A 60,989-nucleotide genomic window follows, 5' to 3' on the forward strand; every position below is an offset into this window, starting at 1 on the left:
AGCTTTCCACTATTCATTTTATTCAAAAATACCATACCATATGCCCTAAGTTTGTAAAATTCATTTCAAACCGTTGGTTTTCAAAATAGTCTTTGAATTCCCAAATGAATAAATAAATAAATATATATATTTATATAAACATAACAATTAAATTGATTCAAGTTTTATAAGATTACTAACTTAACTTAATCCCCTTACCTGATTCCTAAAAATGCCCGCTAACACCCTGGCCTACGCCCCCACGGTGTTTAAAATCTCTGAAACCCTAAAATTCAAATTTTACTATATTATTTATCACAATTCTTAGAGTAACTTTTTCTAAAATTCTCATAGGTTCTGAATACCCTAAATAGTCTAATAAAACCTAAATTATTAAACTTACCCCTGATTTAGGATTGGTATCCCGGAACTCCAATTCGAAAACCCGCTCCGACTAGATTGTAGAGAATCTCTCCACAAATCTCCTGACAATTTATGTTCGTTAATTGAACTTATAGTTTAAGAGAAATTGAGGTAAGTTTGAGAATTGACCTTACCCCAGGAGATTTGTCTACGCCACTCCTACGACAGATCCGCTCTAGTAGAAGTGTCGGTGGCGAATAATGGAACCCGATGGTATTTTCGAATTTCTGATCGTTAGAATATTGAAGAAGAAATGGAGGAGAGTGGGAGAGAAGAGACGAGGAGACGGAGAGCTGCGTAGCCTCTGTATATGCTCTGTTCTTAGGAAGATGATGAATTCTTCTGAGAAGTATGCTTATCCTAATTTATAATATAAGATATTATATTAATATATTATATTATATAATTTAATTAATAATATTAATTAATTTTATTTTTTTAATAATTATTTTTAAATTTTTAATTTTAATTTTAATTTTAATTTCTTTTATTTATTTCTTTTATTTTATTTTATTTTTTATTTTTTTTGGATCACTACAATTAGTATATTAAATGGATTAAAATCAGTCAACTAATTTAATCGAAATTTAGTTTGATCGGTTTTGAGTTTAGTTAATATGAAATTTCGATTCGATTAACAAGATTCTTTAATCAAATTTTTTTAATTAATTCAATTAATTAATTGAATTAACCATACCGACTGAATGCTCATCCTTGATTGATATACATAATTGAACACCAATTTGATCCAAGAATTTGAGCCTAACCAAGTATATGTAGGTGTTAATTTTTTTACCATATAAAAATCTTACAAGTGAAATTTTCAACAATAATAATAACAACAAGCTTCATTAATATATAAAGATGATAATGATGAAAGAGGAGAAGTGGCCCCCAAAAACGTTGTAGGACGAAAATAAAACAAGGGTATGCAAATAATATGCATGGAAGGTGAGTTTGAACCAGGTAGGTAGGTTTGATGAAGGGAGTTTGAGAAGTAGATATCAGTCGCCTTCTTCGCTAGGTTTCCTCATAATTGTGCAGCAGCGGCTGCCTTACCCCCAGTCCACGTTAAGGAATAGTCCACCAATTAGCAGAGACACAGATAGGTGACAGACACAACAAATCTTTATTAATTGAATCGAGTCAAATGACATTAAAATGACGACCTGGTTAAAAATATACAATATTATATTTGAATATATCATGAGTGGCAAATATTAAGCTTTTGATATTTATACAACACTTATAAAAAGTTCAATGTAAATATCGGCTTCTTTTTATTTATTTATTTATTTTTATAAAAATTCTCGATGTATCACTATTTTTTTTGTAAATGTCGACAAGAGAAAGAAAACATTTGACTGTTCTTTTTTCATAATTATGATCTTTATAACAATTAAATAAATCATGATATAATGTATTATTATTATTATTATTATTATTATTATATATTTAAAGCATGTTAGTAAAAAAAAAAAAAAAAAAATGAAAGGAGCGTCCTAAAAGCGCCCAACAAGTGTTTGATGTTACAAACACACTTTAAACATGTTTTCAAATAATAGAATTATATGCATGTTGAAAGGAGTTTTGGAGTTTGAGATGAACACAACATGAGCTCGCTTTTCTTAGAAAAATTTTGGTGTTTCCTAAGATATCATCAGTTGAATTTCATTTTAAAAAGAAGGTAACGATTGCAAATCATTCCAAACAACACATTTGAAAACTTTTGCATTAGGCTACAAAACTTTGGAAAAAAAAAAATGAATGTCTGTTTAGAAATACAATCTTTATTTAAGCAATGATTGAATAATTACTATCTTACTTTATCTTTGAGGGTCGACAATACTCACGAGCAAAAATTAATCGTGGAATTGATAGGTGCATAATTCTTGAATATTCTGAAATTTCAGGAATTCATAGAGAGATTTGACTTGTGAGTTAGAACAAGGTTTGGTAGCTTAGCCCTCTTATCCTTTTTTTAAATTACAATAATTGAACTCACAAAGATCATGTATTTCTCGTCACTTATATAGATCGTGTCTTTGTTCTACCAAATCTAATAACTCTCATCTACAAAATGAAATTCAAAATCAATTAGAAGTTTTTTTGTTGCATAACAGTGATCAAATGATACAATTTTTCATTTGATAGTGGAAATAAGAGCCTTGTCCAAAATTTTTTTCATGTTTATTTTGTATTCAGATGTAAAAAGAAAAAGTCAAAACAAAAAGGTAGAATGCAAAAATAGAGATCAGAGAGAGAGAACAATGTTAGCATCGGAGGAGCCTATGGGTGGGTTTGATGTACATGAGTAAGCACCAACTTGACCCAAAAACTTAAGTCTAGTGGGTTTTGGGCCCAGCCATGTATATAAACACTCATCATCCAATCAAATTTTCTAAAGTGAGACAAACTCACAAGTGGAATTCCCCCTTGAACGGAAATCATCTCCTTTTTGGGAGTAAGTCCAATTCCCCATCAGTTGCTCTAGTGAGTCTTACCACTAGCGCCTTCTATGCCTCAGATTACATTCCACGTGCCTCCGAACTAATCATATCTCCCATGTCTTGACTCTATTCGGATCCATCACAGGCCTAGATGATCCTTATTGGTTTCGGTCACACACTTGGTCGTCCAACAGTTAGCACATCAGGAGTATTAGCTTCACGTTTCGACTTTTACGATGCCACTCATTTAGAGTTACAAATCGTCGACTCTGATAAAATTTTTTAGTACCGAAAGAGCCCATGAGTAGGCTTGATACATATGAGTGAATACCAACTTGATCTAAAAACTTAAGTCTATTGGGTCTTGGACCCAACCATATATATAAGCACCTATCATCCACTCAAATTTTCTAATGTGGGATCAATTCACAAATGAAATCCTCAACAAACACTAGGCTAAGAATGTTTAGAGTAATATCCATTCCTTAATTTGTTCTATATGGATTAACACCGATGCTCTTGCCATCCTTCTTCAATTTTAACATTTAACTCATTTATTGTGCTGCTTAAGAAAAATATATGTATGGACAGCATAAAATGTGATTTACCCAAAAGTTGTATTCCAATCAATGTAAAAATAGATATGGCAAATCAATGATAGCAATATACAAGAGTTTGGCTGCATTTGATATTCTAATGGGATTGTCAGCTAAAATTAGGTTAATATGAGAGTTGGGGTTGGTGGCAGAGGCATCTTATGTAGTCATGACTCATGGGTGAGCGAGTCCCCCCACCCCACCAACCCCTGTTTCAATGGATAAAACCGAGTAATAGTCTTCTTCAACTTTTAATTTGCATACATATTTTTCTCAAATCCCCTGTTTTTTAGGTTGCTGGATCCCTCTCTCCGTCTCTCCCCTGTTCAACCCCCCACCAACTCTCTTTCTTTTAAATTCTTTCTTTCTTTTGTTTTTTCCATGGATGTTTGATCCTACACTTTTTACTCATTCTGAATGCATGCCATGGCTGATATTGGATATTCTCGTTGACCCATCAATTGTAATTTGGAATTGTAAAATTATAAAAAATCAAATGTGAAGAGTAGAGCAGAGCCTCACACATTGCCAAATTAATTGGGTGGATTTTATATATTCGTCTGTGCTAATTCCTTTTGTCTATTTATCCATACCATTGCCCAAAAATTCTAACTGTCCCTGCTACTTTTTTTTTTTTTTTTTAATTTATTGAGTGGTAAATTCTCAAGCTAAAAATAGTCAAAATGAGTGATTAAAAATATACTATATACTACATATTATATATATATATATATATATGTATATATATGTATATATTATTTTTAGGCAAAATTATTTCAGTTCTTTAAAATCAACGTAAGGCATTTTTGCAAAAAAAAAAAAATTAAGTTTAATTAGATTTATATTTCAAATATTTATTTTATAAGATTTTATTTGGAAACTTTTACATATGACTTTGATTTGCTTCAATTTCTTTGTCATATTAAATCCGAGAGCGCAAACAATTAATAATTAAACGAATGCGTAAGGTGAGAGACATTTTAACCCTTTAGAGATGAGGCATAAGCCTTTTAAGAGTTTGTTTTTAAGAAAAGAATATGTTAAGTAAATTAATCATATTTTTTAAAAAAGAAAATTAAAAATATAATATAAAAAAGAAAAACAAGATATACTTTGCAAACTACTTGTTGGCCATTCAAAAATTGCTAATTTGAATAATGACATAAACCATGACAAGAAATAGCTATGACATTATAAAGTTTAAACTATTTTCATGATACTCACAGTTATTTTGGAAAAATTGAGGTTCAAGAGTTTTAGAAATCAACTCATAATATGACATTCTTTTTATACAAACTTGTAATAAAAATTTTCTAATCAATTCTAGCTTGAGAATTACACACCCAAAATGCATAAGTCTCAGCATGTAATGTTTTAGCCTTTTTTGAATTTGGTATTTTAGATTGAGCCTCAAGGCGTTTTGCCTTACATGCAAGCATCAATTGAACCTTTTAAAACACTGATTAAAAAAATAGAATTATATATTAAAATTTAATATAATTATAATCTATCAAATAATTATGCAGATTCACCACTTTATTATCAAATTTGGATATCATATACAAGGCAATCCTGTGACATAAGACGCACTAAAAAAGAAAATTTTCAAGTGCAACTAAAATTAGATTAAGTTCCTAAAACAAAATTTATAATTAATTAACAAAATTCTTCTTCAATAAAATATATTAATTGAATTAGATCAAGTTCAAATTTTAAAATTTTATATTTCATATTTTAAAATTGAATTTTAAGAAAAGTTTGAAAATATATGGTGTAGACACCTCATTTTGTCCATGGGCTTATATAACAAAAATAAAAATTTGAATAATATTTTTTTTATTTCATGAGAAAATACCCAAAAAAAAAAAATGAAATATAGGGAAAATTCTGCATACAACATTCTTACATTGAAAAGGAAAAAAAATAGGGGAAAAAAAAAGTCAAGATTCACCAAATTCTATGCCGGCACCTACACACCCGCACAAAATAGATAGAAAAATTTGAAATAAAATTGATTGGCATAATTAGTCAGATTATTAATTTGTGTTAAGTTTGATTGACCAATCAAATTTAATCTAAATTGATTCTTCAAACCTATAAATGGTGGGCTGGGATGAGAGACATGGAGAGTGATAGATTCACATAGGCACCGCAGAGACGGTCATATGAACAATTAAGAGTGAAGATTCAAAATTGAATAAGTCGAAGACTTGAATTGCAAAAAAGAGGGGAGTTGAAGACTAAGGTTGGTTTCATTTACATTTTTGTGATTAATTTTACAAATCCAATGACTTGAAATTCAAAATTTTGATATGAAATTAACCTGTTATTTTGACCCATTGACTCGACCTAGTGGATTGGATCGGATCCCTTAGACTAGGTCCGACTCATTGACCCATAACCCATGATGCATTATTTGGATCCGATCTAACAGCCCATGACCCATGTCCAATTTAGACATGGGTCCACTCCCCAATTCCATTCTTTAAAAATCCCAAAAAACGAGGCAAGTGTAGAGATAAATAATTTTATTTAATTTTTTCTTTTACGTTCTAACAACGACTCCTGCGCATTGGTAAATTTCATCTAATTTCACTCTTATTTGCTTTTCATGGAGTACATAATTTTATTTCTTTTGAAAAGATTTGATCTTATTTTCAAAAGATGAAGATATTTTGTAGACAAAGTGTTTTATACTCCTATATGCAGTATAAAATTTATTTTTTAAAAAATATTTAGACTTATTTTTAAAAATTATAATACTTTGTGCTTAAGTTGACTTATGATATTTATACTCCTATATATAGTATAGAAATTTATTTATTTTAGGAATTTTGTCTTACTTTTAAAAGATAAAGATATTTTTATCCATAAAATGATTTATACTATTTTTATTTTTATATATAATATAGATTCTTAGGCTCTATTGATTTGAATCTCATTCAAGAAAAAAAAAATGAAGAGGATATGTTTTACTTATATTTTTATTAAATATTATATATCAAAAATGAAAATTTATTATTAATTAAAATTAAGAAAAAATAGTAGTTAATAAAGTTTTAAATTAACTTTTTGTTCATTGATTTATTATGGATTTTATTTTTTTTCACTTTTTGATTATCAAAATATATGTGTGTGTGCGCGTGTGTAAAGTAATATTGGTTCATACCATGTGATTAATTGTGCATGCACGAACAATTGGTTCGTGTTTGGCTTATTTTTTGATTAATTGAGTGTGCGTGTGATTGTCTAATTTAATTAAAATAATGACACATACTGAAATTTTATTGATCCTTTGTGTGTGCATTCGATGTACTTAATATTTTGTCATATGTAACATGTTTGATGTGTGGAGGAGTCATTTTAACTACACGTTTTAATCACACAATGTGCAAAGGCGTGAATGGGTTTGTGACAACAAAATGCTTGCCTCTCAGTGTCAACATATTTACCGCATTCCTGTTACCTTAGATTTTTTCTAGTGTCAACACGTCATCCTCTAATAGAGATCTAACGAAATGATAACGTAATCCAATGTATTTGATTCTAGAATGAAATGTAGAGTTTTTTGTCAGATATATCACACTCTGACTGTCGTTGTGCAAAACATTTCTATCCTACTTTATTCTAAGCACTGTTAACAAATCTTAACGTCAAATCATTTCTTTACTAGCTTTTGTCACTACTACATACTCAGCTTTCGTAGTGGATAAAACAATAATCTTATGTATCTGTGACATCCAACTAACAGCTGTTGTGCTAACAGTGAACACATATATGGTGGTGCTTCTGTAATGATCAATTTCCCTTGCAAAATCGGCATCAACATATCCTCGAATTTTCAAATCTCCTTTTCCGAAACATAAACACTTATCAATAGTGTCACGTAGATATCTCAAAATCCACTTCACTGCTTCCCAGTGAGTCTTCCTTGGATTTGACATAAACCTGCTGACAACTCCCACTACTTGACTAATGTCTGGCCTTCCAATGGCTGAGGCATAGGGTACCTTACCCATGAAGTCCTTCTCTTCATCTGTCTGAGGAAGCTGATCCTTGGAGAAACAAAAGTGACCGGCTAATGTCATATTTACTCTTGGTGCTGCTCATGTTGAATTTCTATAAAACACGGCTAATATACTCCAACTGAGATAGCCGCAACGTTCCCTATTACTTATCTCTAGAGATCTGCATCCCAAGTATCTACTTGGCTGAACACATCAAAGTCCTCTGACATTTGTTGCTTCAATTTTCTGATCTCTCGGATATCTAGTACTGCAACTAACATGTCATCAACATATAGCAATAGTATGATTTAGCTAGACTGATACCCCTTGAAGTAGCAACAATGGTCAGCATTACACTTTTGAAAATATTTTCTATGCATAAAGCTGTCAAATTTTCTGTACCATTGCCTGAGAGCTTGTTTGAGACCATACAAGCTCTTCTTCAATCTGCACACAAGATCCTTTTTACCTTTTACTAAGAATCCTTCTAGTTGATGCATGTAAATCTCCTCATCAAGATCATCGTGAAGAAATGTTGTCTTCACATCCAACTCCTCGGGCCTATCCCTTTGAGGCAACAGTGCTCAAGACTGATATGATGGTTGTTAATTTCACAACCAGTGCAAAAATGTCAGTGTAGTCAATTCATTCTTTCTACTCGAAGCCTTTGACTACCAGTCGGGCTTTGTACCTTTTGGATTTGTCATGCTCTTCTTTGATCCTGCACACCCACTTGTTGTGAAGAGTCTTCTTACCTTTGGGCAACTTAGCTAGTTCCTACGTTTTGTTGGAGTTGAGGGACTTCATCTCGTCCTTCATTGCAAGCTTCCACTTGCTCGAATCTCCCGCTTAAAATGCTTCATTATAGCATTCAGGTTCTCCTCCATCTATAAGAAGATAATTCATATACCTCTTATTTGGTACATGTTGCCGAGAAGATCTCCTAAGATCCGAAGCTAGAATAGGAGGCAGTGGTGCGACAATCTGCTCCACAGGTTCCTTTACCTAGGGAATCTCGGCATTTTTCTGTTGTGTCTCCTCTGGCTGACGATTCTTGGTGTTTCGTTGTTGTGTCCCAACACCTTCTAGGACATCATTCAAGTTTACATAGGTTGATATATTCTGAACTGGTTCTGCAGTTTCTGTTGGTCCTGTTGTGTGTCTGTCTTTGTACATCACCTTTTCATTAAAGATCACATCTCTACTTCTGATCACCTTGCTGTTTTCATCATCCCACATGCAATACCCATACTCATCTTCACCGTAACTGACTAAGGGGCATTTCCGAGACTTTGGATCAAGCTTTTTTTTGACATGATCATTAACATGCACATATGCTACACAACTAAAAACTTTCAAATGTGAAAGTCTCACCTATTTTCCGCTTCATACCTCTTCTTGTAGATTATTGTCCAATGGTACCGATGAGCTCCTGTTAATTAAGTATGCTACTATATTGACTGCTTCTACCCAAAATTGTTTTGGTAAGCCTGACTGTATATGCATGCTTCTGGCTCTTTCAGATAATGTTCGATTCATCTTCTTGGCTATGTCGTTGTGCTAAGGCATACCCGGCACAGTTCTTTCTATCGTGATACCATGCTCATAGTAGAATTTCTTGAACCCAATATCATCATACTCACCACCGTTATTGGTTCTCAGCTTCTTGATTTTCAAACTAATTTCATTTTCAACCATTGCTTTCCAAAACTTAAAAGCATCAAAGACATCAAATTTGTATTTCAGGAAGTAAACCCATACCTTCTGAGAATTATCGTTAATAAACATCATAAAGTAATTCCTTCCACCTGGGGATGAGACGGCTGTCGGTCCTCATACATTTGAGTGGACTAGTTCAAGTCTCTCCTTCTTTGGGGTACTGGTGAATGTATGGAAACTAACCCTCTTCTGTTTCCCGAGTATACAATCCTCGCACATATCAATCTCTATTGATCGTACATCACTCAACTTTCCCTTTGAGTGCATCACCCTGAGTCATTTTTCACTGATCTGACCAAGTCATTGATGCCAAATGTTCCTATTGACATTTCCTGTAGCAACTGAAATAGATATACATGCATTAGAAGTCATATAAAGCGTTCCACTTTTCTTACCTCGTGCAATTGACAGTGCACCCTTTGAAATCTTCCATTCATCGCCAATGAATGTTGTGATGTATCCTTCATCTGCTAGTTGACCAACTAAGATTAAGTTCTTTCTCAGGTCTAGAATATATCTGACATCCTTCAGCTTGCATACTGACTCGTTCATCCTGATCTTCACAATTCCCTTTCCGTTATGTTACAGGGTTGATTATAGCCAAGGTATACCTTGCCAAAGTCACCTGATATATACTCCTTTAGGCAATCTTTACTGCAAGTGGCATGAAATGAGACTCCAGATTCTAAGACCCAAGTCTCTTTCTTGTTCTCCAAATAGCATATCAACATATCATCTTCTTTTGAAGTAACATTTGCTTCTATCTTTGCCTCATATTCCTTTTTTGGACCTTTGCTCCGGTTTCTGAAATAACCAAACTTTACACAGTTCTAGCACTCAATGTTCTTTGTCCCATGGGAACCTCTGGGATTTCTAGATTTGGACCACCTGGACCTAGATATGCTGCGATTGTTCGATTGGCCATGCTCACTTCCTTTCCATGAATCTCTCCCTTGGCTTTCCACATTCAATACTGAACTTGAAGTGGAAGCAGTGTTTGACATCCTGATCTCTTCCATCAAAATCATGCTGATGATTTCATCAAAATTTAGATTTGATTTTCCTGCGGACCTACTGATGGCAGTAACAAAACCTTTCCAACTCTCAGGCAACTTGTAATGCCCTGAACCCTTAAACTCAGGTCTGGTGCGTTATACCTGAAAAAATCCGGATAGATCATAATCTATAACATACACGCAGCGGAAAACATAAACATAATTTCCATATAACATAATACCAGAGTTTACTAATTCTAACTACGAACCATAATAAATTAATCATCCACCTGTATTCAAATATATACATGTCTCCAAAACATTATCCATAAATATCAGTATGTTTCACAACCATTCATAATATCTAGTAGACTTAAAACATAAAACATAAATTTTATACATCCCAAATTAACATAGAAATATACTCTTTTATTTTTCTATTTCCCCATAATACTATAAAAACCTCGAACTCTCAAAGCTCGATCTCAAGGAAATCCTGAAAAAGATAAATTCATATTCGGGTGAGACACATCTCAGTAAGGGAAGAAACAATATATTAAAACAGTGTGTGGCTCACATGAGTTTATATAAAAATATAATATTTAACATTTGAAAATCGTTAACACAATTTCTGAAATCATTCTTTGATCTTAACCAAACACATGCAAAAGATTTAACCCGCGAGATTACCCGAGGATAGGGATGATTACCCGACTATACAAGTAGTACCCCTATGCTCTGATACCTAGGCAACCCAAAGGTCACAACAGAAGCATACCAGGGCACTCACCTTACTCAGTAAGCCCTCAAGTATTAAATTGATCTCATACTCACACAGTTCAAACAAAGGTTTACTGGCGAAGGCCCCCAAGAATAGGGAAATCTACCCGCCCATACAAGTAGGTTCCCTCTGCCCTAATACGTTATGCAGCTACTGCCACATCTGAAGCTACTAGTGCACTCACCTTTCTCAGCAAGCCCTCAGGCAAAGAGTATGCTCGCCCAAATCATAGCACATTCTACGTACATAAGTACTTCTAATATCATAATACATTATTCTTTCTGTCATTATTAAACCATTCACATCTGTTCATATTCATAACTTTAACATTTCACTTCATTTCACTTTAAGTGACTCTTTCCCATTTTACATTGTTCACATTTCACACTTCATTTCTGTTCCATTCATTTCCATTTTCATTTCATTTCATTTTGTATTTAACATCTTTTAGCTGTTTACCCAACATCTTTCAACTATTTTACCCAACATTTTTCAGCTGTTACACATTTACCCAACATCTTTCAGTTGTTTTATCCAGCATTTTTAAACTGTTTACCCAACATTTTTCAGTTGTTTACATGGTTGCATTAACACACACAAGCAGCATAGTCCATATCATGTTTTATTCACAATGCATTACTTACTTAACCTGCATCTCATACATTTGACATATATTTGCACAGAATCTAATGCCACATAGTTTATCAATAAAATTCATACATTATCTATAAAATAAGCCAACCAACATTTAACATTTATATACCAAAAATACATTTCGTTTCTTACATAATTATCATGAAAATATTTTCCACTTCTATCAGTTCATTTTCGCATATACGTATCTAATAAACAGCTCTAAACTCGAAAAAAATATAATTTAAACAATTGACATTTTAAACCCATATCGAAACATATACACATATATATAACACAATTTATTTTTCCATTAAATTCATAAAAATTTTGATTTAATATATATTTTTCCCCTTACCTGGTTTCTTGAACTACGCCAACAGGGATCCCGAAAAATACCTGCAGCGCTCATTCGGACCCTGAATAAAAAATCTTAATTCCAATAAATTATTCATGAATAAAATATTATTTAAATATTTCTTAGGGTCATAATTTCCAAATCAATAGTAATACCCACAAATATACCCAATTTGTCAAAATTTCCAAATCTCACTCTCGCTTTGGAGTGGCGTCTAGAAAACCCCAATTGAAAAATTACCTACACCAAAATGACGACGACGACGACTAGGACCCCGTGGTGGTGCCTAATCGTCGATTTAACAGCAAATTTAACAAGAAATTGAGAAATTATGAGAAATATACCTTTCCCCAAGAATGGTGTCTACACCGCTCCCACGAAAAATCCGCCCAAGTAGAAATGTCGGTGACAGAGTTAGGAATCCAATGGCACCTTTCGTTTTCTGATTGGCGCTTGTTAGACCGACGAAATCAAAGAGAGAGAGGAGGAGGACGGAGGAATGAGACGAGGAGTACATAGAGACAGAGAGATGCTGAGAAGGCTGCACAGGAAGATTTTTTTTTTTTTTTTTTGGGTTTGCTTTCCAATTCTTACAGGTTAAGTTTTGTATATATAAATTATACTTTAACTTATATATCTTATATTATAATAATCTTGCATATATATATATTCCAATTAATTTTGTTTTTACTATTCTTATTTATTTATTTATTTAGTTAATTAATTCAATAATAATTAATTAATTAATAATTACTTTTAACTTTTTTTTTTCATACTATTTCTTTTTATTTATTTATTTAATACATTAATTTAATAATGTTTAACTAATTAATTGATTAATAATTTTAATTAATTATTTTTTAAAAAAAAAATTTTGGGTTATTACATTCTTCTCTCCTTTAGAAAATTTCGTCCTTGAAATTTCTTCACTAATCAATCATTCATAGCCAAATTAAATCATTATTACCTTACTCATAAACTCATGCCTACCCCTTTGACAACATCTACCTCAGTTGGGATCAACGAGTACACTTGTCCTGATCCACTTTTACCTAGAGATACTTGCTGGTTTCTCCCGATACCATAATCTTTGAAATCAACTAACCAACCTCATATCACACATTTTCATATATTCCAATTTAAAAACCAAACACCTATCTGACCACAAACCATTTAAACCACAACACTTGAATTATTTTCCTTCAAAAATTTTCCTCTACAAATCAATAAACCTAACCTTCGAGTTCAAATTCCAAGTTTTTATTTCTTTGCTCGGAAACATCACCATCGATGGATATACCATGATTTTCTGAAGCTAACTACTTCTTCAGAAAAACACAGAAGACCATCAAGGGATTTCTACCCCCAAGCTTACGAAACACGACTTAGAATTCCTATCGGTATCTTAATCTACCAAAATCTATCCTTATCCCAACTCAATCTTATACTCAGGTATAAATTATCTCTAACCTAATACTCTAATATTTCCATATCCAGGTGATATGAATCTAATCACACTTCCGGCTAGACATTGCTCTGATACCACAATGTAATGCCCCGAACCCTTAAAGCCGGGTCCGGTGCATTATACCTGATAAAATCTGATAGATCATATTCTATAACATACACACAGTGGAAAACATAAACATAATCTTCATATAACATAATACCAGAGTTTACTAATTTTAACTACCAACCATAATAAATTAATCATCCACCTGTATTCAAATATATACATGTCTCCAAAACATTATCCACAAATACCAATATGTTTCACAACCATTCATAATATCTAGAAGACTTAAAACATAAAACATAAATTTTATACATCCTAAAATTAACATAGAAATATACCCTTTTATTTTTCTATCTCCCCATAATGCTATAAAAACCTCGAACTCTCAAAGTTCGATCTCAAGGAAATCTTAAAAAAGATAAATTCATATTCAGGTGAGACACATCTCAGTAAGGGAAGAAACAATATATTAAAACAGTGTGTGGCTCACATGAGTTTATATAAAAATATAATATTTAAAATTTGAAAATCGTTAACACAATTTCTGAAATCATTCTCTGATCTTAACCAAACACATGCAAAAGATTTAACCCACGAGATTACCCGAGGATAGGGGTGATTACCCGCCCATACAAGTAGCACCCCTATGCTCTGATACCTAGGCAACCCAAAGGTCACAACAGAAGCATACCAGGGCACTCACCTTACTCAGTAAGCCCTCAAATATTAAATTGATCTCATACTCACACAGTTCAAACAAAGGTTTACTGGCGAAGGCTCCCAAGAATAGGGAAATCTACCTGCCCATATAAGTAGGTTCCCTTTACCTTAGTACGTTATGCAGTTACAGTCACATCTGAAGCTACTAGTGTACTCGCCTTTCTCAGCAAGCCCTCAGATGAAGAGTACGCCTCACCCAAATCATAGCACATTCTACGTACATAAGTACTTCTAATATCATAATACATTATTCTTTCTGTCATTATTCAATCATTCACATCTGTTCATATTCATAACTTTAACATTTCACTTCATTTCACTTTAAGTGACTCTTTCCCATTTTACATTGTTCACATTTTACACTTCATTTCCATTCCATTCATTTCCATTTTCATTTCATTTCATTTCGTATCTAGCATCTTTCAGCTATTTTTTTCAGTTGTCATATATTTACCCAACATCTTTTAACTATTTTATCCAACATATTTCAGCCTTTACACATTTACCCAACATCTTTCAGCTATTTTACCCAACATTTTTCAGCTGTTTACCCAGCATTTTTCAACTGTTTACATGGTTGCATTAACACACACAAGCAGCATAGTCCATATTATATTTTATTCACAATGCATTACTTACTTAACCTGCATCTCATACATTTAACATATATTTGCACAGAATCTCATGTCACACAGTTTATCAATAAAATTCATACATTGCCTATAAAATAAGCTAACTAACATTTAACGTTTATATACCAAAAATACCTTTCGTTTCTTACATAATTATCATGAAAATATTTTCCATTTTCATCAGTTCATTTTTGCATATACGTATCTAATAAACAGTCCTAAACTCGAAAAAAATATAATTTAAATGGTTAACATTTTAAACCCATACTGAAACATATACACATATATATAACATAATTTATTTTTCCATTAAATTCATAAAAATTCTGGTTTAATATATATTTTTTTTCCCTTACCTGATTTTTTGAATTACTCCAACAGGGATCTCAAAAAATACCTGCAGTGCTCACCCGGACCTTGAATAAAAAATCCTAATTCCAATAAATTATTCCTGAATAAAATATTATTTAAATATTTCTTAGAACTATAATTCCCAAATAAATAGTAATACCCGCAAATATACTCAATTTGTCAAAATTTTCAAATCACACTTTTGCTTTGGAGTGGGGTTTAGAAAATCCCAATTTAAAAATTACCTACGTCAAAATGATGACGACAACGACTAGGACCCCGTGGTGGTGCTTGATCGTCGATTTAACGGCAAATTTAACAAGAAATTGAGAAATTAGGGGAAATATACCTTTCCCTAGGAATGATGCCTACACCGCTCCCACGAAAAATCTGCCCTAGTAGAAATGTCAGTGGCGGAATTAGGAATCCAATGGCACATTCTGTTTTCTGATTGGTGCTCTTTAGGCCGACGAAATCAAAGAAAGAGAGGAGGAGGATGGAGGAGTGAGACGAGGAGTACAGAGAGACAAAGAGATGCTGAGAAGGCTGCGCAAGAAGATAAGGAAGCTTAAGCTTCCTTATCACTTTTTTTTTCTGGGTTTGCTTTCCAATTGTTATAGGTTAAGTTTTGTGATATATATATTATACTTTAACTTATATATCTTATATTATAATAATCTTACACACACACACACACACACACACACACACACACATATATATATATATATATAAGATTAATATATATATATATATTCTAATAAATTTTTTTTTACTATTCTTTTTTATTTATTTATTTAGTTAATTAATTCAATAATAATTAATTAATAATTATTTTTAACTTTTTTTTTTCATACTATTTCTTTTTATTTGTTTATTTAATATATTAATTTAATAATGTTTAACTAATTAATTGATTAATAATTTTAATTATTTTTTTAAAAAAAAAATTTTCAGGTTATTACACAACTGATTAAGAATAAGTAAGGCACGGATCTCACTATCAAACTTGATTTCAACTGAGGCAAGTTGATCTGACAGCTCGTTGAAATAATTCAAATGTCTACTAAAACTTTCACCTGCGGATATGTTTATGATAAATAACTTCTTCATTAAGTGTACCTTATTAGCGGTTGATGGCTGCTCATACATGTTGGATAACACATCCATAAGAGACTTAGTGGTTGTCATATGCTTGATATATTGAAGGCAAGAGACTTTACTAGCGTCATCTTGATAGCTTCGAGAGCTTTTCGATTAAGCAACTCCCACTTGTCCTCCTTCCTGGAATCTGGCTTTCCCTTTAATGGTAAGTGCAACTCCTTACCAAACAAGTAGTCCTCAATTTGCATCTTCCAGAAGCCGAAGTTGGTGTCGTTAAACATCTCGATCTTTGAGTTATTTTTTGTTTGACATCTCGATTTGTCAATCTAGAGATGAAATTAACTCAAACAGACAACATGGTTGGATTCGAAAAGGTCGAAACCCGGTGATGACGTGGCAAGTGGGGCCCGATGACTATGTGGTGCTGAGGTGGCAGTGGGGCCTAATGCTGACGTGGCAGTGTAGCCCAGTGATGATTGTGCTAAATTACATCAAACAAATTTTCAGGGAAGTAGGGATCGCAATGGACCGCTTAAGTCTCACTTTCTTAAACAAAATTTCCTTAGACACGTAATTAGTACAATATAGCTCCTGAGACCTCCGATCTGACAACTTTGCTCTGATATGACAATTTTGCTATGATCTGGCGACTTTGCTCCAATCTGGCTCTAATACCACTTGTTAGGGATCTAGAAACAATAATCACACACACAAGTAAAAAAAGCATACAAAATAAGAACACCAGATTTTTGTAGTTCGGTCTAATCTGACCTATGTCCACGGAGCACACCAAATATACTATAACCTGGGAGAAAAATAAAAGGAGGAGACACACACTCAACTCAACTTTTCTCACACTTTTCTCTCTATTACCTTATGCACTCTCGCACTCCTCGCTCACTCACTTCACTATATTCACATGCACGTAAAATTGCTTCATTATATAGCCATATTGAATGGATAGGAAAGGCAGGGAGTAATTGAGATATTTAATGGGTTATTTTAGCACGCGGGCATTATCATTCCAGTGCATGAAAGCTGGCTCCTCCGCAGCTCATTTTCATCTTCAACTCATCCTCTTCAAGGTCATTTAATTGTCAATTTCCATTTAATCCATTTCCATTTCAACTTAACACTATCTCCCCATCCTTCCTCAAATTCTTTAGCTCTCCATTTACTCCCTATATTGGGTTACATTCACTTCTAACTAGTCATTTAACTTTATTGTTGCAAAATCTCTAAGCAATTGATTTTTCATGAAGTGTTTTCTTTCTTTGTTTAGGCTTTTTACAAAAAAAAAAAAATATTCCCTATTTATTGAAAAGAAGATTTTTCAAGATTTGGATATTAATTGGTCTTAAAAAGGGAGGAAAAAAATAAAAATAAAAGTAAAAACTCTTCTAAAACTATTATTATATATGTATCACTTGTGACAATATCAAAGTAACAAATCAATATTTCACAATTGTCAAGCCTGCATTTGGATAGGGCTAATATAATAGTTTAACCGATGGATTTAGTCAAGCTTCATAAACACACACTTCTTTAGGGAATCCACCTACCCTTTACATTTATATCAGAACAAAAACTTCATACAACACTATGAACATATATATATATATATATATATATATTACGATTATATGATTAGGCATGCACTCAAAGATCTTGTGAGTTTGTGGGTGGCTTCACCTACCCCCCCTAATGAAAAGGTCCAAAAGGATAGACGAAAAAGATGTGATTGGTGGGCAGCATGACTTGTACAATCCTACCAACCCCCCACTCCAAATATTTGTTTTTACCATATAGTTTTTGTTCTTATAATTTATATATATATATATATATATATGTTTGTTGATACAGTATATTATGGACGAACAATTAATCAACCCAGTCTTATTTGATTCTCTCTCTGAATGCTTTTTCAACCACGACAACTTCTTTAGTCAAAATCCACAATTTTTTTTTATTAATCATAATTAAATTGCTTGGTCAAAATCTTCTTCACCAACCATCAAATTATCATTTTTTTTTTTTTTACGTGGCAGCTACCTACATCCAGCTTAACATTTATCTAGTCTTTTACTTCTTTAATCATTTTTTTTTATATAATTAGCCAAACTCATTATAAATATTTAATTCTAATCACATTAAAATAAAATTTTATTTTTGATAATATTTAATTGAGAAGTAAAATATATATATATATATATATATATAAATGAGTTTCTTATTTTTCTTTTCTTTTCATTTTTCAAGTAAATTTTTTTATTCCAGTGAACTTTAAATATTACAGATTTAAACCGACAACAATTTAGGAATCTTGTAAATTAACTATTACCTTAGCATTAATAAACAAATAAGACTAGGCTAAAACTTTATCTGCCCATAAGCTAAGAAATGTTTTTTTTCCTTACCCAACTACTTATATTGTGTTTGGCTGTATGGACTGCAATATAATATAATTTATAATCTCATTTTTTTTAAGTGTCGGTTCAAAGAAACTTAATTCATTGATAATTTTTTATTGAAAAAATAAAATTAATTAATTAATCATTTTTATTTTTAATGGGTGGGCTACATTGAAGCAAAGGTAGGCTGAAATAATGAAAAGGTTTGGTGACAACACAACTCCACCCACCAAATTAAAACAAAATAAAGCACAATGGGGTTGGCAGGCTTTGGACTAATTAAGACCAAATGGCAAGATAAATACCATTGTAGCATGTGTTATATATGCTATTCAACTTGAATTAAGTATTGATATTAATATTCAGATGTTTTTAATTAAAAAATATATTTATTTAATAAATATTGTATAAGAGTCATTAATTTTATTTTTAATTAAGTATACGTTAAACTTAATATTGTAATTTTGACGATTTTTAGAATATTAAGTATTAGTTTTACTGTTTTATGTTTATTAGGTTGGAAGTTCTTTTTAATTTAGACTATAAAGGGTGTACGATAAACTAAACTAAATTTGATACTGTTGAGCGATCAAACAATATTCCAACTCCTATCGGTTCTGATGTTTGTAAGTGCACACAAAACTAAACTTATTGAATAATTCGGAAGAACATCGTTATATTTTCTTCATAGGCGCAAATTTAACTTTAAAGACCTTCCAGGCCTCAATTTTTTACAAGTATTTGTGATTTTATTGTTAATAGTTTCTTATATTTATTATCTCCCTACATTTTTCTTTCCCACATTAAGTAATAAATAAATTTAACAAAATTGATGCAACAACTTAAATTTTTTTACTTTTTTATTTTTTATTTTTTTAAAAAGAGGGTGACACCTCCATTTATTTATTAATATACCCCGACTTTTAATTGAGGAATACCATGATTACAAGATAAAATAAAAGGGAGAGTACAGAAAAACCCTCCCAAGCCAACACCAGCAACCAACCAAACTAAAACACCAAAACAAAACATAACTAATTAAAAAGATAAAAACATAAACACAACCAAATTCAAAACAAAAATACATCAAACGAAACTCTATAATTGAGCTAACGGCAAACGGAAATGATACCCCATCTATCCATCTGAAAAATATCTTTCAGATAACGTAGTAGAAGGTGTTGTTCTTCGTAAATTACATTGTTTCCCATTTTTCCTTCTTTAGCAAAAAAATCAGTCGCACTATTGCTTTCCCCATATTGATGTATCATCATGACGTTCACTCCTTCTAATTCCACCACGAGCTCCTCCCAAATTTCTCAAAGATACCAGAAAGTACATCTACCTTTCCGAAATCAATTAACTACAATTCGCGAGTCACTTTTAATAATCACATTAAAATAATGCAAACGTTTGCTTAAATTACAAGTTATAAAAAGGACTTATAAAAAATAAATAAATAAAAATGTGCTTTAATTTTCTTTCTTTTCTCACAATTGACTGATTCGAGGGAAATGAAAGGAACGATAGTGATTAATTATTTTTATCATTTGCTTTAAGTTATGAGCCATTTTCCAACTATTTTTTCTCACTTTTTAGAAGGATTGAATTTGAGAAGAATGGGATGAATATTTATTTTTTTTTCCTTTTTCAATTGTCCCAAAAAAAAAAACATACAATCTCCACCACCTTTTCTTGAGATCTCTTTTCCTCATTTTTCTTTTTTCCGTACTAATGACAACCTAAAAGTGTAAGCTCGTGGAGAAAAATAGTTAATTTTATTCCTTTGATATATGTTCCTATTATATATAAGAACCAATTAGGTTAAAAAGTTTAAGCTATTTTTCAAGTCTATAAGACTGATTTTTTAATATCCATCGATCTAGTAAGTTTTCATTACATATTGAGAAACAAATCACTTTCCTTTATATCTTTCTTCCTAAGCATGCGTTCTTGCGTTTTTTGAATATGTGACTTTAAACATAACATTTTTTAAGGGTTAAATGAATTAGTCTTTTTCTCATCTCATACCCTTTTGATTGTTTTGAAATTTCAACATAATATCTCGTATTTAAATCAAGAGATTACGACTCCCAAGAGTATAGATGGTAGTTTCCATCCATTGAAGCATAGGCACTTTATATTATTTGCTTAATTTCTATTTTTTTTAATAATCTCATATATATTAAATATTTTATATATATATATATATATATATATATATATAGTGAAAAAATATTATGAGAGTGTATATTACTATTTTGCCCCCCTCCCTACCCATCTCTCCCTACTTTTAATGAGGAATAAAATTATTGTTCCTCTACAAACTTTGGCTTTTACATTTTAGATGGCATAAGAAAAAGAATGAGAAAAGAGAATAGAAAAGCAAATGAGAATTCACTTATTTTTTATTTTTTTTAGAAAATTAAGAAAGGAAAGAGAGTAAAAAAGAAAAGGATTTTTTCTTTCGTTTCATAAATATTTTTTTTCCTAAAACAACGAAGAAAATGAAAACAAGTGTAAGAAATGTACCATTTGATCCAATTAACTGAAAACTACTTTTCTTTCTTTCAATCTGTAACGCCCCAACCTAGGTTTGCTAGGAAGCATTGTGTCTCTCCTCCTCCACTTAGACCAGACAATAGGGGACGGGCCTTATCGGACTAATGACTGGCCACAGACATTTTCAATGTGTTTTGTCATCACTCACACATTTCTTGAGAAAACTTCCCAAAGGTCACTCATCCTAAGATTATTCCAAGCCAAGCACGATTAACCGTGGAGTTCTTATGGGAAGACTCCCAAAAAGAAATGCGCACCTTGTTGATATGAGTAGTAACATTTAATTCTTTTAAGTCCTTCTTCCACAGGGTATCACATTCTCCTCCACTTACAGAACGCAACGTCCTCGTTGCGAACCCACATTTCCAAACTCAGGTAATGTGAATTTCATCACACTTCCGGCTAGGTAATGACTGTGATACCATTTTCTAATGCCCCAACTTAGGTCTGTCAGGGAGCATTGCGTCTCTCATCCTCCACCTGGACCAGATAACGGGGGGCAGGCCTTATCAGACTAATGACTAACCCCAGAGACCAACACTTGTCCTTTTCAGTGTGTTTTGTCCTCGCTCATACAATTCCTGAGAAAACTTTTCAGAATGTCACCCATCCCAAGATTATTTCAAGTCAAGCACGCTTAACCGTAGAGTTCTAATGGGAAAACTTCTAAAAAGAAAGGTGCACCTTGTTGATATGGGTAGTAACATTTAATCTTTTTAAGCCTTTTTTCCACGGGATATCATATAATCAATCAAAATAATGAGAGGAAAATACAATATCCTATTAATTCTAAACCTCAATCACACTTGTTGATTTTCATTCTTTTCTTTTCTTTCTTTCCAACTAATCACAAACTTATTAGATCTATCATTACTTTTTTTTGGGGGGGGCATCAAAGATAGATCATTTGTTCAAACCATCAAATAAGCGAATCAAATTAAATTGATTTTTTTGATTTACCAAAAAATTGATTCATTTTGATTGATTAACCTACTTCAATTGACCAACACATGAAATTAATCATCAATTTCATTTGGACTAATTAAGAACAAATTGCAAGATAAATACCATGGTCTTTCCATGCCTCAATTTTTTATAAGTATTTGTGATTTTATTGTTAATAGTTTTTTATATTTATTTTCTCCCTATATTATTCTTTCCCACGTTATGTAATAAATAAATTTAACAAAATTGATGCAACAACTTAAATTACAAGCTATAAAAGGAATTATAAAAAATAAATAAACAAAAATATGCTTTAATTTTTTTTCCTTTTCTCCAAGGACAGTGATTAATTATTTTAATCATTTACTTTAAGTTACAAGCCATTTTCTATCTATTTTTTCACTTTCTAGAAGGATTGAATTTGAGAAGAATGGGATGAATATTTTTTTCTTTTTTAATTGTCTAAAAAAAAAAAAACATACAATCACTCAAACCATCTTTTCGTAAGATCTCATTTCCTCTTTTATCTTTTTCCCAGCCAGCTTAAAAGCCTAAGCTTGTGGAGATACATATTGGGGAATAAATCACTTTCCTTTCAATGTTTCTTCCAAAGAATGAGTCCTTACGTTTTTGAATATGTGACTTTAAACATAACATTTTTTTTCTGAAGGGTTGAATGGATTAGTCTTTTTTGTCATCTCATACCTATTTAATCCATTTAACCATTTTGAAACTTCAACGTAATATCTCATATTTAGATCATCCGACTCGCAAGAGGATAGATGGTAGTTTCCATCCATGAAAGCATAGGCACCTTATATTGTTTGCTTAATTTCTATTTTCTTTTTTAATAATATCATATTTATTAAATATTATATATATATATATATATATATATATATATATATATATATATATATATATATATATAGTGAATCAAAGGAATAAAATTATTGTTCCTCTACAAACTTTGGCTTTTACATTTTAGATGGCATAGGAAAAAGAGAGTGAAAAAAGAGAATGGAAAAGTGAATGAAAACTCACTTATTTTTTCTTTAGAAAATTAATAAAGGAAAGAGAGTACACAAGAAAAGGATTTTTTTTCTTTCGTTTCATAAATAACTTTTTCCTAAAAACAACGAAAAAAATGAAAACAATTGTAAGAGATGTACCATTTGATCCAATTAAGTGAACAACTTTTCTTTCTTTCAACCAATCAAAAAAAGAAGAGTAAAACATAATTTCTTCCTAATTCTAAAACTCGTTCATACTTTTTTATTTTCATTCTTTCCTTTTCTTCCTTTCCAACTAATCACTTGATCTATCATTATTATCTTTTTTTTTTTGGGTATCTTCAAGCCATCAAATCTCTAACTAAGGCCGAGTACGGTTTAGTTAACCAAGCATCAAATGTGAATTAAATTAAACTGAATTTTTTATTTGCCAAAAATTGATTCATTTTGATTGATTATCCTACTTCAATTAACCAACAATTTGGGTTAATGGATTAAATTAATAAAATTAAAATTTATATTCTTTAAAATTTAGTACAAAAATATGCATGTTTGGCCAATTTAAAGAGGAATTTTCCAATCTCAGATAAACAAATATATTTTTATATTTGATAGTTTGTTAATATACATGTTTGTTAATAATTTCTTATATTTATTTTCTCCCTACATTTTTCTTTCCCACCTTAAGTAATAAATAAATTTAACAAAATTGATGCAACAACTTAAATTACAAGCTATAAAAGGAATTATAAAAAATAAATAAATAAAAATGTGCTTTAATTTTTTTTCTTTTCTCTCAATAGACTGATTCGAGTGAAATGAAAGGAATGGCAGTGATTAATTAATTTTATCATTTGCTTTAAGTGACCAGCCATTTTCTAACTATTTTTTCTCACTTTTTAGAAGGATTGAATTTGAGAAGAATGGGATGAATATTTATTTTTTTTTCTTTTTCAATTGTCCAAAAAAAATAAAAATACAATCACTCAACCACCTTTTCTTGAGATCTCTTTTCCTCATTTTTCTTTTTTCCGTACTAATGACAACCTAAAAGCGTAAGCTCGTGGAGAAAAATAATTAATTTTATTCCTTTGATATATGTTCCTATTATATATAAGAATCAATTAGGTTAAAAAGTTTAAGCTATTTTTCAAGTCTATAAGACTAATTTTTTAATATCTTTCGATCTAATCAATTTTCATTACATATTGGGAAACAAATCACTTTCCTTTATATATTTCTTCCTAAGCATGCGTTCTTGCGTAAATTGAATATGTGACTTTAAACATAACATTTTTTTTAAGGGTTAAATGGATTAGTCTTTTTCTCATCTCATTCCCTTTTACCCTTTTGACTGTTTTGAAACTTCAACATAATATCTCGTATTTAAATCAAGAGATTGACGCTCCCAAGAAGATAGATGGTAGTTTCCATCTATGGAAGCATAGGCACCTTATATTATCTGCTTAATTTCCATTTTTTAATAATCTCATATGTATTAAATATTATATTTATATATATATATATAAGGAAAAAATACTATGAGAATATATATTACTGTTTTGCCCCCCTCCCTGCCCATCTCTCCCTACTTTTAATGATAAGAACATACATCAAAGGAATAAAATTATTGTTCCTCTACAAACTTTGGCTTTTACATTTTAGATGGCATAGAAAAAAGAGTGAGTAAAGAGAATGGAAAAGCGAATGAGAATTCACTTATTTTTTCTTCAGAAAATTAAGAAAGGAAAGTGTAATAACTTAAGAAAATCTTCAAGGCCTCGTCGACGAACACAGGGGATTCGTCGATAAGGGTTCTTCAGGATCTCGTCAATAAAGAGTCATCTCGTCGACAAGAAGATACCGAGAGAGGGTTTTTGGAAGTCTGAAATTCGTCGACGAAGGTGCAAGTTCGTTGATGAACTTTCTACAGGACTCGTCGACGAGGTGACGTGTCTCGTCGATGAATCCAGACCTATAAGTACTTCTAAAATCAAATTTTGACAGAATTTCAGCGCAAATCTCCCTTCTCTCTCTCTAAAAACACTCCTCTCCCCTTCTCTCTTCGATCTCAACTCCATTTCTCGCCGGATTGAAGATCTGAGGCCACCACGACGCTCTTGGCAAAGTTCTCTGCAAGTGGGGAATATTGGTTTGAAATTAATCCCAAATTCAAGGTAAGGTGTTTTATTTTTGCTTTCCCTACAGTTATAAGAAGTGTTGTATATAGAAAAATACTGATATTTTGTTCTGGGGGATATTGTTTCCAGGATGTTGAGCTAAGAATCCTGCGGGTATAGGGCCAGAGTACAGTAAGGACTTTTCATAAGTAAAGTAAAAGAAATATGTTATGCTAGCAGTTTTGATATGTATATAGAATATTATCAATATGTATTTACAAGCATACAGATCAGATTATTTTTCCAGAGAATTATGAATATTATCTTTATAATAGTATTACAAGAATTGAGCATAAGATTGTGTTTACTCAAATGTGTGGCATGAGTTTATTACAGTATAGTATGTAGATTTTATAATATTACAAATATTCAGATATTTCATATTATTAGCAATGAATGAGACATACAGTATTTCTCAGAAAAAACATGATTTCTAAACCATAACACTCAAACAGATTACTCAGATAGATTATTCAAACAGATTATGCAGTTATAACATCAATATGCTATAATTAAATTATTAAGAGATTATAGATATTATATACAGAGTATACATATATTATATACAAATATTACAGACAGATATTACAGATATTATAGACAGATATTACAGATAGATATTTCAGATATTTTAAATAGATATTACAGATAATTCAAATAGATGTTTCAGATATTACAGCTCAGATTCATAGTGTTATGGTTGTTTTGAAATCATGTTAAAAGCAGCAAGATGATTATATATTTATATATGTATACAATATTACACGATATCAGATGCTTGTGGAAATTACAAATAGATAAATATAGCAGAGCACGGTACCGTTGCTAGTTTCAAACACATTCAACCACATGACTCGGATAGTATGCGAACTATGTCTAACCGTGCTAGGAGAGATTTGCAGTCTCCCCAACATGCTGGGTTGAGGTAGCCGGTTAGACGATGACAGAGGTTAGAGATGGCTCAGAGTGATTGCAGTGGGCTAGATTTACACAGATTGGCAGATGTACAAATATAGATTGATTTGCCTGGTAGGCCAACCAGAGTAAGTCCAGACTACGGGCCGCACAACCCTTTCATGAGAGGATATATCATGATATACAGATCCCAGGGTATAACAGAAGTTCCTATGTACAGATATATCACACAGTAGTTGTTGTTTTATGATATTAGTAGTATTTTCAAATAATAAATTCAGAGTCAGAGATATACTTTAAATTACATTATATATATTCTGTACAGTTTAGCAGCTTTCTCATATTACAGTATCAATATTATTTCAGTATTTTATATGTATAACTCAGTCGCCACACACTAGTAATAGTATATTTCCTCTTACTGAGCGTCGACTCATCTCAGTGAATTATTATTTTTCAGGAGACCCTGTTAGGCGAACAGATCAGACTCGCGGTTAAAGATTGTCTTAAGCTGCCCTAACTGGAAGGGTAGGTGTATTTTGATGCCAGTGATTTGGGGCAGATTTCAGGTTGTGGATATTGTTACTGGTTATTTTGTGTTGTAATTATATTTCAGAACATTATAGTTTTCATAGTATTATATATAGCAGTTCCCAGCTTTGTATACCACTGCTTAGTTATGTATGACAGACAGAGTTTCTTCAGTGCTCTTTGAGCCTGAGTTATATATAGTAATATTTCAGACAGTTGATATTTATGAAAAAAAAAAATTATATTAATAGCAGGTCATTATAGAAAGAGAGTAAAAAAGAAAAGGATTTTTTCTTTCGTTTCGTAAATAATTTTTTTCCTAGAACAACGAAGAAAATGAAAACAAGTGTAAGAAATGTATCATTTGATCCAATTAAGTGAAAATTACTTTTCTTTCTTTCAGTCAATCAAAAAAAGGAGATCATTCTTTTCTTTTCTTTTCTTTCTTTCCAACTAATCACAAACTTATTAGATCTATCATTATTTTTTATTTTTTTTTTGGGTATCGAACGGAGATCATTTGTTCAAATCATCAAATCTCTAACCAAAGTTGAGTATCTTTTAGTTAACCAAGCATCAAAAGCGAATCAAATTAAATTGATTTTTTTTAATTACCAAGAAATTGATTCATTTTGATTGATTAACCTACTTCAATTAACCAACACATGAAATTAATCATCAATTTCATTTGGACTAATTAAGAACAAATTGCAAGATAAATACCATGGTTGTAACGACCGAGAAAATAATGATATTTAAATATTAAGCGTTCGTCGACGACATCGCATTTTGGAAATAATAATAATTGGAGATAATAATAATAATTTCAAGGAATTGTCAGAACTCATCGACGAATACAGGGCTTCGTCGACGAATTGTCGACGAGTACATAAGGAAATTCGTCGACGAATACAGGGATTCGTTGATGAGAAAATAACGAGAGAGGTTTTGGGGCAACCTGAATTTCGTCGATGAAGTGACGTGTCTCGTCGACGAATCTGGTAGTATAAATAGTGGAAAATTGGGATATTTTGTCATTGTCAGCGCCCCTCTCTCTTTCCTCTCTCTCTCTCTCTCTCTCCTGCGACTTTCTCTCTCTCTCTCTCTCTCTCTCTCTCTCTCTCTCTTCAATTTCGGGCCAGTTTTACACCGAATCGACAAACTGAAGTCACCACGATGCTCCTGGGGAAGTTCTCTCTGAATCTGCCGAAGCGGATCGTTGATGAAAGTGAGTTGGAAATCATCCCTGAGTTGAGGTAAGGTTTTTTAAGCCATATTTGGTCTTGTGATAGTTATAGGAAATGATGTACACATGAAAATACTAAAGTTTAATACTAGGAGTTTTAATGTTCAGGGTATTGGTCAGGAAATCCTACGGGAGTTAGACTAGAATATTTTGAGGGCTTTCTCAGTGGCTAGGTAAGGGGATAAATTAAGCTAGTTTTTTTTTAAGAAAATGTATGTATATATATATAACATTTGATTCCTGGAAAATAAATATATTTATATGTGATATATGATTTATATTTGGGAAATATTGTTGAATATGATCGAATATTGAATATGGAAAACTTGTTTAGTGTGGCATGAGTAGAAATGGTTATGAGATACTATTTTCTGGAAATGTGATTATGATACGGATTTTTATGATGGAAAATCGGCGTATGAGCCGAGATTTTATGATATGTTTGCCGGCGTACGGGTCATGCTATAATGTGATTTACCAGCGTACGGGCTGTGCTATGATATGTTTGCCGGCGTACGGGCCATGTTATGATGTGATTTGCCAGTGTACGGGCTGTGCTATGATTTGCTGGTGTATGAGCCGAGTTATGATAAAATGTGTAATACCGACGTATGAGCCGATGATTTTCATGATACACATTTATACACAAGATGATATGATTAATGTGATAATAAATGATATGAGATATCTATGTATCACAGTTTTAGTATATGTTATATGATATTGGAACATGGTTGGCTTGGTCTAGGCTAGCACTTGCACGGTACCGTTGCTATGTGTCCATGGTCTTCGTGATCATGATATTTGTGTTAACGCCGCTGTACAGAGTGGTGTGAGATTGGATGGTCGATGTGGTTATTAAGAAGTGTGTGTGATCACCCCAGGTGTACGGACCAGATCAGGCAGACCCATTGGACTTACAGACTATATGTTTGACTTGGCAGTGGTCGGTCAACCATTGTCAAGTCCCGCCTTCGGGCCACACAACCCAGTCATGTGGGGGTAATACATGACAACAGTCAGCTAACTTACCAGAAATGTTTTTATGTTATTATTATTATATGAGATGAAATATGCTTATGAAAATGCTATATGTTCCGCTATGATTTGATATGTAGATGTTTTCTCAGATTTAACAAAACAGTTACTGGATATGTTCTATATGGGATATGTATAACACAGTTTACTCATGTTGCCACACACTAGTATTAGTTTATTTCCCTTACTGAGAGGTGTCTCACCCCTAAAATTTTATAAACTTTTCAGGAGCCCCAGATAGGAGAGCGGGAAAAGCCCCGCTGATCTAGAGCAGTTACCCGCCCTTTCTAGAGGGTAAGTTTTGTAGGGACAGTTAGGTTTTATGGGAAATGTCCCCAGATTTTATTTTTGAGATATATATACTGGGTTATAGTGAAAGTAGTGACTCTGGTATTTGTGTAATGAGATGAATGTTTTGTATTTATAATATTATGATTATATGTTTCGTGCTGCTTAAGCTTCCGCATTGCGTTCTGATTTATCCTTGGTACCCACGGGTCCAGGTGTATTATGATCTGTTGAGTTGGGAATTATGATATTGATTATACAAAAAAAAATTTAAAAAAATTTAAAAAATGTGGAAATTAAGCAGGTTGTCACAAGTAGCATGTTGAATTAAGTACTGATATTAATATTCAGATGTTTTTAATTAAAAAATATATTTATTTAATAAATATTATATAAGTCATTAATTTTATTTTTAATTAAGCATACACGAAACTTAGTATTTTAATTTTGACGATTTTTAGAATATTAAATATTAGTTTTATTGATTCATGTTTATTACGTTGGAAGTTACTTTTAATTTAGACTATAAATGGCGTATTCTAAGCGAAACTAAATTTGACACGCTCTTTTAATCTTTTTTCATTCTCTTCTTTTTTAATATTGTTGAGTAACCAAACAACACTGCATCTTCAATAGGCTCTGATGTTTATAAGTGCACACAAAACTAAATCTACTGAATAATCTTGAAAATTGTCGTGCTATTTTCTTAATAGGCACAAAATTAGCTTTAAAGACATTGGTCTTTCCATGCCTCAATTTTTTATAAGTATTTGGGATTTTATTGTTAATCATTTTTTATATTTATTTTCTCCCTATATTATTCTTTCCCACATTAAGTAATAAGTAAATTTAACAAAATTGATGCAATAACTTAAATTACAAGCTGTAAAAAGAATTATAAAAAAAATAAAAATAAAAATATACTTTAATTTTTTTCCCTTTTCTCCAAGGACAGTGATTAATTATTTTAATCATTTACTTTAAGTTGCGAGCCATTTTCTATCTATTTTTTCTCACTTGCTAGAAGGATTGAATTTGAGAAGAATGGGATGAATATTTTTTTCTTTTTCAATTGTCTAAAAAAAAAAACATACAATCACTCAAACCATCTTTTCTTAAGATCTCATTTCCTCTTTTATCTTTTTCCCAGCCAGCTTAAAAGCCTAAGCTTGTGGAGATACATAGTGGAGAATAAATTACTTTCCTTTCAATGTTTCTTCCTAAGCGTGCATCCTTACGTTTTTGAACAAGTGACTTTAAACATAACATTTTTTTTTAAGGGATAAATGGATTAGTCTTTTTCTCATCTCATACCCGTTTAATACTTTTAACCATTTTAAAACTTCGACATAATATCTCGTATTTAGATCATCAGACGCGCAAGAGGATAGATGGCAATTTCCATCCATGAAAGCATAGACACCTTATATTGTTTGCTTAATTTCTATTTTCTTTTTTAATAATATCATATATATTAAATATTATATATATATATATATAGTGAATCAAAGGACTAAAATTATTGTTCCTCTACAAACTTTGGCTTTTACATTTTAGATGGCATAGGAAAAAGAGAGTAAAAAAAGAGAATGGAAAAGCTAATGAGAACTCACTTATTTTTTCTTTAGAAAATTAATAAAGGAAAGAGAGTACACAAGAGAAGGATTTTTTTTTTCTTTCGTTTCATAAATAACTTTTTCCTAAAAACAACGAAGAAAATGAAAACAAGTGTAAGAGATGTACCATTTGATCCAATTAAGTGAACAACTTTTCTTTCTTTCAACCAATCAAAAAAAGAAGAGTAAACCATAATTTCCTCCTAATTCTAAAACTTGTTGCACACTTTTTTTATTTTTCTTCCTTTCCAACTAATCACTTGATCTATCATTATTATGTTTTTTTTTTTGGGTATCGAACAGAGATTATTTGTTCAAACCATCAAATCTCTAACTAAGGCCGAGTACGGTTTAGCTAAGCAAGCATCAAAAGTGAATTAAATTAAACCGAATTTTTGATTTACCAAAAATTGATTCATTTTGATTGATTATCCTACTTCAATTAACCAACAATTTGGGTTAATGTTAAAGGGTTAATGGATTAAATTAATTAATTTAAAATTTATATTTTTAAAAATTTAGTACAAAATATACATGTTTGGCCAATTTAAAGAGGAATTTTCCAATCTCAAATAAACAAATATATTTTTCTATAATAATAATAATAATAATAATAATAATAATAATGTAATTCTATTCTATTATTTAAAAATAAAAAATAAAAAATAAAATAAAAAGACAAAACAATTACCTTGTGTTTGAGAGAGGTATTGAATTTAGATTGCGTGGATTTGAACCAAATATAATATAAAATTGTATTGAATTTTATCAAAATTCACTTAAAGAAGAAATATATAAGGGAAAATGAGTTTTGTCTTCATTTTCCTTTCCTTTCCCCTTATTAAATCCTTGATCCAAACAAATCCTAAAATTTTTTTAAAAAAAAAAAGGGAAAAAAATTTGTCTTTTCCATTTCCCAAACAAATATTAAAATCCCTCCAAAATTTGAAGAAAGGAGATGCAATGAGACTTGCCACTTACTGAGTTGACTGATAATTACTTTTGAATTTTGTCTTTTATTTTCTTTCATTCTGCCAATAAAAGCTGAGTATCAAAGCACATTTTCCTTCCTCCCCATTTCTATGGTCCTTTTGCACTCCTCATTCCTTACAATTAATTACCATCTTGTATACTAAAAGTGAATAATTTTCTATATATATCACAGCAGCAGATCATGTGTTCAAACTTCAACCCATCACAATTCTCAAAATTAAAAAAACTTGTAAAAACACCAACAAGCTTTTGCCAATCCAAAGTGGGTTAGACATGAGTGTGAGATATTTTTTAAGTAAATCCACTCTTATATTTAGAGCCACTTTGTTCACTAAAGTCTCTAGGTTTGGATTCTTCTTCTTGCCATTCTTCTAATCAAAATTTTTATTAGAAAAAAAATCTACAAAAGATACGATGGACTCACCTTTAGTATTTTACTTTTCAAATTTGATGATTTTTATATTGAGAGACAGAACATTTAGATGAATTAAATTAAAAAATTTTGCAGAATCTCACTTAAGTTTTTAAATTGAATTAGTTATTTTTTATATAATTTTGTGTTGAGAATTCTAATTGTGAGCTTGTCTTACGTTGGAAATTTTGAGTGGATGATGGGGGCTTATATACATGGTTGGGCCCAAAATCTAATAGGTTTAAGTTTTTGGGTCAAGTTAGTACTCATTCATGTGTATCAAGCTCACTCATGGACTCCTCCAGTGCTAACAAGTGGTATCAGAGCTGATGGTTCGTAACTCAGGGCAAACGATAGGGTAAAGTCGAGACGTGAAGCTAATTCTCCTAACGTGCTAACAGTTGGAGGACCAAGTGTGTGACCGATGACAATAAGGATCATCTAGGCCTGGGATGGATCTGAATAGGGTCAAGACACGGGAGGTGGGGTCCTAGGATGACGTGGACGCTGACGTGGCAAGTGGGCCCAGGCCGACATGGCGACTGACACGTGTCTGCTGATGTGGCTTTGACACAGCACTGACGCAACACAATGACGTCACGCTGGAGTGGGTTGACTAATGACATGGCAGTGAGGCCCGGTGATGATTGTACTAAATTACACTAGGTAAACTCCCAGACAAAATTTTCCTTAGATACGTATTTAGCACAATATAACTCCTAGGACCTCCAATCTAACGACTTTGCTCTGATTTGGCTCTAATACCACTTGTTAGCACTGGAGGAGTCCATGGGTGGGCTTGATACACATGAATGAGCACCAACTTGACCCAAAAGCTTAAGTCTAATAGGTCTTGAACCCAACCATTTATATAAAGCCCCCATCATCCACTCAAATTTTTCAATGTGGGACAAACTCACAAGTGGAATTGTAATGACCTACTTATTTTACAATTTTTTTTCCTTTCCATAACAATATAATAATCCTGACATATCATAATCCACCTGGACCCAGGTACCAAAAGTACACCAGAAATACAATATGAAAGCCTATGCAGCAAAAAACGTAAAATCATATACATACCAAACTATCAATCAACACAATACCAGAGTTTACTACAACTGTCATATAATTATACACATCCCAAAATATCCCAAAAAAGGTCCTAGGGTCACCTCTCAAAATCCATCTGACCCTAGCAAAAAGACTTACCCTTCAGGTAAGGTAGGACTATCGAACTCTAGCGCTACGGAGCTTTATCCGCTTTTCTATCTAGGATTCCTGAATGTTTATATAATTTGAGATGAGACACCTCTCAGTAAGGAAAATAAACTAATATCAGTGTGTAGCAACATGAGTATTTTCGTGTTATACATATAACAATTCATTAACAAACTTGATAAATCTGTTTATATCATATTTGGAAAACATATATAATCATAACATGGTATAACATACTGAATTTTCATACGTATAAATCATCTCATATAACTGTACATAGAAAAACATCTTGGTTGGTTAGCTGGCTGGTGTCATGTCTTACCCCTACATGACTAGGTTGTGCGTCCCGAAAGCGGGACCCAACAATGGCTAACTGACCACTGCCGAATCAAAAGCAAAAGTCTGTAAGTACGATGGGTTTACCTCTCCTAGTCCGTACACCAGGGGTGTTGTCACGCCCTGAACCCTAAAGTGGGACCCGGAGGTGAGAATGTAACCTATCCTGTCCCTGTATCATACACGGTGCAAAACGATACAATACAATGGATGAGGGTCCGACCCCGTGGGGTTCCCAGGCACCTTAAACAGCATCCAAACACAAACATATACACAGCGGAAAATCATCAATATATCATATATGCAGTACCATACCAGAGTCTATACAAGAGCAGTACATAGCTATAACAAAACGTACAACCGGGTGCCCAAAAACAACCCAAAATGGCAACCCAACATATCTACAGTCCTAACACTTACCCAAGTGCTAACACAGTACACCGGCCTCTACGCTCCCCACACCAGGACACTAGTTCCGGTTACTCGAAGGACCTGTAAAAATGTACGTACATTAGGGGTGAGACACCTCTCAGTAAGGAAGAACACAGGTTATATCAGTGTGTGGCATTTGAGTGTTATCTTGACAAAACATACACGCAGTTAAATGCAATCTAGTACTAATTCACACAGTGCCTACAAGCACACACAACATACGATTAGTAACCCGGTAACCAGAACTAGCGATCCCTTCAGCTCAGCTCTCTCAATACACCGGTCACAAGAACAAGCAATCATATCCGCTCCGTTCCATCATATACACACACATGATCAGCTTAGTGTATTCACACTCTTCGGCACGAAGCCGTATCTGCATTTCGGCGTTGGCCCGCAGCCAACCCGCGAAGCACGACGCTAACCAGCACATGGCTAGTCCTCGAATCCCATGGCATCGTACCGGCGCTCAAATGGTGGATCCACACCCTGCGGCCTGATCTGCAGGAAAGGCTCACGCCCTCGAATATAGAGCCAAACACTCTTGCCAATCTATGGCCAGCGATTTCATACACCCTCGGATATAAAGCCGGACACTCTCAGTACCTGGAATAATTTCGAAACCATGTTCCTACTAGCATATCAACATATCACACACACATGCATGCTCATATAACCAATCAAACCACACCCATTTGGTAATCTAAATCATGATTTTCCAAACAAATACAGTTTATACAAAGTCAAGGCACGACCATCCCATTCACGCAGTATAAATCACATATATACATAGGTTTTCATCAAAACCAAGGATGTAGCCCGTCGCCCCCTTTTTCCTAAAACTGTAATAATGAAAAACCCATATTTTCCTTGTTAGATCCCCCCAAATGAGTAATCAAAACACACACAGGACCATGGACTACAGTTCCACCGAGTCCGATTTTAAAAATAACTAACATAACACAGTTTTCCCTTACCTTAACCCCGTAAGCAAAACCCGAACTCCAAGGCTCCTAAACAGCGAACCGAGTTCCAAAACCTATAAATCCCAATACAGAATATACTCACGAGACATTCTTCTACAAAACTACCAGATCAGAAACGAAAATCGAGCCTTACCTCGATTTTACGCCAAAACCCAAAAATCTCTTAAATGAGATTCCGATCTGCAGAAGTTGTAGAGAATCCTTCCACGATCCTCATGGTAACCTCAAATTTTCGATTCTATCGACGACCAGTGAGGAAATCTAGAGAGAGAGAGAGAGAGAGAGAGAGAGAGAGAGAGAGAGAGTTTAGAGAGATAGAGTAGAGAGAGAGAGATTAGGAAACTTAATGAAGAAGAAAACCACTATTCCTTTTATTCCCTTTTGACCCACCCAGTTTTCGTTGATGAAAAGTCGAGTTTTTCGTCGTGGATGTCTGCAGCCTCGTCAACGAAGTCTGATATTTCCATTTTTTTCAAACCTCTCGGCTTCTCTTCGTCGACGAAATCTGCAGAAACTCTTTTATATTTTTCGGGTTCTTACAGGTGTCCACACTACAATAAACCATATCGACTGCTAATCTCCCACTTCCCTGTACGGCAAGCGACAGCACTAACATATCATGATCGTGATCATATAACAATGGTACCGTGCATCGTGAAAGCCTAAACCAAGCCAACCAAGTTCTGATAACATATAACATATTTCCAAATAGTGATACATGACTATTCATAATAATAACTGTCAAGTTAATATCATTATATAATTTTGCATAACATATCGTAAAATCTACGGCTCCTACGCCAGCAATGCCATGAGAACGAACTATCTCCTGAACATAAATCTCTACCAGTCTATCTATGGAGTAGTTGATTTTAATGGAAAGGAAATGGGCGGTCTTCGTTATACAATTCACGATCACCCAAATTGCATTCTGACAATGCAATGCCGACGGCAGCCCCATAACAAAATCCATAGATATATGATCCTACTTCCACTCCGAAATGAAAAGTAGCTGCAACTGACTCGTCGGTCTCTGGTGCTCAGCTTTAACCTGCTGGCACACCAAGCAATGTGCTACAAACTCGACAATCTCCCTCTTCATGTTGTTCCACTAGAAAATTCCCGAAGGTCCTTATACATTTTCGTATTGGCAAAATGAACCATGTAGAGATCTGTGAACCTCCTTTAAAATCGTTCTCCTAATATCAGCATCTACAGGTACACATAATCTGGTGCGAAACCTTAGAGTTTCGTCATCCGAAATACTGAACTCCTCTCCCTGTGTAAGGTAGTGAGATTACTCTGTGAGAAGGGTAAGATTTTGTAATAGGGTCAGAGTTATTTTGTATTTGACCTTAGAGATATTTTTGATGTATATGAGGATGTATAGAAGTACAGTTTTATAATATTATGGAAAGCTCTGGTATTATGCTTTATGGATGAATGTTTGGATTTTATGTTTACTGCTGCGTAGATTTCCGCTGTATTTGATAGGTGTCCCTATTACCCACGGGTTAGGGTTGACTTTTCCATTTATTATGTTATATTTCTTATTTAGGAAATTGAGGTCGCTACAGATCAGATTACAAAGCACGGCACCGTAGCTAATTCAGGACAAAGTGCAACCACATATTTTAGATAATGTGTGGATTTTATGAGTAGTCGATCGTGTCTTGAGAAAGTTTGCAGACTCCTCGGTAGTTCGGGTTGAGGCGACCGATTTGATGATAGAGGTTTCAGTTGACTTATCCTAATAAGCTAATCAGTGTTAAGTCCCGTCTGCAAGCCGCACAACCCTGTCATGAGAAGTTAAATCATGACATATAACCATCTAAGAAAGTTTTCTCAGTTTTATATATAAATATTTACAGAAAATTGCATTTATATCTATAGATACTAAAAGTATGATTAAATATAAAGTTTAAAAACAGTTGTATTTTAAGCTACATAGATGTGAGTTTTATTATATTTTATGTTTCATGTTATCTCAGTTAACTCAGTTGTCACACACAGGTACTAGCATATTTTGTCTTGCTGAGAGTTGTCTCATCTTAGTAATTTAACATATTTTAGGTGATCCAACTAGACGAATAGAATAGACTCAGTGATAGAGGGGACATTTGTACTGCCCTATCTGAAGGGTAAGTGTTAGGAAGATGTATTTTTGAGTAGATATTTGGAGGGTTGGTAGATGCTGTTGGAGAGATGTATATAAATATGTTTTGAGAAAATACTGAATTCTGGTATCGTAATTATGGTTGTATGATTTTTTGTTTTCCGCTGCAAAGGTGTGTTATCTTATGAACAAGCCAAGATTCCTCAGTACCCACTTTGGGACCGAGATGTTATAGTAGACGTTATCAGGGGTATCAGAGTAATATGATTTTATAGCACATAAAAAAAATGGCAGGAATTTTTGGGTCGTTACAGAATATCATAATTCTATTGTAACTCCTCAATTAATAGTGTAATTAGTGAAAAGAAAATCAAAACAACCATAAAAAGGGATATCCATAAAATGTAAGATATTTAAAAAATTCTCAATTTTATATTTTTGTCATTCTATACGTACTTTTATTTTTCTGACTTAGGCATTAGAATGACCTCTAGATTTAATTAATTTAATTTTGTTGATAACAAACTATTTGAATTAATGGTTGTGTGGTTCAGTTATTTGTTACGAGATTAAGTCATTAAAGTTGAAGATTTTAAAAGAAGATTTGAAAACTTTATTTGTTTTATTTATATTCATTTCTCTTAAATTGTAATATTTTTATCTTACATATCTATAAGAAGGTCATGATGCTAAGACATTTAAATATGAAAAAAAAAACACACACACACACACAAATGAAGAGCCTATTCTGGGCTAGCCTATTCTGGGCTAGCCTATTAGGGAAGCGATTGACCAATCCCTAGAGGGAGGTCGACTAGTCCACAAGAGGCGGTTGATCGATCCACTTAGATTTGGCTACAACAATTTGTTTTCTCTAATTATGAGTGCTAAGTCGATTGACCTTTATAAGCGATTGACTAACCTAATCTATATTAGAATCTTAACGGGTAAAAAACGGTTAGTTTTGCTCTAATTTCCATCATATGCCTTTTAATATCTAAACAACATTAAAGAACACATTTACAATGAATTTTCAAGTACTCAAGCTTTCAATGCCCTCTTAATATCTTTTGTGGTTTAATTTATTTACTATGAAAGATCACATACAAAACTCTTATACCATCTTTTGAATAGTCTTTGATAATTAATTTTTAATTTCAAATTGTATATCCTTCCCTATGAGTAAATTTTTTGTTGTAAGCATTCTTGTATATTAGTTTTATTTTTTTCAAAAATAAGGAGTTGTAAATTGATTGTCTTGCCTTTTAAAAAATATGGGGGTTTAATGATTTTCTTGGTTTCCCTTAAAATAAGGGGAATAGTGAAACTACAAGGTGATTGACCCTTGGAAAGTGGACATGGCCAATTTTCAAACCACTATAAAAAAAAAAAATTTACAATTTCTCCTCCATATTTCCTTTGATTTTATTGTTTTATTTTGTGTATTTGGTTGATTTGTTTAAATTGTTTTACATTTGGTATCAAATATTTTAATTTTTATTAAATCCAATTCACTCCCTCCCCCGGTCTTGAGTTGCTCTTTCGACCAACAAAAACCTCTCTTGTTCTCTTTTTCAAATGACCAAGGTCGTGATTCCGATGCAAATTTTAGCAACAATATTATCAACTATAATAAAGAAAAAAAATTATGACCAAATTGATGATAGTTGAATATATTTTTAAAAATAATATTGAAATTTAAAATAAAATATTGACCAAGGAAATAAGAAAGAAAATAAAATATATATCAAATTAGTGAAAATATATATATCTAATTTTACACATTATTAGTATTTAATTTCTATTAAATCCAATCATGGTATAATAAATTTTATTTTTATCAATATTTGTATGATGACAAAATATAATTAAGAATAAATTCTTTCATTTATTTATCTTATAAAATGAAGAGTCCAAACAGCTAAGTGAAGTGTGAAGAGATTTTTTATTTTTAAAAAATAATTTAGAGAGCAAAAATATAAATAAAAAAATTCACTTACTTTACATGGAGAAATTATATAGAGGATCCGTCGCTCTATGTGTCACTGTGCTTTATCTTTTAAGTTTTAAATATGTTTAAAACATATTTCTCTCTCTCTTTATATGTTTGATATCAATAATCGTATGACCATTTGAAGAAATTATATGTATGTAGATGTTAAACATATGAAAATGCCAAGGCACGAAATGTAACAGGTCCAATACAATTTCCCATTCAGTCCGGACTTGCTTAAGTGGTAAAAGCGGATTTGTAATTTTAGTAACCTCAAGATCACGGATTCGATCCCCACTTATAGTTCGTACGGTGAATTGTCATGAGTGTGTCAACAGACAGACGACAATATTTCATTCCCATGGATTTGGTGCTGCACCGAGAGATCTAAATGGCTCGTGAATGGCTGAAGTTTCCACGTCATAAAAAAAAAAAAAATTCCCCACTCACGTGGGATATTCACCAAAGTTCGACATTTCACATTGTGGCGCATCCCACGTGGACCAATAATGACCCATTCTTAGAAACCTAGGGCCACAGTGGGCCATGATCCATATGAACTTTTTTATCTTTATTTTTAACTTTATTTATTTTATTTTTTGTGTTTTTAATCGGTAGGTGTTTCTCCTTGACTTCATGACTTGTGGACAGTTCAATTTTCTACCTACGGGCACCTTAGGCAGAATGGGTGACGCCACAGCTTCCGGGCGCGCACCCCCACCAACCCCCGCCTCGTCGCCTGGCCCCACGCGCCACGCCACACTCCATCATCTTCTCGCCACGTGTCCAAATCTCACCCGTCAATCCACGCGAAGATCTGACGGCCACGTGCAGATTTCAACTAACCCATCGGCCTGCCCACCCAACCCCTCAATGCACAGGCGTCCTTCTATTTAAACACCCTAAAGCGCTCAACCCCTCAGGAAAATTCATCACCTCGGAGTTTTCCTACCACCCCTTTTTAATTTTACTTATTTTCTCGCGCAGCACACATCAATTCCCACCCACTTCATTTTCCTTCTTCGCAATCAACGCATTAATTTCTCGCCGCAGTCTCATTAATTTTCCAAAAAGAAAATGGAGGTCTCTAATGGTCACTGCAACGGCAATGGTTCATTAATCCATAATGTCTGCACCACCGCCGGAAATATGGGCGGTGACCCTTTGAACTGGGGGTGGGCCGCGGATTCGATGAAGGGCAGCCACCTGGATGAGGTAAAGCGCATGGTGGCGGAGTACCGGAAGCCGGTGGTACGGCTGGGAGGCGAGACGCTGACGATATCGCAGGTGGCGGCGGTGGCGGCGGGGGACAGCGGCGAAGTGAGGGTGGAGCTGTCGGAGACGGCGAGGGCGAGAGTGAAGGCGAGCAGCGACTGGGTGATGGAGAGCATGGGGAAGGGCACGGACAGCTATGGAGTCACAACTGGGTTCGGTGCAACTTCGCATAGGAGAACCAAACAGGGTGGAGCCCTTCAGAAGGAGCTCATCAGGTAATTGTTTATTATTTATTAAATATATTTTTTAATTTTGATTTTCATTAATTAATTGCGTTTAATTATATATAATTAATTAAGCAATTAATCTCCACTTGATGGATTAATTATTGGGAGGAATATGGGAAAAAAGGGAATCGGTCCCTTTTTTTGTTTGTTTGTTTGTTTTTTTTTTTTTTTTTTGAGGTATCTACTGCAAAATAATAATAATAATTAATTTTAGTGATTTTTTTAATGTAAATGTCGGTTTTCATGCATGCAAATTTTTTGTTAAAAACAAATACAAAATTTTATTAATCTTTATTGTGGTTTAAAAGACATGAACACTGGTGCATTGGTCAACAAAATTTTTAAAAATGGTAATTGTGGATTACTGTAGTTTTATTTAATTAATTTGGATACGTAAGTTTTTTTTAGGTAATTAAGATTGATTAAATGCAGCGTGATATAATTAATGCATCATTTTCTAGGTTTTCATGATTGAATCTAAGGTATCTTTCAAGCTTTATATTTTTAATTAATGAATCTATAGTTATGTTTTTTTTTTATAGATTCTTAATGTAAAATTTTGATTGAACTCTGTGCGTATATGATAACGGTAGTTAGTATGGCGGAAGGTATTACTTTTTTTATTATTTAAAATATATAATCTAAATTTGATTTACTGAATTTAGTTCCTTATTTATAAAATAAAATAATATGGCTTCACAGAATCACAGATTTCCATCCGTCTGTCTTTGTCTCAAAATGGAGTCACAAACTTGGATTTCACAAACACGATCTGTAAATAAATAAATAAGAATACATAAATCTATGCATATATATATATATATATATATATATAATGGGTCATTAAATGGGTCTGCCCAGAAAATTAATAAAGAATAGAATGGAAATGGCATGAAAGTAAGTTACACTCTCTGTGCTACAAATGGAAGTTCAAATTTATCGAGTATCCAATTTAATTCATACGAAATGGATCTTTTGGCCCAAACAGGTTCTTGAATGCCGGGATATTCGGATCCGGGTCGGAGTCTTGCCACACCCTGCCCCACACCGCAACTCGGTCTGCGATGCTGGTTCGGATCAACACCCTCCTCCAGGGCTACTCCGGCATTCGGTTCGAGATCCTGGAAGCCATCGCCGCCTTCCTCAACCACAACATCACCCCCTGCCTTCCCCTCCGCGGCACCATCACCGCCTCTGGCGACCTCGTTCCCCTATCCTACATCGCTGGAATTTTGACCGGCCGTCCCAATGCCAAGGCCGTTGGACCCGCCGGCGAGACCCTGGACCCGGCGGAGGCCTTCCGTCTAGCCGGGATCGGTTCTGGATTTTTCGACCTCCAGCCCAAAGAGGGTCTCGCGCTGGTTAATGGCACCGCCGTTGGCTCCGGCCTCGCTTCCATGGTTCTCTTCGACGCCAACGTTTTGGCCGTCTTGTCGGAGGTCTTGTCCGCGATTTTTGCCGAGGTTATGCAGGGAAAACCGGAATTTACAGACCATCTGACCCATAAATTGAAGCATCATCCGGGGCAGATCGAAGCGGCGGCGATAATGGAGCACATTCTGGACGGAAGCGCGTACGTTAAAGCAGCTCAGAAGCTGCACGAAATGGATCCTCTGCAGAAGCCGAAGCAGGATCGGTACGCGCTACGGACGTCTCCCCAGTGGTTGGGTCCTCAGATTGAAGTGATCAGAGCATCGACGAAGTCAATCGAAAGGGAAATTAACTCCGTGAACGATAACCCCTTGATCGATGTTTCCAGGAACAAGGCTCTTCACGGGGGAAATTTCCAGGGAACCCCAATCGGAGTTTCCATGGACAACACTCGTCTGGCCATTGCTTCAATCGGAAAAATCATGTTCGCCCAATTCTCCGAGCTCGTGAACGACTTTTACAACAATGGGTTGCCGTCGAATCTCACGGCCGGGCGAAATCCCAGCTTGGATTACGGATTCAAAGGGGCCGAAATCGCCATGGCATCGTACTGCTCGGAACTGCAATTCCTGGCGAACCCAGTGACCAACCACGTCCAGAGCGCAGAGCAGCACAACCAGGATGTGAACTCGTTGGGTTTAATTTCTTCGAGGAAGACGGCGGAAGCTGTGGAAATATTGAAGCTCATGTCTTCTACTTTCTTGGTTGCTCTGTGCCAGGCCATAGATCTGAGGCATCTGGAGGAGAACTTGAAGAGCACGGTGAAGAATACGGTGGGCCAGGTGGCGAAGAGGGTTCTGACGATGGGGTTTAACGGTGAGCTCCACCCGTCGAGGTTCTGCGAAAAGGATTTGCTCAAAGTGGTCGACCGAGAATACGTCTTCGCCTACGCCGACGACCCATGCAGCGACACCTACCCATTGATGCAGAAACTGAGACAAGTTCTGGTCGAGCACGCCCTCGTCAATGGCGAGAGAGAGAAGAATTCGAACACCTCCATTTTCCAGAAAATTTGGGCTTTCGAGGGGGAATTGAAGATCTTTTTGCCCAAAGAGGTGGAGAGCGCGAGAATCGATTTCGAGAACGGCAAATCGGCTATTTCGAACATGATCAGAGAGTGCAGGTCGTACCCACTGTACAAGTTTGTGAGGGAAGAGTTGGGGACTGGGCTGCTGACCGGCGAGAAGGCCCGGTCGCCGGGGGAGGACTTCGATAAGGTGTTCGCGGCGATGTGCGAAGGTAGGATGATTGATCCATTGCTGGATTGTTTGAGGGAGTGGAATGGAGCTCCTCTTCCAATCTGCTAGTGAGATAAATGCTTTCGGTACTTACAGAGGGAGAAGAACATGGATCGATTTGTTTTAAATTTATTGTTTATTGTTTTTATGTTTATTTGGGGTTGCAGATCAGATATGTCTGCGCCTGAAAACTGTGATATTAAACTGTAACCAATGTGTATGCGTTTCTTTTTCTTTCGCTTCAACTTTCTTTGTATTTGTTGAGGTTCAGAACTGACAAATACAAATGTAATATACATAAGTGTCTTTACACATCTATCCTCTGTGGGCCTGTGGCTGTACTCTCTCTCTCTCTCTCTCTCTCTCTACGCAGGCACTCTGAGTTTGAAAGGATGGAGGGAAAAAAAAAAAACCCATTTTCTTGATTTTCCTTTTCTTTGCCCTTAACGTTCCTCTCGAATTTTCAAAGCATTAGGGTTTGTTTGGATTTTGAAGTCAACAGGATGGAAAAGATTTCAAAATTAAAGGTTGTATAGTTGGTATTTGGCATTTCTCGAGGTATAGGAGTTTCAAACTCCTTAAAAATATTGGCCTTGGACGTATATAAAATAATTGAATATACCTCTATTATGATTTTAGATTTTTTATTTTAAATCTGTTTATTATTTGTAACATATTAGATTCACATACTCCTTATTTATACATTAGGGTTAGGAAGCTGGGCAATAATAGCACCTCCACATCCCAAAGCACGTTGCTCCTGATTGGTTTATGAGGAAATCTAATCCCAAGGATAGTTTCCTATTTTTAGGTTGATTTCTTAAAGACCTGTTTGTAGTGATCAAAGATAATTTCTCCAGACTTGATCTTAGTTTCAATGATGTCTTGGAGCAGCCAAATAGCGGGTGACCCCCAGTCTGGCCGCCCCTAAGAACTGGCTACTTACTTGCTTTTAGTAAGACTACTTTGGTAAGCAAAATTGGATTATACTAATAGACTTGCTTATTGTATCTATCTTGGATTGTTTTACCTCTAACTAGAAATTTTGTAAGAGAAAGGGAAAAAAAAAAAACCCTTGGAAACCCATGCATCCATTTTGCTAAAAGGAAAAGTGCGATACCCTTGGTCAAGGAACCAAATCTGCTGATAGTGAGGGCTGTAACTTGGGGAAGCTTTGCTTGTAATCAATGACAGAACGACTGAAAGAGAGTAAAATAATGTCTCACTATCTTCTCTATTACTTAAAAAAAAAAAAATCTAGACATTTGACAAAGTCCATCAAAAGGGAAATCAACCACGCTAAAAAAATCCTTTGATTATTATTGTCAAGACAAAACTTTTTAAATTTGAAATTTTGAAGGGACCCAAAATTTTTATGGACAATACTCATCTAATGGTTACTTCAGCTAGGAAACTCCAATTAAGTTCCCTAATAAATCCTCCAACCACACAAAGAGTTACATCACCGAAGGTATTATTTATAGAGTTCATTTTCCTTTTGTTTGGCTTTGTTAATACTCTAGTAGGACCCAATCACATGGGATACAACTAAGGCCTAAGGGTGTCCCAATCTTGCCGTAGCTTCAACAAAGGATATTATGCACCTTTTAAGCTACTCTCACTTAAGAGCTCCTACTCAAAATGATTGTTATTATAGCTTTTGACCTTGACGATGCTTTAGCTTTTGGGTCAACTAATCTCCAAATAATTTTGTAAACTAATCAGGCAAACTTTTGACATCCTCGAGGGGTGCTCTGAATTCATATGAGATTGAGAATCTCTTGAACAATTCCTTTGAACTGAGATTACACGATACTCTTAACCTGAAAGTTAGGTGTTTACCCTTGATCGTCAACTATACAATTGGGCAATTTCATCCTAAACCCTAATTGTACAACCGAGATGAAGGTTACTCTTCATACCAATAAAATGTGAGTTTATCTCCCTTACCATTCAAGTCTTGGTTCCTCAATGATATAACCTTAGATATTTCAAAGGTCTTCAAGTCATGAGACTTGATCACTTGAGTCAAACACTTTAGTGTTATTTTAGATGAGTATGATTGGACTAGATTGAACTTGGTTTAGTCTTAACACAAGTGTAACTCCTTGACATTTTGAAGAGATATAGGCAAAGGTGATTTCTTCTAGTCATAGAGATTTCCATATCCATCGCAACAAGTGTAACTCCTCGACATTTTGAAGAGATGCAGGCAAAGGTGATTTCTTTTAGTCGTAGAGATTTCCATGTCCATCGCACATGGATAAAATATAATTGCATATCCCATGTACATAGAGATTAGTCGGTCCACGAACTTAGCCCGAATAAGATAATGAACCCAGCTTGTACATTTGTGTCTTCTATGTTGCTCCCATGATGTGGTCTAGTCGTCCACCATAAAATCACATAGATCAACCAATATAACCCATAGTACCGAACTCGTCACCCTGCAAAGGCTACAAAATCACATTTCTTACAATGGATAATTATACTCGTCCCCACAGCATTTGATGCCCCGCATTTTTAATATCATGTATGACTATAGATCACAGGCATCAGAATTCAGAATTCGGAAGCTTTGATTCCTCCACGGCATTCATCTTTTTCATGACACAGTTCTCGCCTTAGTTTCATAACAATTATGGCATTTATTAGGAACAACATTATTATAATAAAAACAATAATAGTGCAACCCTCATGCATTGCCATTCAATGGAACGTTGTCACAATACAACAGCAAAACCAATCTTTTATCCTCATCCATGTCCTGGATGAGCATTGTTCACTGAAAAAAAAACTAACAGCTGAGAGAGAGAGAGAGAGAGAGAGAGAGAGAGAGAGAGAGAGGAGAAACAAAATATCAACTCCTATGCCAGGTGAAGGGGTTCAGGAGCCAAAAATGCAGGCCACCATAAAGACAAACCAAGAAAACCGCAGCAAGAAAAATAATTCTGCCACTCATGGATGTGTACCGGGAACCCAAGGAGGGTGCAGAGCTACAAGAGTAAGCTTAACTGAAATCAGGCTTCTCTGGGTAAGTGCAGCCAGACCTTTGAATTATAACATTTGCCGCATAGCATCCAGCTCTAACACAGTCTTCAATGGGCTTCTCTTGAATCAGCTGAGACAAAAATCCCCCAACAAATGCATCCCCTGCCAACCCCACCAAAATTTAAAATTTCAAATTCATAATTATCATTTGGACAACATAAATACCGGTATGACTAACTGAAGAATAGTCTAGGCATTACTCTTATGAGCAAAGAATATTTTCTTCCAATAAACAATTATATTTTTTATCATCTTTTCTACATGGAGCATATGGGTATAAAGAAGCAAATAACTGTGGCATGAAAAACAGGTCTTTCACTAGAGTTAAATATCAAAATGCATTTGATGCATGCATACATAGGGGTGCACTCAATCAACATTCAGAGCAGTGATGAAAGAGCTACATACCTGCCCCATTAGTATCAACGAGCTTTTCCTTGGGTAGCAAAATCACAGGAAATAATCTTGCTTTCCCATCCGCAGCAACGACGACAGGATCTGCACCCTGTGTGATTACGGTAATCCTCTTGTGTGTTTCTGAGGCCTTGGGCCATTGGGAAATCTTTATAGCAATCTCCTCAACATTATCAGTCTAGCATAGAAAACAACCACCACAATCACATAAACTTGGAAAGGAGAATTATTAATGAAGTCCTCAGATATAACAAATCTAAACCTAGTGCTCGTTTACCTCCCAACCATGAACTTTAGAGAAGGTCCTCGCTTCCGTTTCATTTCCAAAAACATAGTCCATGTACCTGTATAATACAGGCTCATCAGCATTGAGCTTGATGGTAAAGCATAATAAAATAGGGAGATATGAGGCTTACGGTAGGGCATTCACTTGCACGTCCTTGAAAAACTCACATATGAAGGGAGCAGAAAGATTCATCATGAAAACCTACAGTTGTATGAGATGACAGAGTCAAGTTTTTATTTTTTATTTTTATAAGTGAGAAGGGAGACGCAAGTTGATTGCTGAATAAAATGAAAAGCTAAAGTTGGAGATATTTTTGTTCACATAGTGTTGTGTTCACCTTATTGTTAGCAGCCGCATGTTCAGCAACAAGTTGAATTGACTCTGGGGATACAGTAAGGAAGAACCCAGCAATGTAGAAATATTTGGCCTTTTCAACTGCTCCAAAATGAGTGTGAATAATGAATAAATTTGATAGGCCAACAAACTCACAAAAAAGAAACCTGAAGCAACGTGAAAGCAAAAGTACAATACCCAAAGCCCAATTTTCTGGCCTCTTCAGGTGTTCAGATTTGTAACAGTTTGCAGCCGACAAGTTGGCAACCAATGACCTGCACCACTTTTAATCAGAAAACTTTCATCCAGAATATCAAGAAAATACTCAATTAATTGAGCTGATCTTGAAAACATCACGTATGTTGCTTTTTGCTCCATCTTATTAAAAATATAAGGTCTATGCTGCAATCTTTGCATCAGAAACTTGGGTGCAGAATATGCACCACTCAAATAAAAGATGACTAAATGAGAATGGTGAATTATACAAAAAATTAAATTTCTCAAGAATATTTGCACCATAAGAACACAAGTGAACGCTCCAAAATATAATCATTAGGGTATAAATCCTAGCCTCATGTTCCACAAATCCGCAAACATCCTTCGACAAATATGGCATCACTTGCCAATCATCAGGTAATAAAAAATAAAGCAATATTATTCTAGTAGTGTAATGAATATGTAAAGAGAACTAGAATGCAGTTAAAATCTTGTGCTAGCTATTCTACATTTTTTTCTAGTTTGAAAATAACTCAATAGTCCCATAACAAGTAAATGATAAATAGGAAAAAGGGGGATGCAAATAATCATGAACATAAGAACCTCATCAAGAATGAGATCAACCGAAGTCTGGATTTATTGCAAGTTTCTAATTGTGAGTCCCAAGGTTTCATTAACTAAGTTCTTTATGATTATAAACTATTTTTAAATAGGGGTCAACAAGCTCCCCCCTTAACCAATGCATGTATATTCAAATTTCACATGGTTTCAATAATGAAAAATTCAATGTAATGGCAATTTCAATTAATTCATCATAACATCCATTTATTCTCGAACAATTCATCCATATCCACAATCTTCCATCAACAATCATCCATATTTCATTCATAAACAATCTACCAGCACATCCAAATAATTCTCAACCCCAGCCAAATATTCAGCACATTCACAACGTTAACCCCAACTGCATCCACATTCATCACGATCAAGACATCAATATACTGGCATAATATGCATAAATAAACTGAAAGTCAGCATAGTCAATACATAGCATATATACTCCTACTTTTCTTACTTCTCCCCCTTTGTCATCATCAAAAGAAAAACTTCGAGGAGGTGGTCAACAAAGAAACCATAATATGAAATTAAAAGCAGGATAAATATTTAACAAAACAATACAACCCAAGTTTTTTAAATACAACCAGATAAATACAAACACAACCAAATACAGTAGAACAAATAAAATCAAATCAAAGGCAGAAGGTTGTCTGCATCATATATATCATTTGGTCAAATTTGCTCTGCTGATGCAAAGCGAGAAAGGCAGAATCTCCCTAGATGGTGGCCGCCACATGTTGAGCTACTTCATCCAATAACCAATCTACTCAACCTGCCTGTCGAGCTGCTCCATCCGATTATCCAACTCTATGAGCAGCTAGCATGTCTCATCTTCAGAATCAGAGGCATCCAGAACTGCAGAGGGATCCTGCTGAGGAACAGATCAGTCCACACACATACAGGCAAGGTGTGGTAGTCCATGCCGTTCGGGGCCTCTTTTGAATAAACTTGAAAGTAAAAGCACTCAAGAGAGGACCATCCCCTGAGATGAGAACGAACATTCCCAACAGCCGATTGGAATACCTCAATTCAGAGAATGATATGACCAAAAACTAAGGGAATTCAGTGGACAAGGGTATAAAGAATTTCATTTTAAAAGTTGGTGAGTTTGTCAAAGTGTTGCTGTGAGGTTAACCTAGCAGTTTTATTTGCATGGTGGAATTAGGCATACACAACGTACCACAGGAGAAAAGGATCAAGAGAACCACCTAGGAGGATGGATAATACAACAAATTAGTCTGATCATGGTCTCTAGACACAGGCATATTTATGTAAAAAGTATGAAATGGCCCCCATATGTGAATATTTGAGGGAGGGTAAAACGTCTGCCAAGAAATTTTCCAAGTTTAAAAAGGAGATAAGAGTGTTCTTCCTCTGTCACAAGATCAAGGTGGTGGTCAAAGGCTTGAGGAGCTTGGACCACCAGGTGTATTAATTTCATTGATTTGGCATCACCATGATTCATCTACCTCTGGTAGGACGACTAGAGAAGACCATTTTGAGGGAAAAAAAAAAAACCAATAGAAATAAAGATAGGTAGGAGGAGAAATTAATCTAAGTGGATTTGGAGAATAATGGAGGGTTTGTGGTGCGGATCTAGGGCAGACAAAGAGACTTTTTTTAATGGACCAGCAAGATCAGTCGACGAGGCCTGGATTCTGCCTAGACTGGTTGAACATTTGGAAAGACTGGTGAACCAAGCAACCCTACTAACCCAACCTGATTGCCCATTTCTGAAGGCTGGTCAACCATTTTGGCCTTCAACCTAATTCAGTCAACCCTTGAATGAAAATGGACAACCTACCCTTGAAACCTCACCTACCCAAATATCCTCCCAAAACCGAATGAAATTCCCATTTTCAACTCTAAATCAGGTAAGATGGAAAAAATGACCAACACTTCAAGGGGATTGCACAAGCATTGGCACTGCCTCTAATATCCCAACCATTTGCACACAATGCCATACTTCTAATAAGTAATAACCTAGTACAATGAGGAATCAACCTAAGTAAAACCTCCTTAACCATTTCCCAACCAAAGAAATATTTTAGACACCACATTCCCAAGGTCCAAAACCCCTTTTGAACTTGGGCCTTCTTCTTGTACCCCATAACCAACCACAAAAAATTATCATAAACCTCTCTAGGGCAACAGCCACTCGCAAGAACTCTAAAAGATAAAGAAAAGAAATGGGAATATCAAAAAGAGCCACAAATGCCACTCATGAGTAATGTGAACTCCTATAAAATAAGCCCTCCTCCACCCCTTCAGCCTACTACCTCACCCTCTCCACCACCAAATCCCAAAAAGTATGCCCCAAAGGGAAAGACTCAAATAAGTCGAAAGCCAATCTAAAACGGTGCATCACATCCCTTCCCATATTGATGTAGGATGAGAAGCGGGTATTTGGATGGATCATTTCAACTCAATTTGAAGGCCTGCGTCAAAGAACAGGATCAATGGTTTATCGGGTCCTAAAACCAAATGTGCTTAGTTAGTTGTTTGAGAGTTTGCTTGTTTTAGGATTATGTATGTTAGGCTTGTTTGTAGTATTTGTGCATTCTAGGGGTATGATTGTAATTGTAATGTAGTTTTTGGGGTTTATATGTAATTTCATGTGAAGAGGCTTTCTTATAAATAATATGTGAAAGCCATGTCGTAAGCAGTTATTGTTGAATTTGAATTTGAGAAGTGAACGTGAGTTCCACCTTGTATCTCCTCTCTCTTCCCTTCCCTTTCCTTCCTCTCCTCAATTTCTTCTAATCTCTCCCATGGCTGCAGATCCTTGATGCTGCCCCTGCATCACATATTAATACCTGCCACAGCGCTCTTCTGATCTTCAAATCCAATATTTTCTTGAAAATTTTAAGGTGTTAAAACCATTCGGAAATTTTACAACATTATATTTGAGAAAAGGAATGGTATCATAGGGAAATTGAAGATAAGACACTAGAACCACTGTAAGAACCCGAACTCGGAAAAATAAAAGAAAATGAATATAAAAGAGAGAAACAAAGGAAAATAAAAGAAAAAAAAGGAATTGGGAAAGTGGGGACCCAAACCGGCGATAGTTTTATGAGCCGGAAGAAAACCGGCCACGGTTTTGTGTCAGCCGGGCCAGTCAACCACAAAACTGGCGACGGTTTTGTGGATACAAGGGAAACCAGCGCCGATTTTCCTCTAAGCCAGCACCTATAAATAGGTTTGAGCTCATTTTTTTAGAGAATTTCAAATCTCTATCTTCTCTCTTCTAGGGTTTCGAATCTTTTTCACCAAAAAGTCTTTCCGAGCTCTTCTTTGCTTCTCGGTTGCCTCTCTCACCCTTAGTTGAGCAAGTACACATGTTTTCACCGATTAAAAGTTCTAGGGTTTTGTTGTTTCGAGCCATTCGGGTTCGTTTTTCCGAAAATAGGTAAGGGGATTTGTTTACATCAATTATCTTTGAAATCTGATCCACTAGAACTATAGGTTATGATATTATGCACGATATGACTGCTTATTTGGAAAATTTCACCGGTAGAATTGCTGGTTTTTCGGTTTTACAGTTTTGGTAAAAACTAGGGTTTTGGGGTATGGTCTCCAATCTTCTTAAAACTCATTTATTTGTAGTAAACTCAAAGTAGGAGATGCTTGAAACCCTTGTTTTCAATTTAAATGATATTTTACGAACCATATGATATACTAATGCTTTTAATACCAAATGAGTGTGGCATGAGATGTTAAATGGAAATATACTAAACTGAGAAATATGATTATGAGATATGGGAACTGGAGTTCCAAAATGCTTATCAAGAAATGTAGAAAGAGATGTCGATTAAATACCAAGCTATGTATGTACCAAGGTTAAACCGAGAGCTGTGTGTGTTGGTTTATACCAATGAATGAATGAATGAAATGTGAAAAATACTGGAACTACTTAAATGCTTTATGAATGAAAATAAGTTACTGTGCTTTCGATATAAATTGTATATATGATATACGAACCGCTTGAGAAAGCTTGTTACCAGGAAAGCACGATACCGTTGTGAGCATGAAAGGTACAGTGCAACCACATGTAATTCTTGAGTGTGGGTATCGTACTAGTCGACTTGGTAGGAAGGGCCACTAGTTGATCACGGACCAGGGTGGCGTAGGCCAAGTCGGACTGGAGAATGCTGGTACCCCCAGGACTAGATCAGAGCACTATGAACGCACAAACCGTGCCATGGGGGAAGTAAATGGTGTAGTTATGATGTTTCAAAGCTGAGATGAGTTCATTATGCATATACATGATTTAAAAATAAAATGGGCAAAGTTACAACTTTAAGAATCGAGCCCAAGGATCGTACAGTGTATGGGTCTGTACCCTACCCCAACCTTGGGGACTCTCGCTTGTAATGAATCGAATTATCTTATGTAGGAATTTTGTATATATCTTCTATATTACAGGTTTATGAATGTTTTAAATGTGTAATCGTTTTCTACTAGAATAAACTCATGTTGTCACACACTAATGTAATATGATCTACCTTACTGAGAAGTGTCTCATCCCAATATACAAATCTTATTTCAGGTCCTACAGGAAACCGGTCTTAGCATTCTAGAGGGATTCTGGAGCGTAGTGTTTTTGTTAGTTTATGTAAGTTCTTGTATATGTACTAGGCTTTGCCCAGGTTGTCCTTTTTGGGGGAAACTATGATGGCAGGTTATGTTTTTAACACTTATGGATGTATGCGAGGAAACAGTTAGAGACTCTGGTAAATTTTTATTAAAAAATATATGTTTATGTTTTCCGCTATGTATGATCAAGCAGATCAATATGGAACATCCATTTTCCTTCATTTGGGTGGGTTGTATATGTACGGTATCAAAGATCTGCATGTTATGTATGGTTAGTGACACTCCGAGCCCACCTATAGGGTCGGGGCGTTACAATCACCTTCCTACCTATATTACTATGCCAAATCACATGTAGGTCTTGAGCATGCTTAACGCATGAACATAAATAAAAATCGCAAAAAAAGGTCTCGTTGTTTCAACCCCTACTAGGCCTTAAAACCTATCCCTCGTTAACCATTCACTATGATAGACATACTCTAGATAAAAACCCTTTCATCCATTTCCTCCAAATATCTTCAAATAACACTTCTTAGCCATCACCTAGTGCATAAAACCCCAACTCACGATATCATAGCATTTTTCAAAATCCGATTAAGACTTCCCTCCCTACGCTCCTCCTCACATCCTCAACCACTTCGTCGATAACAAAACCGCAACTAAAATATATCCTTAACAAATGCACTGTAGGAGATTGCTCCAAAGTAACAAACACCTCTTAGAGCCCCTCGGGCAAAACCTTAGCCAATATTTTGTAAATGCTAGTAACCAAGCTAATCAATCAAAAGTCTCTCACTCTCCTAGATAGCTCGTTTTAGGAATAAAAGTAGAATTCACATTTTTTCCCACCATCCCCTTCTAGTGAAACTCATGAAAGAACTCCAAACAAAAAAAAATCCTCCTAGAACACCTCTAATTATTCTAAAAGAAAGCTATTGTAAACCATCAGGGCCTATAGCCTTAGCACCCTAACCTCCTCAATGACAAGTGGTCTCTCTAACCAAACAATAGGCCTTGATCAATCAGACTCCAATCAAAACACTCTAACACAGCAACTTGTATTCACAACCCTTAGCGTATAGCTTCCTATCAAAACTCAATCGCCTCCTTGATTGTGTAGGATCTAACACCACACTACCCAAGTCTAACTTCAAATCCTTAATAACGTTTTTTCTCCTCCTCTTAGCTAACCTAATAAAACAAATTGCAGCTATTTTTCCCCAGCACCCCTGAAAAAAATCCATAACATCATCCTAGATGACCTCCTAACTATTTTGGAATAAAGCTATCATAGAACCATGAGGGCCGAGCATAATCCCTCTCCATCTCAATTCTCAAACACTGCCCCTAACCTCCTCAATGCTGAACTGTAACCAGAAAGCTATGTCCCCACCAATATGACTCCAATCAAAACCCCCCTGATCATCAGACTTATCATTGGAGCCTATACCCACATCTCTCAGTGTATAGCTTCCTATAGAAACCCAAAATCGCCTCCCCAATTGCTCAGGATCTAGCACTATACTCCCCAAGTCTAACTCCTACTCCTTAATAATGCTTCTCCCATTAGCTACTCTATGGAACAACTTGGAGTTGCAGTCCCCCTCCTTCAGCCACTGTATCCTAGACTCCTATCTCCAACTAATGTCCTCTCATAAGTCATAAAAGGATCAACTCCAAGTCATTAAAAGGTGGCCCTTTCTAGTCCTACCCTCTCCACCAACCAAACCAGCAAGAATAACATTCTTCCTCGCTTTTATGTTCTAGTACATAATTCGCATAGTATGATGATTTGGGGCAGCGAGATTGTTAGAAGCAGCGAATCGGAGACAATATTTAAGGTTGTTGAGGTAAGAGAGTTTTTTGCATCTCTATACTTCAACATTCATAACACATTAACCCACTAAAAAGCATCTCTCACCACACTCCCCGAGTCTCAACAACTACTTAATAAAGGCTTTTCCTCCGCTTTCATTAGCAATCTAATGAACAACTTGGAGTTAAAGTCCCCCTCCTTCACCCTTTATCCTAGATTTCTTTCTCCAACTAATGTCCTCTTGGCCAAGGATCAACTCAAAATCATGACAAAGGCGACCCTTTCCACACCCATCCTCTTCACCAGCCAAACCAAATTTCCCCCCAACCGGCCAAACACTCAATATCATCAAGAATAACATTCTTCCTGTCTTTTTATGTTCGAGCACATCACTCGCACAGACCAACAAATTAAAATCAGAATTTATCACGATTTGGAGCATATCATATCATATCAGAAACAGTATTTGACACTGTTTAAGTAAGAGAATTTTGTATCACAGTACTTCAACAGTCAAAGGATTTCACCAAGTCAAAATCATCACTCATTTTGCAGCAAATTACACGGAACTCAGTTTTTCCAGTAACAAATCTGTATTAAGTCCAAATGCAGTCATATCAAGCATGAACATCAATACAGTTTTTATAGTTAACCTTTTGTTACCTGAATGCAAAAATACGCTGCAAGGTTAAATTTATAATTCTTTACGATCTGATTTTCTCAATAAAATTTTCAAAAATAAAAATCTACACAGAAAAAGAATCCAGATTTTTAACGATGAGTCATGGGTATCGGTAATGATAGCAGATGAATGGAGCAACTTGGCAATGGAAGAGAAAAACAAATCTTCAAATTTTCAAATTGGTAGTATAGATCAGCTAAATGCATTAAGGACCACAAGCATCAAATCTGAGCACATATCAGAACAGGCATGATTAACTGACCTCTCGCCACGAACAACACAGACGGCACATGTACCAGTTGGGACAGTGTCAACTTCATAATAATGAGCCTGATTATAACAAGAGAACTAATATGTAACACAGAGCCAGATGAATATAGAAAAGAAGTGCCTAAGAGAAAAAATGTGAAGAAACTTACATTAACACCAGCAAGTCTTACATTCTTCTTCATCTCCTCCCCGAACTTATCCTTCCCAATGCAGCCCATATAACTAGTTGCACCGGGAATTTGGAGCATCCACTGCCCAACAGGCGAAAAACACAAGTCATTTTTATAATGACAAAATAGAAAAATTATCAAGCCCTATCACAGTCATCCAAACAAACCTGGGCAACTTTTATTGAGTTTTGAGTTGCACCTGTGACGAATGTGCAATACAACTAATTAGACAAGAATAAGCTGAGTTATTAAAGAAATGGCACAAAAATTTGAAACAGTATAAGAACATAGAAAACAGAATTATTAAAGATCCAAAATCAATAAACTGCATTACCTCCAGCAATATACTCCACATTGTAACTAGATGCCAAGTCATCATACCTAACAAAATTCATCCATATAATTAGTAAAACAAAGTGCAAATTTCAACTGCCATCAAGAGCTAGTGATCAACAAATTGTGGTCAAATTCGTTTCAATGATTCGACTGTCAGATTCCATTTGATGATATAAGCCACTTCTTGTTTAATGTATTATATCTATTTTGATGTACAGATATGCAAAATGAAGCTGTGCAAAACATGATGTTCACAAGACAAATACCAGATGAGCAAAAGAAACACAAATTTTCCACAAATCAGACGAATTTAATGAAACCAAAATACAAATATATAAAGATAACAGGTCACATAAATAGAAAGAACTCACATGGGCAAGTGCTTGTCCTCAGCAAGAATAGCATTGTTTAACTTGATGTCATATCTGTTAAAAAAGCAATCTTTTCAGTTCTCCAAAACATGGATATTTAATCATAAACAAGAAAATGGCTGGCAGGTACAAATAAGATGCACACAATAAATAAATTTCAGTAAATTCAAATCCTTTGATTCTTACACCATGATATAGAGGAGAGAAAGAGGATGGAATGAAAGAAGAGGAAGGAAAAATAGGTGGAAATTTCTTTCTTTCATTTGGTAAAGGAACGATGGAAAATGGAATAAAGGAGGTTTCCTCTCCAACTCAAAACCAATCCCTGCTAAAGAGAGAGGAATATATATGGAAGATATTTGCCTCTCAAACGAAGCAATGACCACCACTCCTTCCATTTTCCTTCAATCAAGAAATTGGAGAAGCGAAAGGTAACTGCACATTCATTCCATACCCTTTCCCTCTTTTGCTCTTTTTAATTTCCATCCCTTCTCCTTCCTACCAAACAGTCTTGGGAAATGACATATAATAGAATGTACACATTTAAATTTTGCATTCAAGAATACCATGACAAAAAATAAATAAATAACAGAAAATAGTATAAAATTATAAACAATAAAATATAAATGCAACAAGAAAAACAATGAAAGCTTCCAGCTTTTGCCACCCCGAAAAAAAAAATACAATGATCAACCTGCATATCTAACACAAAACATATGATAGGGTATCTGAAAATTATTTGAGCATATTAGATATCAACTGCTGCAAAACATCAGCATACCACAATATACAGCTTTCAATTCCAGGAATTATCAACTCTAATAACCAAAACTAAAAACAAACATTAATAATACACATCCGAGATCAACAAAATCGCCATATCAGAAACAAAAAATTAAATGACATCAGTATGGACAACACCCCGCCCCCCCAACTATAGTGGGAAAATTAGCAGATCCGAATGTTTAAAAGCATAAAAGTCCACATCAGATATATGATATTCTTGGCAAAAACAATTAGCACACAACAAATTAGTATAACAGAAAAGCATATGGGCAATGGGTCAAATATTGGACAAGATTTTAAGAGATACAATTGGATGCCTTAAAATAAAAATAGTAAAAATAATGAAAAAGGGAAAAGAAAGCCATATAGGCTGTTGAGAGCATATTTATGATTATGCTAAATGCTGAACTCGCCTCTTTCCAGACTACCAATGCAAATGCAGCCTTGCAGACCAATGTGCAAATTAAGAAACAAGGAAGAATCTTGATTACAGATAATTTCAATTAATATATAAGAGTAGTTTTTTTTTTTTCTAGTTCTCTGCTTGTTTAGGTCAAAATATAAAGAAAAGAAATGCATTCAAACCTCTCAAGGTAATAGATGATGTCACTCATCATTATAATTGTAATATTACAAGATTTAATTATCAAGGATCTGCATTTCTTATGCTAGAATGCTAAATAAATTTGACATATCTATCTTAGAAATGTCAAAAATATCAACTAGGAGGCAATCTTCATTAAATCTGGTATATTAAAAGCTAAACAGAGCATAAATATCCAAAATAGGAAGCAACCTTTAAGTGCAAAACTACAATCAACAAATATCTAGTACTTCAGGTTCCAATAATTGCTCGCTTGAGGTGCAAATTCTTGGATCTAGTAAGCCTCAAATACCTAACAGATTTCAAACTAAGTATTGGAAATCTGCAATTTCATCAATCAAATAGAATGACTTCAAGCTTCCAGTCTCAGCCCCCGTTGGTTTTTTCTTCAATTACTTGGGGGGAAAAAAAGTCTCTCTTGAAATCCCCAATGCAATTTGGCGCGCTTTTTACTAGATTTTCTTCTCAAATTCACAAATCAGTGATTTAATCAAACTTCATCATTCCAAGCAGCAGACATGATCAAACTATGAGCAACTATTGAAAACAAAAATCTGTTTGAAAGGCTACATATCGTTGGAGTACAGCTCCTTGAGTTTAAAAGGCATACGCAAAGCACATACACAATTCGGGAAAACCATTCCAAAAATAGCACACGCATTTTTAGTGCTTCCCAAAAACCAAAAAAAAAAAAACAAACAAACAAACAAACAAAAACAAAAACAAAACAAAAAAAAAAAAAAAAGGGAAATCGCAGCTCTCAAAACAAGTCGCGAAATCACACAAAGAAATCCATGCTCAACAACCTGAATACGATCAAATAAACCCACGCGAATGTGCGTGGAAATGCGTATTTGTATAATATAAACTGAAGCAAGTGCGGATGCTTGCGCATTCGGCATCTACAGGTCTGTCGGCGCCAGTAACGAAAGGAACAGAGAATGGCGTAAACCAGGATCAGATCTAAATTATAACAACAGATGAAAATAGAAAGAGAAACGGGGAGAAACTCACTTCTGCAGAAACTGCTCGTCCACGACTGCTGATAGGTCCAGCAGGGGGTTTCCCATCCCCAACAGAATTCCCTCGCGCTCCATTGCCGATTTGATGTTTCAGAGAGAGAGAGAGAGAGAGAGTATGGTGCAGAGATCTGGCTCGCCGGCGTACATATATTTCTTCGCGTAAAAGTTGGGCAAGCTGTCGCAGCGTCGCCAGCCCTCAGAGTCATGGCAATTTATAGAGTTTCACTTGGAGAGCGTTTGGACCTGGACTTGGGCTTTGCTTCCAAAGCCCATCATGCTATGTTCAAAAAAAAAATATAGACTAGGATTCTAGATGATCTCTCAATCAATCCAATTAAGGTAAATCAGTTTTAAGATCTTTTATTATTGACACTGCTTTCTTAAATTTTAAAAAATTATTAAAGTTTTTAAGATTTAATGGAAAATAGTTTTTTGAGTTAACTATCTGTTAATGGTTGAATTTACATGAAAAATAAACTTTACTTTCTAAAAAAATGACATTTTACTTTTTCCATTCAATTGTAATAAGCCAAGTTAGAAAAAATGATTTGAATTTAACAAATTAAATCGATAAAGTTGGATAGTTAAGTATATATTTAAAAAAATGAACAGATAAGCAAATTAACTATTGATTTTAATCAATTTGAATCAACTAACTAATATTGTAGAGACCCGAACCCGTAAAATAAATAAGAAAAGGATAAAAAGGGAATTACAGCAGGGTTCGTCGACGAACTCCCTTCAGTTCTTCGTCGCAAAAATTCAGAACATCGTCGACGAAGAAATACCGAGCGAACCAAAGAAAATATCCGTATGGGGTTCGTCGACGAAGGTAGAGTGTAACGACCTACTATTCATTGAACATTTTTTTTTTCTTATCTGTAAATCATAATATTATTTGTCTGAAATACTACTAGTAACATCCCAGGCCCAAAGGAACACTGTGAAATACTCTGTGCATTATACAACACTAGGTAGCAGTAAACAGAACTAGAAACTGCTATGTACAATACAATACCAGAAAACTATAGAATTCTAAAATATATTTATAATACTAAATACCCAGTAACGTCGCTATAATCTGAAAACTATCCCAAAACTTTGGTATCTCAAAAACCTACCCTTTTCTATAAGGGCAGCACAAGTCAACCTCTACCCGCGAACCTAATCTGCTCGCCTAACTGAATCTCCTGAAAAATGATAAGTCACTAGGATGAGACAACGCTCAGTAAGTGGAAATATGCTATTACTAGTGTGTGACAGTTGAGTTAATCATTTAAAATACTGTAATCTGAGAAAACTGGTAAACTGTATAGAATATATATCTATCATGTAATTTTTAAAATATAACTATGTATCTGAGCTTGCTATCTGAAGGTACTGCTAATATAATAATATAAACTGTTGTTGTGTGATATATATGTACATAGAAACTTCTGCTATATCCTGGGATCTATATATCATGATATATCCCCTCATGATAGGGTTATGCGGCCCGTAGGCTGGATTTACTCTAGTCGACCCTCCAGGTAAGTCAATCTCTATCCCCCGCCAATCTGTAATGATCTATGAAGATCCTAGTCCACTGCAATCACTCCGGGTTATCTCAAACCTCTGTCATTGTCTAACCGGCTATCTCAACCCAACATGCTAGGGAGACTGAAAATATCTCCAAGCATGGTTAGACGGAATCCACATGCTATCTGAGTCATGTGGTTGCACATGTCTGAAACTAGCAGCGGTACTGTG

The 60,989-nt window shown here is 34.6% G+C and overlaps 2 protein-coding genes across 2 annotated transcripts; one reads left to right on the forward strand and one right to left on the reverse strand.

Annotated features, from left to right (window-relative positions):
- Positions 1-40,397: 40,397 nt before the first annotated feature.
- Positions 40,398-43,985, forward strand: LOC131165388 (phenylalanine ammonia-lyase). The gene is made up of 2 exons (XM_058123130.1): positions 40,398-40,988; positions 41,989-43,985. Exons 1-2 carry the CDS (start codon positions 40,576-40,578, stop codon positions 43,736-43,738), a joined length of 2,163 nt encoding a protein of 720 aa, XP_057979113.1. The 5' UTR covers positions 40,398-40,575; the 3' UTR covers positions 43,739-43,985.
- Positions 43,986-46,353: 2,368 nt separating this feature from the next.
- On the reverse strand, positions 46,354-59,486 carry LOC131165389 (adenosine kinase 2-like). Its single transcript, XM_058123131.1, has 12 exons — positions 59,233-59,486; positions 56,829-56,882; positions 56,456-56,502; positions 56,289-56,320; positions 56,101-56,202; positions 55,944-56,011; positions 47,952-48,028; positions 47,758-47,855; positions 47,551-47,621; positions 47,412-47,478; positions 47,129-47,312; positions 46,354-46,822 (listed from the first exon to the last, which is right to left on the reverse strand). The coding sequence occupies exons 1-12, from the start codon at positions 59,313-59,315 to the stop codon at positions 46,680-46,682; spliced, it is 1,026 nt and encodes a 341-aa protein (XP_057979114.1). The 5' UTR covers positions 59,316-59,486; the 3' UTR covers positions 46,354-46,679.
- Positions 59,487-60,989: the final 1,503 nt, after the last annotated feature.

Source organism: Malania oleifera, chromosome 10 (genome assembly GCF_029873635.1).
Source record: "Malania oleifera isolate guangnan ecotype guangnan chromosome 10, ASM2987363v1, whole genome shotgun sequence".
NCBI classification, from domain to species: Eukaryota; Viridiplantae; Streptophyta; class Magnoliopsida; order Santalales; family Ximeniaceae; genus Malania; species Malania oleifera.

Coding starts and splice junctions, on each gene's coding strand:
- LOC131165388 (XM_058123130.1), top strand. CDS start 40,576: ATGGAGGTCTCTAATGGTCACTGCAACGGCAATGGTTCATTAATCCAT. Junction 40,989..41,988: donor CTTCAGAAGGAGCTCATCAG/GTAATTGTTTAT, acceptor TGGCCCAAACAG/GTTCTTGAATGCCGGGATAT.
- LOC131165389 (XM_058123131.1), bottom strand. CDS start 59,315: ATGGAGCGCGAGGGAATTCTGTTGGGGATGGGAAACCCCCTGCTGGAC. Junction 48,029..55,943: donor TGTGTTGTTCGTGGCGAGAG/GTCAGTTAATCA, acceptor AAAGTGGTGCAG/GTCATTGGTTGCCAACTTGT. Junction 46,823..47,128: donor CGTTGATACTAATGGGGCAG/GTATGTAGCTCT, acceptor TGGGGTTGGCAG/GGGATGCATTTGTTGGGGGA.